The 65,013-nt window shown below is 42.0% G+C and overlaps 1 protein-coding gene and 1 pseudogene across 2 annotated transcripts; both read left to right on the forward strand.

Moving 5' to 3' along the window:
- The first annotated feature begins 28,890 nt into the window (after window positions 1-28,890).
- LOC135529675 (trichohyalin-like) lies at window positions 28,891-40,649 on the forward strand. 2 transcript variants are annotated; one of them, XR_010453753.1, is made up of 7 exons: window positions 28,891-29,397; window positions 29,668-30,498; window positions 30,684-30,752; window positions 30,879-30,953; window positions 31,994-32,071; window positions 32,583-35,196; window positions 38,933-40,649. XR_010453753.1 is itself a non-coding variant. In XM_064958289.1 (6 exons), the coding sequence occupies exons 1-6, from the start codon at window positions 29,178-29,180 to the stop codon at window positions 32,627-32,629; spliced, it is 1,320 nt and encodes a 439-aa protein (XP_064814361.1). In that variant the 5' UTR covers window positions 28,891-29,177; the 3' UTR covers window positions 32,630-40,649. The 2 variants fall into 2 exon arrangements, 1 of the variants encoding a protein (XP_064814361.1); XM_064958289.1 differs by having other exon boundaries at window positions 32,583-40,649.
- A 5,863-nt stretch (window positions 40,650-46,512) lies between these two features.
- LOC135529673 (trichohyalin-like) lies at window positions 46,513-50,475 on the forward strand (annotated as a pseudogene).
- Window positions 50,476-65,013: the final 14,538 nt, after the last annotated feature.

Below are 65,013 nucleotides of genomic sequence, written 5' to 3' on the forward strand. Positions count from 1 at the left end.
CATAGTCCTCCCACTATATATCTGCTATAGAGGTCAATATTTACATAGTCCTCCCACTATATATCTGCATACAGGTCAATATTTCACATAGTCCTCCCACAATATATCTGCTATAGAGGTCAATATTTCACATGTCCTCCCACTATATATCTGTTAGAGGTTAATATTTCACATAGTCCTCCCACAATATATCTGCTATAGAGGTCAACATTTCACATTGTCCTCCCACTATATATCTGCTATAGAGGTCAATAGGGCATAGTCCTCCCACTAATATCTGTATGTGGGTCAATATTTTAGTCCTCCCACTATATATCTGGGAGGTCAATAACATAGTCCTCCCACTATATATCTGCCATAGAGGTCAATATTTCACATAGTTCCCACTATATATCTGCATGGGTCAATAACATAGTCCTCCCACTATATATCTGCCATAGAGGTCATTAGTTTAGGTGTTAGGGTTAGGGCATGAGGGGTAACATAGGGCAATGGTCTACTATAGAGGTCAATATTTGAGTTATATCTGCTATAGATGTCAACATTTCACATCCAAAATGAACATGGAATCAGCTTGAATTCAGTTTGATGTCCCAGTATGAATTTCTGTGATGTTTAGACTGTTCCAATAGTAGCATGGGCTTACATCCCTTTCCCTAGATGTACATTAGTAATGAATGTGTCATTGAGTTTATGACCAGTCATATCAATATGATGTATGGTATTTCATTACATTATGTAATGGACAGAAATTCAATGAACAATAATAACTAATGCATTCTGTTTTACATGATCATTATTCATGACTCTCCATCTTGGATAATGGATGATCAGAACAACGTGAGTAATTTTATTTGTCTGTTTTGTTTATTGGGTAACACAAGACAAAGAACAGACCAGAGTGTTAATCTGATACTATAAAAACTACAGGCCTTGTGGGTGTGTGGGTCAAATTAAATCAGTTTACATTTGTCAATACTCTCCCCAAATGTTCTCAAGGTAGGTTGGATTAAGATGTATAGATGTTCTTCAAATTATCCAGAATTTTCATATCATAGTCTCCCACAATATATCTGGCATAAATACAATAATCAATAGTCCTCACATTATATATCTGTTTATAGAGGTCAATATTTCACATTGTCCTCCCACTATACATCTGTCACCTCTATAGAGGTCAATATTTAACATGTCCTCCCACTATATATCTGCTATAGAGGTCAATATTTCACATAGTCCTTCCATTATACATCTGCTATAGAGGTCAATATTTCACATAGTCCTCCCACTATATATCTGCTATAGAGGTCAATATTTCACATAGTCCTCCCATTATATATCTGCCATAGAGGTCAATATTTCACATAGTCCTCCCACTATACATCTGCTTTAGAGGTCAATATTTCACATAGTCCTCCCACTATATATCTGCTATAGAGGTCAATATTTCACATAGTCCTCCCACTATATATCTGCTATAGAGGTCAACATTTCACATTGTCCTCCCACTATATATCTGCTATAGAGGTCAATATTTCACATAGTCCTCCCACTATACATCTGCTATAGAGGTCAATATTTCACATTGTCCTCCCACTATATATCTGCTATAGAGGTCAATATTTCACATAGTCCTCCCACTATACATCTGCTATAGAGGTCAATATTTCACATAGTCCTCCCACTATATATCTGCCATAGAGGTCAATATTTCACATAGTCCTCCCACTATATATCTGCTATAGAGGTCAATATTTCACATAGTCCTCCCACTATACATCTGCTTTGAGGTCAATATTTCACATTGTCCTCCCACTATATATCTGCTATAGAGGTCAATATTTCATAGTCCTCCCACTATACATCTGCTTTAGAGGTCAATATTTCACATTGTCCTCCCACTATATATCTGCTATAGAGGTCAATATTTCACATAGTCCTCCCACTATACATCTGCTATAGAGGTCAATATTTCACATAGTCCTCCCACTATATATCTGCCATAGAGGTCAATATTTCACATAGTCCTCCCACTATATATCTGCCATAGAGGTTAATATTTCACATAGTCCTCCCACTATACATCTGCTATTGAGGTCAATATTTCACATAGTCCTCCCACTATATATCTGCTATAGAGGTCAATATTTCACATAGTCCTCCCACTATATATCTGCAATAGAGGTCAATATTTCACATAGTCCTCCCACTATACATCTGCTTTAGAGGTCAATATTTCACATTGTCCTCCCACTATATATCTGCTATAGAGGTCAATATTTCACATAGTCCTCCCACTATACATCTGCTATAGAGGTCAATATTTCACATAGTCCTCCCACTATATATCTGCCATAGAGGTCAATATTTCACATAGTCCTCCCACTATATATCTGCCATAGAGGTTAATATTTCACATTGTCCTCCCACTATATATCTGCTATAGAGGTCAATATTTCACATAGTCCTCCCACTATACATCTGCTATAGAGGTCAATATTTCACATAGTCCTCCCACTATATATCTGCCATAGAGGTCAATATTTCACATAGTCCTCCCACTATATATCTGCCATAGAGGTTAATATTTCACATAGTCCTCCCAATATATATCTGCTATAGAGGTTAATATTTCACATAGTCCTCCCACTATATATCTGCCATAGAGGTCAATATTTCACATAGTCCTCCCACTATATATCTGCTATAGAGGTTAATATTTCACATAGTCCTCCCACTATATATCTGCTATAGAGGTCAACATTTCACATTGGCCTCCCACTATATATCTGCTATAGAGGTCAATATTTCACATAGTCCTCCCACTATATATCTGCTATAGAGGTTAATATTTCACATAGTCCTCCCACAATATATCTGCTATAGAGGTCAACATTTCACATTGTCCTCCCACTATATATCTGCTATAGAGGTCAATATTTCACATAGTCCTCCCACTATATATCTCTATATAGGTCAATATTTCACATAGTCCTCCCACTATATATCTGCCGTAGAGGTCAATATTTCACATAGTCCTCCCACTATATATCTGCCATAGAGGTCAATATTTCACATAGTCCTCCCACTATATATCTGCTATAGAGGTCAATATTTCACATAGTCCTCCCACTATATATCTGCCATAGAGGTCAATATTTCACATAGTCCTCCCACTATATATCTGCTATAGAGGTCAATATTTCACATAGTCCTCCCACTATATATCTGCTATACAGGTCAATATTTCACATAGTCCTCCCACAATATATCTGCTATACAGGTCAATATTTCACATAGTCCTCCCACAATATATCTGGCATTGAGGTCAATATTTCACATAGCCCTCCCACTATATATCTGGCATTGAGGTCAATATTTCACATAGTCCTCCAACTATATATCTGCCATGGAGGTCAATATTTCACATAGCCCTCCCGCAATATATCTGGCATTGAGGTCAATATTTCACATAGCCCTCCCACAATATGTCTACTATAGAGGTCAATATTTCACATAGCCCTCCCACAATATATCTGCTATAGATGTCAACATTTCACACTCCAAAATGAACATGGAATCAGCTTGAATTCAGTTTGATGTCCCAGTATGAATCATTCTGTGATGTTTAGACTGTTCCAATAGTAGCACTGCATTTTACATCCCTTTCCCTAGATGTACATTAGTAATGAATGTGATGACCAGTCATATCAATATGATGTATGGTATTTCATTACATTATGTAATGAGACAGAAATTCAATGAACAATAATAACTAATGCATTCTGTTTTACATGATCATTATTCATGACTCTCCATCTTGGATAATGGATGATCAGAACAACGTGAGTAATTACTTATTTGTCTGTTTTGTTTATTGACAACCAGTAACACAAGACAAAGAACAGACCAGAGTGTTAATCTGATACTATAAAAACTACAGGCCTTGTGAACAGCAGTGTGTCTTCTTCAAGGCTACAAATTAAATCAGTTTCTTTACATTTATCAATACTCTCCCAAAATGTTCTCAAGGTAGGTTGGATTAAGATGTATAGATGTTCTTCAAATTATCCAGAATTTTCATATCATAGATCTCCCACAATATATCTGGCATAGAGGTCAATATTTCACATAGTCCTCACATTATATATCTGCTATAGAGGTCAATATTTCACATTGTCCTCCCACTATACATCTGCTATAGAGGTCAATATTTAACATAGTCCTCCCACTATATATCTGCTATAGAGGTCAATATTTCACATAGTCCTCCCACTATACATCTGCTTTAGAGGTCAATATTTCACATAGTCCTCCCACAATATATCTGCTATAGAGGTCAACATTTCACATTGTCCTCCCACTATATATCTGCTATAGAGGTCAATATTTCACATAGTCCTCCCACTATACATCTGCTATAGAGGTCAATATTTCACATAGTCCTCCCACTATATATCTGCCATAGAGGTCAATATTTCACATAGTCCTCCCACTATATATCTGCCATAGAGGTTAATATTTCACATAGTCCTCCCAATATATATCTGCTATAGAGGTTAATATTTCACATAGTCCTCCCACTATATATCTGCCATAGAGGTCAATATTTCACATAGTCCTCCCACTATATATCTGCTATAGAGGTTAATATTTCACATAGTCCTCCCACAATATATCTGCTATAGAGGTCAACATTTCACATTGGCCTCCCACTATATATCTGCTATAGAGGTCAATATTTCACATAGTCCTCCCACTATACATCTGCTATAGAGGTTCAATATTTCACATAGTCCTCCCATTATTTATCTGTCATAGAGGTCAATATTTCACACTCCAAAATGAACATGGAATCAGCTTGAATTCAGTTTGATGTCCCAGTATGAATCATTCTGTGATGTTTAGACTGTTCCAATAGTAGCACTGCTTACATCCCTTTCCCTAGATGTACATTAGTAATGAATGTGATGACCAGTCATATCAATATGATGTATGGTATTTCATTACATTATGTAATGAGACAGAAATTCAATGAACAATAATAACTAATGCATTCTGTTTTACATGATCATTATTCATGACCCTCCATCTTGGATAATGGATGATCAGAACAACGTGAGTAATTACTTATTTGTCTGTTTTGTTTATTGACAACCAGTAACACAAGACAAAGAACAGACCAGAGTGTTAATCTGATACTATAAAAACTACAGGCCTTGTGAACAGCAGTGTGTCTTCTTCAAGGCTACAAATTAAATCAGTTTCTTTACATTTATCAATACTCTCCCCAAATGTTCTCAAGGTAGGTTGGATTAAGATGTATAGATGTTCTTCAAATTATCCAGAATTTTCATATCATAGATCTCCCTCAATATATCTGGCATAGAGGACAATATTTCACATAGTCCTCACATTATATATCTGCTATAGAGGTCAATATTTCACATTGTCCTCCCACTATACATCTGCTATAGAGGTCAATATTTAACATGTCCTCCCACTATATATCTGCTATAGAGGTCAATATTTCACATAGTCCTTCCATTATACATCTGCTATAGAGGTCAATATTTCACATAGTCCTCCCACTATATATCTGCTATAGAGGTCAATATTTCACATAGTCCTCCCACTATACATCTGCTTTAGAGGTCAATATTTCACATAGTCCTCCCACAATATATCTGCTATAGAGGTCAACATTTCACATTGTCCTCCCACTATATATCTGCTATAGAGGTCAATATTTCACATAGTCCTCCCACTATACATCTGCTATAGAGGTCAATATTTCACATTGTCCTCCCACTATATATCTGCTATAGAGGTCAATATTTCACATAGTCCTCCCACTATACATCTGCTATAGAGGTCAATATTTCACATAGTCCTCCCACTATATATCTGCCATAGAGGTCAATATTTCACATAGTCCTCCCACTATATATCTGCTATAGAGGTCAATATTTCACATAGTCCTCCCACTATACATCTGCTTTAGAGGTCAATATTTCACATTGTCCTCCCACTATATATCTGCTATAGAGGTCAATATTTCACATAGTCCTCCCACTATACATCTGCTATAGAGGTCAATATTTCACATTGTCCTCCCACTATATATCTGCTATAGAGGTCAATATTTCACATAGTCCTCCCACTATACATCTGCTATAGAGGTCAATATTTCACATAGTCCTCCCACTATATATCTGCCATAGAGGTCAATATTTCACATAGTCCTCCCACTATATATCTGCTATAGAGGTCAATATTTCACATAGTCCTCCCACTATACATCTGCTTTAGAGGTCAATATTTCACATTGTCCTCCCACTATATATCTGCTATAGAGGTCAATATTTCACATAGTCCTCCCACTATACATCTGCTATAGAGGTCAATATTTCACATAGTCCTCCCACTATATATCTGCCATAGAGGTCAATATTTCACATAGTCCTCCCACTATATATCTGCCATAGAGGTTAATATTTCACATAGTCCTCCCACTATACATCTGCTATTGAGGTCAATATTTCACATAGTCCTCCCACTATATATCTGCTATAGAGGTCAATATTTCACATAGTCCTCCCACTATATATCTGCAATAGAGGTCAATATTTCACATAGTCCTCCCACTATACATCTGCTTTAGAGGTCAATATTTCACATTGTCCTCCCACTATATATCTGCTATAGAGGTCAATATTTCACATAGTCCTCCCACTATACATCTGCTATAGAGGTCAATATTTCACATAGTCCTCCCACTATATATCTGCCATAGAGGTCAATATTTACATAGTCCTCCCACTATATATCTGCCATAGAGGTTAATATTTCACATAGTCCTCCCAATATATATCTGCTATAGAGGTTAATATTTCACATAGTCCTCCCACTATATATCTGCCATAGAGGTCAATATTTCACATAGTCCTCCCACTATATATCTGCTATAGAGGTTAATATTTCACATAGTCCTCCCACTATATATCTGCTATAGAGGTCAACATTTCACATTGGCCTCCCACTATATATCTGCTATAGAGGTCAATATTTCACATAGTCCTCCCACTATATATCTGCTATAGAGGTTAATATTTCACATAGTCCTCCCACAATATATCTGCTATAGAGGTCAACATTTCACATTGTCCTCCCACTATATATCTGCTATAGAGGTCAATATTTCACATAGTCCTCCCACTATATATCTGCTATATAGGTCAATATTTCACATAGTCCTCCCACTATATATCTGCCGTAGAGGTCAATATTTCACATAGTCCTCCCACTATATATCTGCCATAGAGGTCAATATTTCACATAGTCCTCCCACTATATATCTGCTATAGAGGTCAATATTTCACATAGTCCTCCCACTATATATCTGCCATAGAGGTCAATATTTCACATAGTCCTCCCACTATATATCTGCCATGGAGGTCAATATTTCACATAGTCCTCCCACTATATATCTGCCATAGAGGTCAATATTTCACATAGTCCTCCCATTATATATCTGCCATAGAGGTCAATATTTCACATAGTCCTCCCACTATATATCTGCCATAGAGGTCAATATTTCACATAGTCCTCCCACAATATATCTGGCATTGAGGTCAATATTTCACATAGCCCTCCCACAATATATCTGCGATAGATGTCAACATTTCACACTCCAAAATGAACATGGAATCAGCTTGAATTCAGTTTGATGTCCCAGTATGAATCATTCTGTGATGTTTAGACTGTTCCAATAGTAGCACTGCTTACATCCCTTTCCCTAGATGTACATTAGTAATGAATGTGATGACCAGTCATATCAATATGATGTGTGGTATTTCATTAAATTTTGTAATGAGACAGAAATTCAATGAACAATAATAACTAATGCATTCTGTTTTACATTATCATTATTCATGACTCTCCATCTTGGATAATGGATGATCAGGATGGGGTGAGTAATTACTTATTTGTCTGTTTTGTTTATTGACAACCAATAACACAAGACAAAGAACAGACCAGAGTGTTAATCTGATACTATAAAAACTACAGGCCTTGTGAACAGCAGTGTGTCTTCTTCAAGGCTACAAATTAAATCAGTTTCTTTACATTTATCAAAACTCTCCCAAAATGTTCTCAAGGTTGGTTGGATTAATATGTATAGATTTTCTTCAAATTATCCAGACTTTTCATATCATAGTTGTCCCACAAAATATCTGCTATGGAGGTCAACATTTCAGAGAGGTTGAGTGAAAAGCGGAAGACACATCTCAGTTGAAAACATTCAGTTGAACAACTGACTCGGTATCCCCCTTTCCTTTCCCTTTCACAATATATCTGCTATAGAGGTCAATATTTCACATAGTCCTCCCACTATATATCTGCCATAGAGGTCAATATTTCACATAGTCGTCCCACTATATATCTGGCATTGGGGTCAATATTTCACATAGCCCTCCCACAATGTATCTGGCATTGAGGTCAATATTTCACATAGCCCTCCCACAATATATCTGCCATAGAGGTCAATTTTTCACATAGTCCTCCCACTATATATCTGCCATGGAGGTCAATATTTCACATAGCCCTCCCACAATATATCTGGCATTGGGGTCAATATTTCACATAGCCCTCCCACAATGTATCTGGCATTGAGGTCAATATTTCACATAGCCCTCCCACAATATATCTGCCATAGAGGTCAATATTACACATAGTCCTCCCACTATATATCTGCCATGGAGGTCAATATTTCACATAGTCCTCCCACAATATATCTGGCATTGGGGTCAATATTTCACATAGCCCTCCCACAATGTATCTGGCATTGAGGTCAATATTTCACATAGCCCTCCCACAATATATCTGCCATAGAGGTCAATATTTCACATAGTCCTCCCACTATATATCTGCCATGTAGGTCAATATTTCACATAGCCCTCCCACAATATATCTGGCATTGAGGTCAATATTTCACATAGCCCTCCCAATATTCTGGCATTGAGGTCAATATTTCACATAGTCCTCCAACTATATATCTGCCATGGAGGTCAATATTTCACATAGCCCTCCCGCAATATATCTGGCATTGAGATCAATATTTCACATAGCCCTCCCACAATATGTCTACTATAGAGGTCAATATTTCACATAGCCCTCCCACAATATATCTGCTATAGATGTCAACATTTCACACTCCAAAATGAACATGGAATCAGCTTGAATTCAGTTTGATGTCCCAGTATGAATCATTCTGTGATGTTTAGACTGTTCCAATAGTAGCACTGCTTACATCCCTTTCCCTAGATGTACATTAGTAATGAATGTGATGACCAGTCATATCAATATGATGTATGGTATTTCATTACATTATGTAATGAGACAGAAATTCAATGAAAAATAATAACTAATGCATTCTGTTTTACATGATCATTATTCATGACTCTCCATCTTGGATAATGGATGATCAGAACAACGTGAGTAATTACTTATTTGTCTGTTTTGTTTATTGACAACCAGTAACACAAGACAAAGAACAGACCAGAGTGTTAATCTGATACTATAAAAACTACAGGCCTTGTGAACAGCAGTGTGTCTTCTTCAAGGCTACAAATTAAATCAGTTTCTTTACATTTATCAATACTCTCCCCAAATGTTCTCAAGGTAGGTTGGATTAAGATGTATAGATGTTCTTCAAATTATCCAGAATTTTCATATCATAGATCTCCCACAATATATCTGGCATAGAGGTCAATATTTCACATAGTCCTCACATTATATATCTGCTATAGAGGTCAATATTTCACATTGTCCTCCCACTATACATCTGCTATAGAGGTCAATATTTAACATAGTCCTCCCACTATATATCTGCTATAGAGGTCAATATTTCACATAGTCCTTCCATTATACATCTGCTATAGAGGTCAATATTTCACATAGTCCTCCCACTATATATCTGCTATAGAGGTCAATATTTCACATAGTCCTCCCACTATACATCTGCTTTAGAGGTCAATATTTCACATAGTCCTCCCACAATATATCTGCTATAGAGGTCAACATTTCACATTGTCCTCCCACTATATATCTGCTATAGAGGTCAATATTTCACATAGTCCTCCCACTATACATCTGCTATAGAGGTCAATATTTCACATAGTCCTCCCACTATATATCTGCCATAGAGGTCAATATTTCACATAGTCCTCCCACTATATATCTGCCATAGAGGTTAATATTTCACATAGTCCTCCCAATATATATCTGCTATAGAGGTTAATATTTCACATAGTCCTCCCACTATACATCTGCTTTAGAGGTCAATATTTCACATAGTCCTCCCACAATATATCTGCTATAGAGGTCAACATTTCACATTGTCCTCACTATATATCTGCTATAGAGGTCAATATTTCACATAGTCCTCCCACTATACATCTGCTATAGAGGTCAATATTTCACATTGTCCTCCCACTATATATCTGCTATAGAGGTCAATATTTCACATAGTCCTCCCACTATACATCTGCTATAGAGGTCAATATTTCACATAGTCCTCCCACTATATATCTGCCATAGAGGTCAATATTTCACATAGTCCTCCCACTATATATCTGCTATAGAGGTCAATATTTCACATAGTCCTCCCACTATACATCTGCTTTAGAGGTCAATATTTCACATTGTCCTCCCACTATATATCTGCTATAGAGGTCAATATTTCACATAGTCCTCCCACTATACATCTGCTATAGAGGTCAATATTTCACATTGTCCTCCCACTATATATCTGCTATAGAGGTCAATATTTCACATAGTCCTCCCACTATACATCTGCTATAGAGGTCAATATTTCACATAGTCCTCCCACTATATATCTGCCATAGAGGTCAATATTTCACATAGTCCTCCCACTATATATCTGCTATAGAGGTCAATATTTCACATAGTCCTCCCACTATACATCTGCTTTAGAGGTCAATATTTCACATTGTCCTCCCACTATATATCTGCTATAGAGGTCAATATTTCACATAGTCCTCCCACTATACATCTGCTATAGAGGTCAATATTTCACATAGTCCTCCCACTATATATCTGCCATAGAGGTCAATATTTCACATAGTCCTCCCACTATATATCTGCCATAGAGGTTAATATTTCACATAGTCCTCCCACTATACATCTGCTATTGAGGTCAATATTTCACATAGTCCTCCCACTATATATCTGCTATAGAGGTCAATATTTCACATAGTCCTCCCACTATATATCTGCAATAGAGGTCAATATTTCACATAGTCCTCCCACTATACATCTGCTTTAGAGGTCAATATTTCACATTGTCCTCCCACTATATATCTGCTATAGAGGTCAATATTTCACATAGTCCTCCCACTATACATCTGCTATAGAGGTCAATATTTCACATAGTCCTCCCACTATATATCTGCCATAGAGGTCAATATTTCACATAGTCCTCCCACTATATATCTGCCATAGAGGTTAATATTTCACATAGTCCTCCCAATATATATCTGCTATAGAGGTTAATATTTCACATAGTCCTCCCACTATATATCTGCCATAGAGGTCAATATTTCACATAGTCCTCCCACTATATATCTGCTATAGAGGTTAATATTTCACATAGTCCTCCCACTATATATCTGCTATAGAGGTCAACATTTCACATTGGCCTCCCACTATATATCTGCTGTAGAGGTCAATATTTCACATAGTCCTCCCACTATATATCTGCTATAGAGGTTAATATTTCACATAGTCCTCCCACAATATATCTGCTATAGAGGTCAACATTTCACATTGTCCTCCCACTATATATCTGCTATAGAGGTCAATATTTCACATAGTCCTCCCACTATATATCTGCTATATAGGTCAATATTTCACATAGTCCTCCCACTATATATCTGCCGTAGAGGTCAATATTTCACATAGTCCTCCCACTATATATCTGCCGTAGAGGTCAATATTTCACATAGCCCTCCCACTATATATCTACCATAGAGGTTCAATATTTCACATTGTCCTCCCACTATATATCTGCTATAGAGGTCAATATTTCACATAGTCCTCCCACTATATATCTGCTATACAGGTCAATATTTCACATAGTCCTCCCACAATATATCTGCTATACAGGTCAATATTTCACATAGTCCTCCCACAATATATCTGCCATAGAGGTCAATATTTCACATAGTCCTCCCACTATATATCTGCTATACAGGTCAATATTTCACATAGTCCTCCCACTATATATCTGCCATAGAGGTCAATATTTCACATAGTCCTCCCATTATATATCTGCCATAGAGGTCAATATTTCACATAGTCCTCCCACTATATATCTGCCATAGAGGTCAATATTTCACATAGTCCTCCCACTATATATCTGCCATAGAGGTCAATATTTCACATAGTCCTCCCATTATATATCTGCCATAGAGGTCAATATTTCACATAGTCCTCCCACTATATATCTGCCATAGAGGTCAATATTTCACATAGTCCTCCCACAATATATCTGGCATTGAGGTCAATATTTCACATAGCCCTCCCACAATATATCTGCGATAGATGTCAACATTTCACACTCCAAAATGAACATGGAATCAGCTTGAATTCAGTTTGATGTCCCAGTATGAATCATTCTGTGATGTTTAGACTGTTCCAATAGTAGCACTGCTTACATCCCTTTCCCTAGATGTACATTAGTAATGAATGTGATGACCAGTTATATCAATATGATGTATGGTATTTCATTAAATTATGTAATGAGACAGAAATTCAATGAACAATAATAACTAATGCATTCTGTTTTACATGATCATTATTCATGACTCTCCATCTTGGATAATGGATGATCAGGATGGGGTGAGTAATTACTTATTTGTCTGTTTAGTTTATTGACAACCAATAACACAAGACAAAGAACAGACCAGAGTGTTAATCTGATACTATAAAAACTACAGGCCTTGTGAACAGCAGTGTGTCTTCTTCAAGGCTACAAATTAAATCAGTTTCTTTACATTTATCAAAACTCTCCCAAAATGTTCTCAAGGTTGGTTGGATTAATATGTATAGATTTTCTTCAAATTATCCAGACTTTTCATATCATAGTTGTCCCACAAAATATCTGCTATGGAGGTCAACATTTCAGAGAGGTTGAGTGAAAAGCGGAAGACACATCTCAGTTGAAAACATTCAGTTGAACAACTGACTCGGTATCCCCCTTTCCTTTCCCTTTCACAATATATCTGCTATAGAGGTCAATATTTCACTTAGCCCTCCCACAATATATCTGCTATAGAGGTCAATATTTCACATAGTCCTCCCACTATATATCTGCCATAGAGGTCAATATTTCACATAGTCGTCCCACTATATATCTGGCATTGGGGTCAATATTTCACATAGCCCTCCCACAATGTATCTGGCATTGAGGTCAATATTTCACATAGCCCTCCCACAATATATCTGCCATAGAGGTCAATTTTTCACATAGTCCTCCCACTATATATCTGCCATGGAGGTCAATATTTCACATAGCCCTCCCACAATATATCTGGCATTGGGGTCAATATTTCACATAGCCCTCCCACAATGTATCTGGCATTGAGGTCAATATTTCACATAGCCCTCCCACAATATATCTGCCATAGAGGTCAATATTTCACATAGTCCTCCCACTATATATCTGCCATGGAGGTCAATATTTCACATAGCCCTCCCACAATATATCTGGCATTGGGGTCAATATTTCACATAGCCCTCCCACAATGTATCTGGCATTGAGGTCAATATTTCACATAGCCCTCCCACAATATATCTGCCATAGAGGTCAATATTTCACATAGTCCTCCCACTATATATCTGCCATGTAGGTCAATATTTCACATAGCCCTCCCACAATATATCTGGCATTGAGGTCAATATTTCACATAGCCCTCCCACTATATATCTGGCATTGAGGTCAATATTTCACATAGTCCTCCAACTATATATCTGCCATGGAGGTCAATATTTCACATAGCCCTCCCGCAATATATCTGGCATTGAGATCAATATTTCACATAGCCCTCCCACAATATGTCTACTATAGAGGTCAATATTTCACATAGTCCTCCCACTATATATCTGCCATAGAGGTCAATATTTCACATAGTCGTCCCACTATATATCTGGCATTGGGGTCAATATTTCACATAGCCCTCCCACAATGTATCTGGCATTGAGGTCAATATTTCACATAGCCCTCCCACAATATATCTGCCATAGAGGTCAATTTTTCACATAGTCCTCCCACTATATATCTGCCATGGAGGTCAATATTTCACATAGCCCTCCCACAATATATCTGGCATTGGGGTCAATATTTCACATAGCCCTCCCACAATGTATCTGGCATTGAGGTCAATATTTCACATAGCCCTCCCACAATATATCTGCCATAGAGGTCAATATTTCACATAGTCCTCCCACTATATATCTGCCATGGAGGTCAATATTTCACATAGCCCTCCCACAATATATCTGGCATTGGGGTCAATATTTCACATAGCCCTCCCACAATGTATCTGGCATTGAGGTCAATATTTCACATAGCCCTCCCACAATATATCTGCCATAGAGGTCAATATTTCACATAGTCCTCCCACTATATATCTGCCATGTAGGTCAATATTTCACATAGCCCTCCCACAATATATCTGGCATTGAGGTCAATATTTCACATAGCCCTCCCACTATATATCTGGCATTGAGGTCAATATTTCACATAGTCCTCCAACTATATATCTGCCATGGAGGTCAATATTTCACATAGCCCTCCCGCAATATATCTGGCATTGAGATCAATATTTCACATAGCCCTCCCACAATATGTCTACTATAGAGGTCAATATTTCACATAGCCCTCCCACAATATATCTGCTATAGATGTCAACATTTCACACTCCAAAATGAACATGGAATCAGCTTGAATTCAGTTTGATGTCCCAGTATGAATCATTCTGTGATGTTTAGACTGTTCCAATAGTAGCACTGCTTACATCCCTTTCCCTAGATGTACATTAGTAATGAATGTGATGACCAGTCATATCAATATGATGTATGGTATTTCATTACATTATGTAATGAGACAGAAATTCAATGAAAAATAATAACTAATGCATTCTGTTTTACATGATCATTATTCATGACTCTCCATCTTGGATAATGGATGATCAGAACAACGTGAGTAATTACTTATTTGTCTGTTTTGTTTATTGACAACCAGTAACACAAGACAAAGAACAGACCAGAGTGTTAATCTGATACTATAAAAACTACAGGCCTTGTGAACAGCAGTGTGTCTTCTTCAAGGCTACAAATTAAATCAGTTTCTTTACATTTATCAATACTCTCCCCAAATGTTCTCAAGGTAGGTTGGATTAAGATGTATAGATGTTCTTCAAATTATTCAGAATTTTCATATCATAGATCTCCCACAATATATCTGGCATAGAGGTCAATATTTCACATAGTCCTCACATTATATATCTGCTATAGAGGTCAATATTTCACATTGTCCTCCCACTATACATCTGCTATAGAGGTCAATATTTAACATAGTCCTCCCACTATATATCTGCTATAGAGGTCAATATTTCACATAGTCCTTCCATTATACATCTGCTATAGAGGTCAATATTTCACATAGTCCTCCCACTATATATCTGCTATAGAGGTCAATATTTCACATAGTCCTCCCACTATACATCTGCTTTAGAGGTCAATATTTCACATAGTCCTCCCACAATATATCTGCTATAGAGGTCAACATTTCACATTGTCCTCCCACTATATATCTGCTATAGAGGTCAATATTTCACATAGTCCTCCCACTATACATCTGCTATAGAGGTCAATATTTCACATAGTCCTCCCACTATATATCTGCCATAGAGGTCAATATTTCACATAGTCCTCCCACTATATATCTGCCATAGAGGTTAATATTTCACATAGTCCTCCCAATATATATCTGCTATAGAGGTTAATATTTCACATAGTCCTCCCACTATATATCTGCCATAGAGGTCAATATTTCACATAGTCCTCCCACTATATATCTGCTATAGAGGTCAATATTGCACATAGTCCTCCCACTATACATCTGCTTTAGAGGTCAATATTTCACATTGTCCTCCCACTATATATCTGCTATAGAGGTCAATATTTCACATAGTCCTCCCACTATACATCTGCTATAGAGGTCAATATTTCACATTGTCCTCCCACTATATATCTGCTATAGAGGTCAATATTTCACATAGTCCTCCCACTATACATCTGCTATAGAGGTCAATATTTCACATAGTCCTCCCACTATATATCTGCCATAGAGGTCAATATTTCACATAGTCCTCCCACTATATATCTGCTATAGAGGTCAATATTTCACATAGTCCTCCCACTATACATCTGCTTTAGAGGTCAATATTTCACATAGTCCTCCCACTATATATCTGCTATAGAGGTCAATATTTCACATAGTCCTCCCACTATACATCTGCTATAGAGGTCAATATTTCACATAGTCCTCCCACTATATATCTGCCATAGAGGTCAATATTTCACATAGTCCTCCCACTATATATCTGCCATAGAGGTTAATATTTCACATAGTCCTCCCACTATACATCTGCTATTGAGGTCAATATTTCACATAGTCCTCCCACTATATATCTGCTATAGAGGTCAATATTTCACATAGTCCTCCCACTATATATCTGCAATAGAGGTCAATATTTCACATAGTCCTCCCACTATACATCTGCTTTAGAGGTCAATATTTCACATTGTCCTCCCACTATATATCTGCTATAGAGGTCAATATTTCACATAGTCCTCCCACTATACATCTGCTATAGAGGTCAATATTTCACATAGTCCTCCCACTATATATCTGCCATAGAGGTCAATATTTCACATAGTCCTCCCACTATATATCTGCCATAGAGGTTAATATTTCACATAGTCCTCCCAATATATATCTGCTATAGAGGTTAATATTTCACATAGTCCTCCCACTATATATCTGCCATAGAGGTCAATATTTCACATAGTCCTCCCACTATATATCTGCTATAGAGGTTAATATTTCACATAGTCCTCCCACTATATACCTGCTATAGAGGTCAACATTTCACATTGGCCTCCCACTATATATCTGCTATAGAGGTCAATATTTCACATAGTCCTCCCACTATATATCTGCTATAGAGGTTAATATTTCACATAGTCCTCAATATATGCTATAGAGGTCAACATTTCACATTGTCCTCCCACTATATATCTGCTATAGAGGTCAATATTTCACATAGTCCTCCCACTATATATCTGCTATATAGGTCAATATTTCACATAGTCCTCCCACTATATATCTGCCGTAGAGGTCAATATTTCACATAGTCCTCCCACTATATATCTGCCATAGAGGTCAATATTTCACATAGTCCTCCCACTATATATCTGCTATAGAGGTCAATATTTCACATAGTCCTCCCACTATATATCTGCCATAGAGGTCAATATTTCACATAGTCCTCCCATTATATATCTGCCATAGAGGTCAATATTTCACATAGTCCTCCCACTATATATCTGCCATAGAGGTCAATATTTCACATAGTCCTCCCATTATATATCTGCCATAGAGGTCAATATTTCACATAGTCCTCCCACTATATATCTGCCATAGAGGTCAATATTTCACATAGTCCTCCCACTATATATCTGCCATAGAGGTCAATATTTCACATAGTCCTCCCATTATATATCTGCCATAGAGGTCAATATTTCACATAGTCCTCCCACTATATATCTGCCATAGAGGTCAATATTTCACATAGTCCTCCCACAATATATCTGGCATTGAGGTCAATATTTCACATAGCCCTCCCACAATATATCTGCGATAGATGTCAACATTTCACACTCCAAAATGAACATGGAATCAGCTTGAATTCAGTTTGATGTCCCAGTATGAATCATTCTGTGATGTTTAGACTGTTCCAATAGTAGCACTGCTTACATCCCTTTCCCTAGATGTACATTAGTAATGAATGTGATGACCAGTTATATCAATATGATGTATGGTATTTCATTAAATTATGTAATGAGACAGAAATTCAATGAACAATAATAACTAATGCATTCTGTTTTACATGATCATTATTCATGACTCTCCATCTTGGATAATGGATGATCAGGATGGGGTGAGTAATTACTTATTTGTCTGTTTAGTTTATTGACAACCAATAACACAAGACAAAGAACAGACCAGAGTGTTAATCTGATACTATAAAAACTACAGGCCTTGTGAACAGCAGTGTGTCTTCTTCAAGGCTACAAATTAAATCAGTTTCTTTACATTTATCAAAACTCTCCCAAAATGTTCTCAAGGTTGGTTGGATTAATATGTATAGATTTTCTTCAAATTATCCAGACTTTTCATATCATAGTTGTCCCACAAAATATCTGCTATGGAGGTCAACATTTCAGAGAGGTTGAGTGAAAAGCGGAAGACACATCTCAGTTGAAAACATTCAGTTGAACAACTGACTCGGTATCCCCTTTCCTTTCCCTTTCACAATATATCTGCTATAGAGGTCAATATTTCACATAGTCCTCCCACTATATATCTGCCATAGAGGTCAATATTTCACATAGTCGTCCCACTATATATCTGGCATTGGGGTCAATATTTCACATAGCCCTCCCACAATGTATCTGGCATTGAGGTCAATATTTCACATAGCCCTCCCACAATATATCTGCCATAGAGGTCAATTTTTCACATAGTCCTCCCACTATATATCTGCCATGGAGGTCAATATTTCACATAGCCCTCCCACAATATATCTGGCATTGGGGTCAATATTTCACATAGCCCTCCCACAATGTATCTGGCATTGAGGTCAATATTTCACATAGCCCTCCCACAATATATCTGCCATAGAGGTCAATATTTCACATAGTCCTCCCACTATATATCTGCCATGGAGGTCAATATTTCACATAGCCCTCCCACAATATATCTGGCATTGGGGTCAATATTTCACATAGCCCTCCCACAATGTATCTGGCATTGAGGTCAATATTTCACATAGCCCTCCCACAATATATCTGCCATAGAGGTCAATATTTCACATAGTCCTCCCACTATATATCTGCCATGTAGGTCAATATTTCACATAGCCCTCCCACAATATATCTGGCATTGAGGTCAATATTTCACATAGCCCTCCCACTATATATCTGGCATTGAGGTCAATATTTCACATAGTCCTCCAACTATATATCTGCCATGGAGGTCAATATTTCACATAGCCCTCCCGCAATATATCTGGCATTGAGATCAATATTTCACATAGCCCTCCCACAATATGTCTACTATAGAGGTCAATATTTCACATAGCCCTCCCACAATATATCTGCTATAGAGGTTCAATATTTCACATAGTCCTCCCATTATTTATCTGTCATAGAGGTCAATATTTCACACTCCAAAATGAACATGGAATCAGCTTGAATTCAGTTTGATGTCCCAGTATGAATCATTCTGTGATGTTTAGACTGTTCCAATAGTAGCACTGCTTACATCCCTTTCCCTAGATGTACATTAGTAATGAATGTGATGACCAGTCATATCAATATGATGTATGGTATTTCATTACATTATGTAATGAGACAGAAATTCAATGAAAAATAATAACTAATGCATTCTGTTTTACATGATCATTATTCATGACTCTCCATCTTGGATAATGGATGATCAGGATGGGGTGAGTAATTACTTATTTGTCTGTTTTGTTTATTGACAACCAATAACACAAGACAAAGAACAGACCAGAGTGTTAATCTGATACTATAAAAACTACAGGTCTTGTGAACAGCAGTGTGTCTTCTTCAAGGCTACAAATTAAATCAGTTTCTTTACATTTATCAATACTCTCCCCAAATGTTCTCAAGGTAGGTTGGATTAAGATGTATAGATGTTCTTCAAATTATCCAGAATTTTCATATCATAGATCTCCCACAATATATCTGGCATAGAGGACAATATTTCACATAGTCCTCACATTATATATCTGCTATAGAGGTCAATATTTCACATTGTCCTCCCACTATACATCTGCTATAGAGGTCAATATTTAACATGTCCTCCCACTATATATCTGCTATAGAGGTCAATATTTCACATAGTCCTTCCATTATACATCTGCTATAGAGGTCAATATTTCACATAGTCCTCCCACTATATATCTGCTATAGAGGTCAATATTTCACATAGTCCTCCCACTATACATCTGCTTTAGAGGTCAATATTTCACATAGTCCTCCCACAATATATCTGCTATAGAGGTCAACATTTCACATAGTCCTCCCACTATATATCTGCTATACAGGTCAATATTTCACATAGTCCTCCCACTATATATCTGCCATAGAGGTCAATATTTCACATAGTCCTCCCATTATATATCTGCCATAGAGGTCAATATTTCACATAGTCCTCCCACTATATATCTGCCATAGAGGTCAATATTTCACATAGTCCTCCCACTATATATCTGCCATAGAGGTCAATATTTCACATAGTCCTCCCATTATATATCTGCCATAGAGGTCAATATTTCACATAGTCCTCCCACTATATATCTGCCATAGAGGTCAATATTTCACATAGTCCTCCCACAATATATCTGGCATTGAGGTCAATATTTCACATAGCCCTCCCACAATATATCTGCGATAGATGTCAACATTTCACACTCCAAAATGAACATGGAATCAGCTTGAATTCAGTTTGATGTCCCAGTATGAATCATTCTGTGATGTTTAGACTGTTCCAATAGTAGCACTGCTTACATCCCTTTCCCTAGATGTACATTAGTAATGAATGTGATGACCAGTTATATCAATATGATGTATGGTATTTCATTAAATTATGTAATGAGACAGAAATTCAATGAACAATAATAACTAATGCATTCTGTTTTACATGATCATTATTCATGACTCTCCATCTTGGATAATGGATGATCAGATGAGGGTGAGTAATTACTTATTTGTCTGTTTTGTTTATTGACAACCAATAACACAAGACAAAGAACAGACCAGAGTGTTAATCTGATACTATAAAAACTACAGGCCTTGTGAACAGCAGTGTGTCTTCTTCAAGGCTACAAATTAAATCAGTTTCTTTACATTTATCAAAACTCTCCCAAAATGTTCTCAAGGTTGGTTGGATTAATATGTATAGATTTTCTTCAAATTATCCAGACTTTTCATATCATAGTTGTCCCACAAAATATCTGCTATGGAGGTCAACATTTCAGAGAGGTTGAGTGAAAAGCGGAAGACACATCTCAGTTGAAAACATTCAGTTGAACAACTGACTCGGTATCCCCCTTTCCTTTCCCTTTCACAATATATCTGCTATAGAGGTCAATATTTCACATAGTCCTCCAACTATATATCTGCCATAGAGGTCAATATTTCACATAGTCGTCCCACTATATATCTGGCATTGGGGTCAATATTTCACATAGCCCTCCCACAATGTATCTGGCATTGAGGTCAATATTTCACATAGCCCTCCCACAATATATCTGCCATAGAGGTCAATTTTTCACATAGTCCTCCCACTATATATCTGCCATGGAGGTCAATATTTCACATAGCCCTCCCACAATATATCTGGCATTGGGGTCAATATTTCACATAGCCCTCCCACAATGTATCTGGCATTGAGGTCAATATTTCACATAGCCCTCCCACAATATATCTGCCATAGAGGTCAATATTTCACATAGTCCTCCCACTATATATCTGCCATAGAGGTCAATATTTCACATAGTCCTCCCACTATATATCTGCCATGTAGGTCAATATTTCACATAGCCCTCCCACAATATATCTGGCATTGAGGTCAATATTTCACATAGCCCTCCCACAATATATCTGCCATAGAGGTCAATATTTCACATAGTCCTCCCACTATATATCTGCCATGGAGGTCAATATTTCACATAGCCCTCCCGCAATATATCTGGCATTGAGATCAATATTTCACATAGCCCTCCCACAATATGTCTACTATAGAGGTCAATATTTCACATAGCCCTCCCACAATATATCTGCTATAGATGTCAACATTTCACACTCCAAAATGAACATGGAATCAGCTTGAATTCAGTTTGATGTCCCAGTATGAATCATTCTGTGATGTTTAGACTGTTCCAATAGTAGCACTGCTTACATCCCTTTCCTAGATGTACATTAGTAATGAATGTGATGACCAGTCATATCAATATGATGTATGGTATTTCATTACATTATGTAATGAGACAGAAATTCAATGAAAAATAATAACTAATGCATTCTGTTTTACATGATCATTATTCATGACTCTCCATCTTGGATAATGGATGATCAGAACAACGTGAGTAATTACTTATTTGTCTGTTTTGTTTATTGACAACCAGTAACACAAGACAAAGAACAGACCAGAGTGTTAATCTGATACTATAAAAACTACAGGCCTTGTGAACAGCAGTGTGTCTTCTTCAAGGCTACAAATTAAATCAGTTTCTTTACATTTATCAATACTCTCCCCAAATGTTCTCAAGGTAGGTTGGATTAAGATGTATAGATGTTCTTCAAATTATCCAGAATTTTCATATCATAGATCTCCCACAATATATCTGGCATAGAGGTCAATATTTCACATAGTCCTCACATTATATATCTGCTATAGAGGTCAATATTTCACATTGTCCTCCCACTATACATCTGCTATAGAGGTCAATATTTAACATAGTCCTCCCACTATATATCTGCTATAGAGGTCAATATTTCACATAGTCCTTCCATTATACATCTGCTATAGAGGTCAATATTTCACATAGTCCTCCCACTATATATCTGCTATAGAGGTCAATATTTCACATAGTCCTCCCACTATACATCTGCTTTAGAGGTCAATATTTCACATAGTCCTCCCACAATATATCTGCTATAGAGGTCAACATTTCACATTGTCCTCCCACTATATATCTGCTATAGAGGTCAATATTTCACATAGTCCTCCCACTATACATCTGCTATAGAGGTCAATATTTCACATAGTCCTCCCACTATATATCTGCCATAGAGGTCAATATTTCACATAGTCCTCCCACTATATATCTGCCATAGAGGTTAATATTTCACATAGTCCTCCCAATATATATCTGCTATAGAGGTTAATATTTCACATAGTCCTCCCACTATATATCTGCCATAGAGGTCAATATTTCACATAGTCCTCCCACTATATATCTGCTATAGAGGTTAATATTTCACATAGTCCTCCCACAATATATCTGCTATAGAGGTCAACATTTCACATTGGCCTCCCACTATATATCTGCTATAGAGGTCAATATTTCACATAGTCCTCCCACTATACATCTGCTATAGAGGTTCAATATTTCACATAGTCCTCCCATTATTTATCTGTCATAGAGGTCAATATTTCACACTCCAAAATGAACATGGAATCAGCTTGAATTCAGTTTGATGTCCCAGTATGAATCATTCTGTGATGTTTAGACTGTTCCAATAGTAGCACTGCTTACATTCCTTTCCCTAGATGTACATTAGTAATGAATGTGATGACCAGTCATATCAATATGATGTATGGTATTTCATTACATTATGTAATGAGACAGAAATTCAATGAAAAATAATAACTAATGCATTCTGTTTTACATGATCATTATTCATGACTCTCCATCTTGGATAATGGATGATCAGAACAACGTGAGTAATTACTTATTTGTCTGTTTTGTTTATTGACAACCAATAACACAAGACAAAGAACAGACCAGAGTGTTAATCTGATACTATAAAAACTACAGGTCTTGTGAACAGCAGTGTGTCTTCTTCAAGGCTACAAATTAAATCAGTTTCTTTACATTTATCAATACTCTCCCCAAATGTTCTCAAGGTAGGTTGGATTAAGATGTATAGATGTTCTTCAAATTATCCAGAATTTTCATATCATAGATCTCCCACAATATATCTGGCATAGAGGACAATATTTCACATAGTCCTCACATTATATATCTGCTATAGAGGTCAATATTTCACATTGTCCTCCCACTATACATCTGCTATAGAGGTCAATATTTAACATAGTCCTCCCACTATATATCTGCTATAGAGGTCAATATTTCACATAGTCCTTCCATTATACATCTGCTATAGAGGTCAATATTTCACATAGTCCTCCCACTATATATCTGCTATAGAGGTCAATATTTCACATAGTCCTCCCACTATACATCTGCTTTAGAGGTCAATATTTAACATGTCCTCCCACTATATATCTGCTATAGAGGTCAATATTTCACATAGTCCTTCCATTATACATCTGCTATAGAGGTCAATATTTCACATAGTCCTCCCACTATATATCTGCTATAGAGGTCAATATTTCACATAGTCCTCCCACTATACATCTGCTTTAGAGGTCAATATTTCACATAGTCCTCCCACAATATATCTGCTATAGAGGTCAACATTTCACATTGTCCTCCCACTATATATCTGCTATAGAGGTCAATATTTCACATAGTCCTCCCACTATACATCTGCTATAGAGGTCAATATTTCACATAGTCCTCCCACTATATATCTGCCATAGAGGTCAATATTTCACATAGTCCTCCCACTATATATCTGCCATAGAGGTTAATATTTCACATAGTCCTCCCAATATATATCTGCTATAGAGGTTAATATTTCACATAGTCCTCCCACTATATATCTGCCATAGAGGTCAATATTTCACATAGTCCTCCCACTATATATCTGCTATAGAGGTTAATATTTCACATAGTCCTCCCACAATATATCTGCTATAGAGGTCAACATTTCACATTGGCCTCCCACTATATATCTGCTATAGAGGTCAATATTTCACATAGTCCTCCCACTATACATCTGCTATAGAGGTTCAATATTTCACATAGTCCTCCCATTATTTATCTGTCATAGAGGTCAATATTTCACATAGTCCTCCCACTATATATCTGCTATAGAGGTCAATATTTCACACTCCAAAATGAACATGGAATCAGCTTGAATTCAGTTTGATGTCCCAGTATGAATCATTCTGTGATGTTTAGACTGTTCCAATAGTAGCACTGCTTACATCCCTTTCCCTAGATGTACATTAGTAATGAATGTGATGACCAGTCATATCAATATGATGTATGGTATTTCATTACATTATGTAATGAGACAGAAATTCAATGAAAAATAATAACTAATGCATTCTGTTTTACATGATCATTATTCATGACTCTCCATCTTGGATAATGGATGATCAGAACAACGTGAGTAATTACTTATTTGTCTGTTTTGTTTATTGACAACCAGTAACACAAGACAAAGAACAGACCAGAGTGTTAATCTGATACTATAAAAACTACAGGTCTTGTGAACAGCAGTGTGTCTTCTTCAAGGCTACAAATTAAATCAGTTTCTTTACATTTATCAATACTCTCCCCAAATGTTCTCAAGGTAGGTTGGATTAAGATGTATAGATGTTCTTCAAATTATCCAGAATTTTCATATCATAGATCTCCCACAATATATCTGGCATAGAGGACAATATTTCACATAGTCCTCACATTATATATCTGCTATAGAGGTCAATATTTCACATTGTCCTCCCACTATACATCTGCTATAGAGGTCAATATTTAACATGTCCTCCCACTATATATCTGCTATAGAGGTCAATATTTCACATAGTCCTTCCATTATACATCTGCTATAGAGGTCAATATTTCACATAGTCCTCCCACTATATATCTGCTATAGAGGTCAATATTTCACATAGTCCTCCCACTATACATCTGCTTTAGAGGTCAATATTTCACATAGTCCTCCCACAATATATCTGCTATAGAGGTCAACATTTCACATTGTCCTCCCACTATATATCTGCTATAGAGGTCAATATTTCACATAGTCCTCCCACTATACATCTGCTATAGAGGTCAATATTTCACATTGTCCTCCCACTATATATCTGCTATAGAGGTCAATATTTCACATAGTCCTCCCACTATACATCTGCTATAGAGGTCAATATTTCACATAGTCCTCCCACTATATATCTGCTATAGAGGTCAATATTTCACATAGTCCTCCCACTATACATCTGCTTTAGAGGTCAATATTTCACATAGTCCTCCCACTATATATCTGCTATAGAGGTCAATATTTCACATAGTCCTCCCACTATACATCTGCTTTAGAGGTCAATATTTCACATTGTCCTCCCACTATATATCTGCTATAGAGGTCAATATTTCACATAGTCCTCCCACTATACATCTGCTATAGAGGTCAATATTTCACATAGTCCTCCCACTATATATCTGCCATAGAGGTCAATATTTCACATAGTCCTCCCACTATATATCTGCCATAGAGGTTAATATTTCACATAGTCCTCCCAATATATATCTGCTATAGAGGTTAATATTTCACATAGTCCTCCCACTATATATCTGCCATAGAGGTCAATATTTCACATAGTCCTCCCACTATATATCTGCTATAGAGGTTAATATTTCACATAGTCCTCCCACAATATATCTGCTATAGAGGTCAACATTTCACATTGGCCTCCCACTATATATCTGCTATAGAGGTCAATATTTTACATAGTCCTCCCACTATATATCTGCTATAGAGGTCAACATTTCACATTGTCCTCCCACTATATATCTGCTATAGAGGTCAATATTTCACATAGTCCTCCCACTATATATCTGCTATAGAGGTCAATATTCCACATAGTCCTCCCATTATATATCTGCTATAGAGGTCAACATTTCACATAGTCCTCCCACTATATATCTGTCATAGAGGTCAATATTTCACATAGTCCTCCCACTATATATCTGCTATAGAGGTCAACATTTCACATAGTCCTCCCACAATATATCTGCCATAGAGGTCAATATTTCACATAGCCCTCCCACTATATATCTGCCATAGAGGTCAACATTTCACAACCAAAATGAACATGGAATCAGCTTGAATTCAGTTTGATGTCCCAGTATGAATCATTCTGTGATGTTTAGACTGTTCCAATAGTAGCACTGCTTACATCCCTTTCCCTAGATGTACATTAGTAATGAATGTGATGAACAGTCATATCAATATGATGTATGGTATTTCATTAAATTATGTAATGAGACAGAAATTCAATGAACAATAATAACTAATGCATTCTGTTTTACATGATCATTATTCATGACTCTCCATCTTGGATAATGGGTGATCAGAATTGGGTGAGTAATTACTTATTTGTCTGTTTAGTTTATTGACAACCAATAACACAAGACAAAGAACAGACCAGAGTGTTAATCTGATACTATAAAAACTACAGGCCTTGTGAACAGCAGTGTGTCTTCTTCAAGGCTACAAATTAAATCAGTTTCTTTACATTTATCAATACTCTCCCCAAATGTTCTCAAGGTAGGTTGGATTAAGATGTATAGATGTTCTTTAAATTTTCCAGTATTATAATATCATAGATCTCCCACAAAATATCTGCTATAGTGCTCAACATGTCAGAGGGGTTGAGTAAATTGTGGAAGACATATTTCAGTACAATACATTCAGTTGGACAGCTGACTAGGAATCAATTTTTCCCTTTAACTTCCCTTTCACATAGTCCTCCCACAATATATCTGGCATTGAGGTCAATATTTCACTTAGTCCTCCCACTATATATCTGTCATAGAGGTCAATATTTCACATAGTCCTCCCACAATATATCTGGCATTGAGGTCAATATTTCAAATAGTCTTCCCACAATATATCTGCCATAGAGGTCAATATTTCACATAGTCCTCCCACTATATATCTGCTATAGAGGTCAATATTTCACATAGTCCTCCCACTATATATTTGCTATAGAGGTCAATATTTCACATAGTCCTCCCATTATATATCTGCTATAGAGGTCAATATTTCACTTAGTCCTCCCACAATATATCTGCCATAGAGGTCAATATTTCACTTAGCCCTCCCACAATATATCTGGCATTGAGATCAATATTTCACATAGTCCTCCCACAATATATCTGGCATTGAGGTCAATATTTCACATAGTCCTCCCATTATATATATGCCATAGAGGTCAATATTTCACATAGTCCTCCCACTATATATCTGCCATAGAGGTCAATAACGTATTCCTCCCATTATATATCTGCCATAGAGTCAATATTTCACATAACCCTCCCACTATATATCTGCCATAGAGGTCAATATTTCACATAGTCCTCCCACAATATATCTGTCATAGAGGTCAACATTTCACATAGTCCTCCCACTATATATCTGCTATAGAGGTCAACATTTCACACTCCAAAATGAAAATAGAATCAGCTTGAATTCAGCTTGATGTCTAATTATGAAGCATTCAGTCATTCTCAGACTGCTCACATAGTAGTGCTGCTTACATCCCTTTCCCTAGATGTACATTAGTAATGAATGTGATGACCAGTCATTACAATATGATGTGTGGTATTTCATTAAATTATGTCATGAGACAGAAATTCAATGAACAATAATAACTAATGCATTCTGTTTTACATGATCATTATTCATGACTCTCCATCTTGGATAATGGATGATCAGGATGGGGTGAGTAATTACTTATTTGTCTGTTTTGTTTATTGACAACCAATAACACAAGACAAAGAACAGACCAGAGTGTTAATCTGATACTATAAAAACTACAGGCCTTGTGAACAGCAGTGTGTCTTCTTCAAGGCTACAAATTAAATCAGTTTCTTTACATTTATCAAAACTCTCCCCAAATGTTCTCAAGGGAGGTTGTATTATGATGTCATATGTTCTTCACATTCTACTGAATGTATATTCCATAGAACCTCCTCCTGACACAATATCCTCTATCTGACATAGAGCCCAATGCTGGTTATCACAAACAATGACAATAATCATTTGGTCAGAGATAGGACAATAACAAAACAACATTATTTATGAAGTTAACCAGATCTGATTGGTGCCCACAGTCCCTACATGAGGGAGGCTTGAGTGACAGGAGAATTCTGATTGGTCCTGTTCTTTCTGTATATAGTGATGTCATCTACCACACAGAACTCACCTCTCTGTTTTACACCATAGACTCAGTATCACGGTATTTACAACATGAGACCCAGGAGGACAAGCTGAAGAGGGAGGCATCAGCTGGTCAGCTTGGTAAGTATGAGAGAGTCTGGAGGAGAGAGGATTGAATCAGGGAACATGAGTGATGTCATTCTGTTTTTCAGACTAATTCATTTGTAATGTATCACATAGTCAATAGACCAGTTGATGATTGGTTCAGCTCAGATAACTGTTGACTGGAGGAAATAATTACTAATAATTGTACCACCTCCATCAAATGATAATGTCTTTATAGACATACTATTGAATGAATTAATACATTACTTATTCAAACAACCAATTAAATATGTTAATTGCTCTCAGAGTTGAAGATGTTTAAAGAGATGATGAAACAACTAGAGGAGAAAGACACACAACTGGATGATATTACCCAGGAAGTGAAAGAGAAAGACACACAACTGGATGATATGACCCAGGAAGTGAGAGAGAAAGAGAGACTCCTGGAGGAGAAGAACCAGATAATGGAACAGAGGGAGAAACTATTAGAAGAGAAAGAAAACCAACTGGAAGAGAAAGACAAGCAACTAAAGGAAAGAGACATTCAACTAGAGGCTCTGAGAAAGAACCTGCAGGACAAGAACAGCCAAGTAGAGAACTTCAGAGTCCTACTGCAGGAAAAAGACCTTCAACTAGAGGACAGAAACCACAAGGACAGACTACTGGAAGAGAGAGACAGACGACTGGAAGAGAAAGAGGACCAACTAAAGGAAAAAGACCTTCAACTAGAGGACAGTAACCACAGACTGGGAGAGAAGGACACACTACTGGAAGAGAAAGACAAACAACTAAAGGAAAAAGACCTTCAACTAGAGGACAGAAACCACAGACTTGGAGAGAAGGACAGACTACTGGAAGAGAGAGACAAACAACAAAAGGAAAAAGACCTTCAACTAGAGGACAGAAACCACAGACTGGGAGAGAAGGACAGACTACTGGAAGAGAGAGACAAACTACTGGAGGGAAAAGAAAATGAACTAAAAGAGAGGAGACAGGAAGTAGAAGAGAAGAGACAGGAAGTAGAAGAGAGGAGACAGGAAGTAGAAGAGAAAGACAACCTACTAGAGGAGAGAGAGAACCAGTTAAAGGAGAAAGACAAACATGTGGAGGATGTCAACAATGAAAATGCTGAACTGGGTAAGATTATTCACACCATTAATACATTTAATCTGCTGTACTTTCCTCAATTGTCAGGTTATTGTCGACTCTCCACTGAGTTGTGAATATTGTTGTCCATCACTTCATACTTTCCCTCTGCATCATATTTCTGTCTAAAGTCTTTAACACAGAATTCAGATCCTAGTCCTCCTTTGTTATTTCAGCTCAACAGATATGTGATGTGAAGACTGAGGTAGAGAGACTGAGAAGAGAGATCTCAGCCCAGATGACTGGTGAGTGAGATATGTGATACTTAACATTTCAGTAGAAACCCAGAACTCCCCTTCAGTAGGTCTATGTGCCTTCATGTGTCACTGAGGTAAATGTTCCCATTCTAAATGGTTGTTCTACTATTTTAGAACATGGAGAGATGGCAGATACAGGTTCCATACTCCCAGTCAGGAGGAGAGACAGCCTGGACCATCCTCCACTTAGTGAGTTATCAATATTGTCCTGTTGTCTCCTACTGTTTCTAGTCTATAGTGGACCATCCTCCATCTAGTGAGTTATCAATATTGTCCTGTTGTCTCCTACTGTTTCTAGTCTATAGTGGACCTTCCTCCACTTAGTGAGTTATCAATATTGTCCTGTTGTCTCCTACTGTTTCTAGTCTATAGTGGACCTTCCTCCACTTAGTGAGTTATCAATGTTGTCCTGTTGTCTCCTACTGTTTCTAGTCTATAGTGGACCTTCCTTCACTTAGTGAGTTATCAATATTGTCCTGTTGTCTCCTACTGTTTCTAGTCTATAGAGGACCATCCTCCACTTAGTGAGTTATCAATATTGTCCTGTTGTCTCCTACTGTTTCTAGTCTATAGTGGACCATCCTCTACTTAGTGAGTTATCAATATTGTCCTGTTGTCTACTACTGTTTCTAGTCTATAGTGGACCATCCTTCACTTAGTGAGTTATCAATATTGTCCTGTTGTCTCCTACTGTTTCTAGTCTATAGTGGACCATCCTCCACTTAGTGAGTTATCAATATTGTCCTGTTGTCTCCTACTGTTTCTAGTCTATAGTGGACCATCCTCCACTTAGTGAGTTATCAATATTGTCCTGTTGTCTCCTACTGTTTCTAGTCTATAGTGGACCATCCTCCACTTAGTGAGTTATCAATATTGTCCTGTTGTCTCCTACTGTTTCTAGTCTATAGTGGACCATCCTCCACTTAGTGAGTTATCAATATTGTCCTGTTGTCTCCTACTGTTTCTAGTCTATAGTGGACCATCCTCCACTTAGTGAGTTATCAATATTGTCCTGTTGTCTCCTACTGTTTCTAGTCTATAGTGGACCTTCCTCCACTTAGTGAGTTATCAATATTGTCTCAAACTGTCATCAATCTTGATATTCTCTAATTTTCTCCAATAATCTATATTTCACTATGATGTGTAATGTGTTTGTAGTTTGTTTATGCTATGTTTTAAATGTGTCTCTGATGAGTCAGTATGTTGACCAGTTCTCTATGTTGTTACAGTGGGAGGAGAGACCTCAGATACAGACCCTACACTTCCACTGAGGAGGAGAAACAGCATGGAGTTAAATCCTCCAGATAGTGAGTTATGGATGTAGATGACATTATATTAGACACTGTTGTACCTCCTCCAGATAGTGAGTTATGGATGTAGGTGATATTATATTAGACACTGTTGTACCTCCTCCATCTAGTGAGTTATGGATGTATATTATATTAGACACTGTTGTACCTCCTCCAGATAGTGAGTTATGGATGTAGATTATATTAGACACTGTTGTACCTCCTCCAGATAGTGAGTTATGGATGTAGATGATATTATATTAGACACTGTTGTACCTCCTCCATCTAGTGAGTTATGGATGTATATTATATTAGACACTGTTGTACCTCCTCCAGATAGTGAGTTATGGATGTAGATTATATTAGACACTGTTGTACCTCCTCCATCTAGTGAGTTATGGATGTATATTATATTAGACACTGTTGTACCTCCTCCAGATAGTGAGTTATGGATGTATATTATATTAGACACTGTTGTACCTCCTCCAGAGAGTCAGAGTGTTGATCAGTGCTGTGTGTTGTGTTGCAGTGGGAGGAGAGAGCAGCACTCCAGACTCCCCAGTGTCTCCCAAATAACAGAACTGGAGGGACAGGTGAAAGAAGAGGAGTACTGGGGGATGAAATACAAACACCTTTGTCTGACATACCAAAATGTGGAGTGTTTTCCCATTGAAAGATGTCGCCCAGATGTCCTTTGGGTGGTGGACCATTCTTGAAACACACAGGAATCCCAACAGCGTTGCAGTTCTTTACACAAGCCAGTGCTCCATGCACCTGTTACCAGACCCCATTCTAAGACATTTATATACTGCATCTTGCCCATTCACCCTTTGAATGGCACACATCCACAATCCATGTCTCAACATCCTTATTTAACCTTCCTCCTCCCCTTCATCTACACTGATTGAAGTGGATTTAACAAGTGACATCAATAAGGGGTCATAGCTTTCACCTGGATTCACCTGGTCAGTCTGTCATGGAAAGATCAAGTGTCCTTAATGTTTTGTACACACAGTGTATAACCTAATACTACGTGGAGTGTGTTTCAATCATCATCAGTGTATGTCTACAGTGACTTGATGAGTAATACATTAGATTATTGTTCTGCTGCTGTTGAGACAACTGGTTTGTGTTAGAGAGGAGACCAGAGAGAGATACCTGGTTTGTGTTAGAGAGGAGACTAGTTAGAGAACTGTTTTGTGTAGGGGTTAGAGAGGAGACTAGTTAGAGAGACAACTGTTTTGTGTAGGGGTTAGAGAGGAGACTAGTTACAGAGACAACTGTTATGTGTAGGGGTTAGAGAGGAGACTAGTTAGAGAGACAACTGTTTTGTGTAGGGGTTAGAGAGGAGACTAGTTACAGAGACAACTGTTTTGTGTAGGGGTTAGAGAGGAGACTAGTTAGAGAACTGTTTTGTGTAGGGGTTAGAGAGGAGACAAAATAGAGACAACTGTTTTGTGTTAGAGAGGAGACTAGTTAGAGAGACAACTGTTTTGTGTAGGGGTTAGAGAGGAGACTAGTTAGAAAGACAACTGTTTTGTGTTAGAGAGGAGACTAGTTAGAGAGACAACTGTTTTGTGTAGGGGTTAGAGAGGAGACTAGTTAGAAAGACAACTGTTTTGTGTTAGAGAGGAGACTAGTTAGAGAGACAACTGTTTTGTGTAGGGGTTAGAGAGGAGACTCGTTAGAGAGACAACTGTTTTGTGTAGGGGTTAGAGAGGAGACTAGTTAGAAAGACAACTGTTTTGTGTTAGAGAGGAGACTAGTTAGAGAGACAACTGTTTTGTGTAGGGGTTAGAGAGGAGACTAGTTAGAGAGACAACTGTTTTGTGTAGGGGTTAGAGAGGAGACTAGTTACAGAGACAACTGTTATGTGTAGGGGTTAGAGAGGAGACTAGTTAGAGAACTGTTTTGTGTAGGAGTTAGAGAGGAGACAAGATAGAGACAACTGTTTTGTGTAGCGGTTAGAGAGGAGACTAGTTAGAGAACTGTTTTGTGTAGGGGTTAGAGAGGAGACTCGTTACAGAGACAACTGTTATGTGTAGGGGTTAGAGAGGAGACAAGATAGAGACAACTGTTTTGTGTAGCGGTTAGAGAGGAGACTTGTTAGAGAACTGTTTTGTGTAGGGGTTAGAGAGGAGACTCGTTACAGAGACAACTGTTATGTGTAGGGGTTAGAGAGGAGACTAGTTACAGAGACAACTGTTATGTGTAGGGGTTAGAGAGGAGACTAGTTAGAAAACTGTTTTGTGTAGGGGTTAGAGAGGAGACAAGATAGAGACAACTGTTTTGTGTTAGAGAGGAGACTAGTTAGAGAGACAACTGTTTTGTGTAGGGGTTAGAGAGGAGACTAGATAGAGACAACTGTTTTGTGTAGGGGTTAGAGAGGAGACTAATTAGAGAGACAACTGTTTTGTGTAGGGGTTAGAGAGGAGACTAGTTAGAGAGACAACTGTTTTGTGTAGGGGTTAGAGAGGAGACTAGTTAGAGAGACAACTGTTTTGTGTAGGGGTTAGAGAGGAGACTAGTTAGAGAGACAACTGTTACGTGTAGGGGTTAGAGAGGAGACTAGATAGAGACAACTGTTTTGTGTAGGGGTTAGAGAGGAGACTAATTAGAGAGACAACTGTTTTGTGTAGGGGTTAGAGAGGAGACTAGTTAGAGAGACAACTGTTTTGTGTAGGGGTTAGAGAGGAGACTAGTTAGAGAGACAACTGTTTTGTGTAGGGGTTAGAGAGGAGACTAGTTACAGAGACAACTGTTATGTGTAGGGGTTAGAGAGGAGACTAGTTAGAGAGACAACTGTTTTGTGTAGGGGTTAGAGAGGAGACTAGTTACAGAGACAACTGTTATGTGTAGGGGTTAGAGAGGAGACTAGTTAGAGAACTGTTTTGTGTAGGGGTTAGAGAGGAGACTAGATAGAGACAACTGTTTTGTGTTAGAGAGGAGACTAGTTAGAGAGACAACTGTTTTGTGTAGGGGTTAGAGAGGAGACTAGTTAGAAAGACAACTGTTTTGTGTTAGAGAGGAGACTAGTTAGAGAGACAACTGTTTTGTGTAGGGGTTAGAGAGGAGACTCGTTAGAGAGACAAATGTTTTGTGTAGGGGTTAGAGAGGAGACTAGTTAGAAAGACAACTGTTTTGTGTTAGAGAGGAGACTAGTTAGAGAGACAACTGTTTTGTGTAGGGGTTAGAGAGGAGACAAGATAGAGACAACTGTTTTGTGTAGCGGTTAGAGAGGAGACTAGTTAGAGAACTGTTTTGTGTAGGGGTTAGAGAGGAGACTCGTTACAGAGACAACTGTTATGTGTAGGGGTTAGAGAGGAGACTAGTTAGAGAACTGTTTTGTGTAGGGGTTAGAGAGGAGACAAGATAGAGAACTGTTTTGTGTTAGAGAGGAGACTAATTAGAGAGACAACTGTTTTGTGTAGGGGTTAGAGAGGAGACTAGTTAGAGAGACAACTGTTTTGTGTAGGGGTTAGAGAGGAGACTAGTTAGAGAGACAACTGTTTTGTGTAGGGGTTAGAGAGGAGACTAGATAGAGACAACTGTTTTGTGTAGGGGTTAGAGAGGAGACTAGTTAGAGAGACAACTGTTACGTGTAGGGGTTAGAGAGGAGACTAGATAGAGACAACTGTTTTGTGTAGGGGTTAGAGAGGAGACTAGTTAGAGAGACAACTGTTTTGTGTAGGAGTTAGAGAGGAGACTAGTTAGAGAGACAACTGTTTTGTGTAGGGGTTAGAGAGGAGACTAGATAGAGACAACTGTTTTGTGTAGGGGTTAGAGAGGAGACTAGTTAGAGAGACAACTGTTATGTGTAGGGGTTAGAGAGGAGACTAGTTAGAGAGACAACTGTTTTGTGTAGGGGTTAGAGAGGAGACTAGATAGAGAGACAACTGTTATGTGTAGGGGTTAGAGAGGAGACTAGTTAGAGAGACAACTGTTTTGTGTAGGGGTTAGAGAGGAGACTAGATAGAGACAACTGTTTTGTGTAGGGGTTAGAGAGGAGACTAGATAGAGACAACTGTTTTGTGTAGGGGTTAGAGAGGAGACTAGTTAGAGAGACAACTGTTTTGTGTAGGGGTTAGAGAGGAGACTAGTTAGAGAGACAACTGTTTTGTGTAGGGGTTAGAGAGGAGACTAGATAGAGACAACTGTTTTGTGTAGGGGTTAGAGAGGAGACTCGTTAGAGAGACAACTGTTTTGTGTAGGGGTTAGAGAGGAGACTAGTTACAGAGACAACTGTTATGTGTAGGGGTTAGAGAGGAGACTAGTTAGAGAACTGTTTTGTGTAGGGGTTAGAGAGGAGACTCGTTACAGAGACAACTGTTATGTGTAGGGGTTAGAGAGGAGACTAGTTAGAGAACTGTTTTGTGTAGGGGTTAGAGAGGAGACTAGTTACAGAGACAACTGTTATGTGTAGGGGTTAGAGAGGAGACTAGATAGAGAGACAACTGTTTTGTGTAGGGGTTAGAGAGGAGACTGGTTACAGAGACAACTGTTATGTGTAGCGGTTAGAGAGGAGACTAGTTAGAGAACTGTTTTGTGTAGGGGTTAGAGAGGAGACTCGTTACAGAGACAACTGTTATGTGTAGGGGTTAGAGAGGAGACTAGTTAGAGAACTGTTTTGTGTAGGGGTTAGAGAGGAGACTAGTTACAGAGACAACTGTTATGTGTAGCGGTTAGAGAGGAGACTAGTTAGAGAACTGTTTTGTGTAGGGGTTAGAGAGGAGACTCGTTACAGAGACAACTGTTATGTGTAGGGGTTAGAGAGGAGACTAGTTAGAGAACTGTTTTGTGTAGGGGTTAGAGAGGAGACAAGATAGAGACAACTGTTTTGTGTTAGAGAGGAGACTAATTAGAGAGACAACTGTTTTGTGTAGGGGTTAGAGAGGAGACTAGTTAGAGAGACAACTGTTTTGTGTAGGGGTTAGAGAGGAGACTAGTTAGAGACAACTGTTTTGTGTAGGGGTTAGAGAGGAGACTAGTTAGAGAGACAACTGTTACGTGTAGGGGTTAGAGAGGAGACTAGATAGAGACAACTGTTTTGTGTAGGAGTTAGAGAGGAGACTAGTTAGAGAGACAACTGTTTTGTGTAGGGGTTAGAGAGGAGACTAGTTGGAGAGACACCTGTTTTGTGTAGGGGTTAGAGAGGAGACTAGATAGAGACAACTGTTTTGTGTAGGGGTTAGAGAGGAGACTAGTTAGAGAGACAACTGTTTTGTGTAGGGGTTAGAGAGGAGACGCGTTAGAGAGACAACTGTTTTGTGTAGGGGTTAGAGAGGAGACTAGTTAGAGAGACAACTGTTTTGTGTAGGGGTTAGAGAGGAGACGCGTTAGAGAGACAACTGTTTTGTGTAGGGGTTAGAGAGGAGACTAGTTAGAGACAACTGTTTTGTGTAGGAGTTAGAGAGGAGACTAGTTAGAGAGACAACTGTTTTGTGTAGGGGTTAGAGAGGAGACTAGTTAGAGAGACAACTGTTATGTGTAGGGGTTAGAGAGGAGACTAGATAGAGAGACAACTGTTTTGTGTAGGAGTTAGAGAGGAGACGCGTTAGAGAGACAACTGTTTTGCGTAGGGGTTAGAGAGGAGACTAGTTAGAGAGACAACTGTTTTGTGTAGGAGTTAGAGAGGAGACGCGTTAGAGAGACAACTGTTTTGTGTAGGGGTTAGAGAGGAGACTAGTTAGAGAGACAACTGTTTTGTGTAGGGGTTAGAGAGGAGACGCGTTAGAGAGACAACTGTTTTGTGTAGGGGTTAGAGAGGAGACTAGTTAGAGAGACAACTGTTTTGTGTAGGGGTTAGAGAGGAGACGCGTTAGAGAGACAACTGTTTTGTGTAGGGGTTAGAGAGGAGACTAGTTAGAGAGACAACTGTTTTGTGTAGGGGTTAGAGAGGAGACGCGTTAGAGAGACAACTGTTTTGTGTAGGGGTTAGAGAGGAGACTAGTTAGAGACAACTGTTTTGTGTAGGAGTTAGAGAGGAGACTAGTTAGAGAGACAACTGTTTTGTGTAGGGGTTAGAGAGGAGACTAGTTAGAGACAACTGTTTTGTGTAGGAGTTAGAGAGGAGACTAGTTAGAGAGACAACTGTTTTGTGTAGGGGTTAGAGAGGAGACTAGTTGGAGAGACACCTGTTTTGTGTAGGGGTTAGAGAGGAGACTAGATAGAGACAACTGTTTTGTGTAGGGGTTAGAGAGGAGACTAGATAGAGACAACTGTTACGTGTAGGGGTTAGAGAGGAGACTAGTTAGAGAGACAACTGTTTTGTGTAGGGGTTAGAGAGGAGACTAGATAGAGACAACTGTTTTGTGTAGGGGTTAGAGAGGAGACTAGTTAGAGAGACAACTGTTTTGTGTAGGAGTTAGAGAGGAGACTAGTTAGAGAGACAACTGTTTTGTGTAGGGGTTAGAGAGGAGACTAGATAGAGACAACTGTTTTGTGTAGGGGTTAGAGAGGAGACTAGTTAGAGAGACAACTGTTATGTGTAGGGGTTAGAGAGGAGACTAGTTAGAGAGACAACTGTTTTGTGTAGGGGTTAGAGAGGAGACTAGATAGAGACAACTGTTTTATGTAGGGGTTAGAGAGGAGACTAGATAGAGACAACTGTTTTGTGTAGGGGTTAGAGAGGAGACTAGATAGAGACAACTGTTTTGTGTAGGGGTTAGAGAGGAGACTAGTTAGAGAGACAACTGTTTTGTGTAGGAGTTAGAGAGGAGACTAGTTAGAGAGACAACTGTTATGTGTAGGGGTTAGAGAGGAGACTAGTTAGAGAGACAACTGTTTTGTGTAGGGGTTAGAGAGGAGACTAGATAGAGACAACTGTTTTGTGTAGGGGTTAGAGAGGAGACTAGTTAGAGAGACAACTGTTATGTGTAGGGGTTAGAGAGGAGACTAGTTAGAGAGACAACTGTTTTGTGTTAGAGAGGAGACTAGATAGAGACAACTGTTTTGTGTAGGGGTTAGAGAGGAGACTAGATAGAGACAACTGTTTTGTGTAGGGGTTAGAGAGGAGACTAGATAGAGACAACTGTTTTGTGTAGGGGTTAGAGAGGAGACTAGTTAGAGAGACAACTGTTTTGTGTAGGGGTTAGAGAGGAGACTCGTTAGAGAGACAACTGTTTTGTGTAGGGGTTAGAGAGGAGACGCGTTAGAGAGACAACTGTTTTGTGTAGGGGTTAGAGAGGAGACTCGTTAGAGAGACAACTGTTTTGTGTAGGGGTTAGAGAGGAGACTAGATAGAGACAACTGTTTTGTGTAGGGGTTAGAGAGGAGACTAGTTAGAGACAACTGTTTTGTGTTAGAGAGGAGACTAGTTAGAGAGACACCTGTTTTGTGTAGGGGTTAGAGAGGAGACTCGTTAGAGACAACTGTTTTGTGTAGGGGTTAGAGAGGAGACTAGATAGAGACAACTGTTTTGTGTAGGGGTTAGAGAGGAGACTCGTTAGAGACAACTGTTTTGTGTAGGGGTTAGAGAGGAGACTCGTTAGAGACAACTGTTTTGTGTAGGGGTTAGAGAGGAGACTAGTTAGAGAGACAACTGTTTTGTGTTGGGGTTAGAGAGGAGAATAGATAGACAGCTGTTATGTGTAGGGGTTACTACTACTACTATTACTACTACTACTACCAGTACTACTACTACTACTACCAGTACTACGACTACCAGTACTACTACTACTACTACTACTACTACCGGTACTACGACTACCAGTACTACTACTACTACTACTACTACTACTACTACCAGTACTACTACTACTACTACCAGTACTACGACTACCAGTACTACTACTACTACTACCAGTACTACGACTACCAGTACTACTACTACTACTACCAGTACTACGACTACTACTACCAGTACTACTACTACTACTACTACTACTACTACCAGTACTACGACTACCAGTACTACTACTACTACCAGTACTACTACGACTACCAGTACTACGACTACCAGTACTACGACTACCAGTACTACTACTACTACTACTACCAATACTACGACTACCAGTACTACGACTACTACTACTACTACTACCAGTACTACGACTACCAGTACTACTAATACTGCTACTGCGAGCTATGAACCGTAATAGTGCTCTGGGATGGAATGTTTTGTGTTTTGGCTCTATTTTTTAAATATTAAGTAACTGTTATGTATTCAGTGCAGTTAACAATTATGGGCCGATATGTTAGAGCCGATGTGGACATATTTCTATTAAAGACAGAACATACAGAACTACATGTACATGTGTGTCAATATATGAAATATGAATGTATATGATCAGGTACCTTCATGATTTATATTGACCTGATTGAGATATATTCCTTTGTTATAAGTGTACCTTAGGTTTTAGCTCCTCCTCTTGACCATTCATTGTACTGTGGTCAGTGTGTTAGTGACAGGATAAAGACAGGAAGTTGGGCCTTCGGGGAGGGGAGTCCAAGCTCGACACGGGAGTGGTATAGTCTTTTATTAACCAGACAACAAACAAATATTATGTCTTTTTCACGTCAAGTAATCTGTGCTTTAAGTTGATCGGAGAATGTGTTTTTTGTGAGATATAAGAATAAACCCTTTTGTTGCACCATATCCCTGGATCTCATTGAATGTTTTGGCCGTTTGGGAACGTGGAATGTGGACTGTATGTGTCTGAAACAACACCTCTTCAGTGGTTCTGGTCAAGAGGAAGGAAGCCCCTACAATCATCATAAATATGGAAGAACTGTTCAGATTGTTTTGGCTGGGAAGCATGCAGACGCCTTAACTAAGCCTCCCCGTACTTACAGCCCTTACCCCCAGGCCTGTCACCTGTGTAACGGATGTGAAACGCTGTAGTAGACAATCGGATCAAATACAACGCATTACAGAACTTGTGAAGTCAATTCGGCTTTTTAATACAAGAATATAGCAAGCCGGGAAGGTCCATGGAACACACTCCACTTTCCAGAGCCCCGGCTCCAGTATTTATCCACCTATCTCATATCGGTCCACCCCATATGCAGATATACATATTTCCCTGATTCTTTGTTTATCATTATCTTTTTAGTTCAGGCTTCCTACTTGCTTCCGCCCACTAACACCCACATCTGCTTTCCGTTAGATTATAATAATGGCAAGACCCTTGCTTTGACCTAAACCTCTAACCTATGACCTATGCTTTGACCCTGTAATTAGCTCCATGTGTTCTTTTGTATGTGTGTCTTTATCTCGGATCAGCAGACTGTGTGTTTCCTCTAGTTTTTGGTGTGTCCAGCCGTCTTGGCGCCTACATGTCTCCTTCTCTTCATGTGGTCTGTTTAGTGTTCAACTATTCTATACATCTATGGCCTCCTCTGGTCACCTCTCCTATACAATGGACAATGTATTTTACCAGAATGGCAAATGCACTCTATAAGTGTATCTCTTTCTTGTGTTACAATAGTTATACTCCATATATGTCTATCTCCCAAATCACCTGTGTAACGGATGTGAAACGCAAGCTTAGTTAGCGGTGCGCGCTAAATAGCGTTTCAATCGGTGACGTCACTTGCTCTGGTTTCCATTACTCTGCAAGGGCCGCGGCTTTTGTGGAGCGATGGGTAACGATGCTTCGTGGGTGACTGTTGTTGATGTGTGCAGAGGGTCCCTGGTTCACGCCCGGGTATGGGCGAGGGGACAGTTTCAAGTTATACTGTTACATTGGTGCCGTGACCCAGATCACTGGTTGCTGCGGAAAAGGGGGAAGGTTAGAAGGGGGGTGAGTGTAATGGATGTGAAACGGCTAGGATAGTTAGCGGTGCGCGCTAAATAGCATTTCAATCAGTGACGTCACTTGCTCTGAGACCTTGAAGTAGTGGTTCCCCTTGCTCTGCAAGGGCCGTGGCTTTTGTGGAGCGATAGTCTAAAATTATACTGTTACAACTGCACACCCTAACCCAAACTCAGCCTGAACCCCCAGCCCTGTCCCCTGCACAACATAACCCAAACTCAGCCTTTACTCGATAGTGGTATGTCTGACTTTCTGATTTGTAAATTCCCTGCAGTTCCCAACATTGACCAGCAGGTGGTAATGATACTCTCTTCTCAGACAGTAAATGACCACCAGTCAGCTACAGTTATTTTGTTCGGAGGGGATGGAAAAGCATTGAGACTATTTGTCATGGAATCAATTTCACTCATTTACTCATGTGAATGTGTCCAAAGAGATAAGTGAAGCTAATATTGATAGACACTGTTAAATCTTTACAGCTCAGGATAATATGACTATAATTAAAGATCATCACTACCATCTGCTGGCTGGATCGGTCTTCTGATTTGAATTGAAACAGTTTTCAGAACTTCAGAGTGATGATAGAAGACGGCACCATGCTGTATAGCAGCATAAACACTCTAATGTTGGTCACTAGTTAACAAGGTCACAAACCCTCTAATGTTGGTCTCTAGTTAACAAGATCAAAAACCCTCTAATGTTGGTCTCTAGTTAACAAGGTCACAAACCCTCTAATGTTGGTCTCTAGTTAACAAGGTCACAAACCCTCTAATGTTGGTCTCTAGTTAACAAGGTCACAAACTCACTAAGGTTGGTCACTAGTTAATTAACAAGGTCACAAACCCTCTAATGTTGGTCTCTAGTTAACAAGGTCAAAAACCCTCTAATGTTGGTCTCTAGTTAACAAGGTCACAAACCCTCTAATGTTGGTCTCCAGTTAACAAGGTCACAAACCCTCTGTTGGTCTCCAGTTAACAAGGTCACAAACCCTCTAATGTTGGTCTCCAGTTAACAAGGTCACAAACCCTCTAATGTTGGTCTCTAGTTAACAAGGTCACAAACCCTCTAATGTTGGTCTCTAGTTAACAAGGTCACAAACCCTCTAATGTTGGTCTCTAGTTAACAAGGTCACAAACTCACTAAGGTTGGTCACTAGTTAATTAACAAGGTCACAAACCCTCTAATGTTGGTCTCTAGTTAACAAGGTCACAAACCCTCTAATGTTGGTCTCCAGTTAACAAGGTCACAAACCCTCTAATGTTGGTCTCTAGTTAACAAGGTCACAAACCCTCTAATGTTGGTCTCTAGTTAACAAGGTCACAAACCCTCTAATGTTGGTCTCTAGTTAACAAGGTCACAAACCCTCTAATGTTGGTCTCTAGTTAACAAGGTCACAAACCCTCTAATGTTGGTCTCTAGTTAACAAGGTCACAAACCCTCTAATGTTGGTCTCTAGTTAACAAGGTCACAAACTCACTAAGGTTGGTCACTAGTTAATTAACAAGGTCACAAACCCTCTAATGTTGGTCTCCAGTTAACAAGGTCACAAACCCTCTAATGTTGGTCTCTAGTTAACAAGGTCACAAACCCTCTAATGTTGGTTTGGAAATGATGAGTGTTTACAGGTCAGAGGTCACAGGACTAAAACATGCTGATAACAGGGTTGTTTTGTGCAGCGAATAGCTGGATAAAGGTTACTGTTGGTGACTTGGGGAATACAGGAAAGTGGGAAACAGGGCTGAGATAGGAAAGTAACAGGGATGAGGTGTACTGGCAAAGGAACTGGGGTCTTGAGTAACACACTGGTCATTTAGGGACAGGATATGCCTGTATCTGTACTTGATTGTATAGGTTTGAGGGGATTGGCATGTGGGTGTTAGGGTTAGGGCATGGGGTAACAGGGCTGGGGTGTGTGGGTCATTGAGTTTAGGTGTTAGGGTTAGGGCATGGGGGTAACAGGGCTGGGGTGTGTGGGTCATTGAGTTTAGGTGTTAGGGTTAGGGCATGGGGGTAACAGGGCTGGGGTGTGTGGGTCATTGAGTTTAGGTGTTAGGGTTAGGGCATGGGGGTAACAGGGCTGGGGTGTGTGGGTCATTGAGTTTAGGTGTTAGGGTTAGGGCATGGGGGTAACAGGGCTGGGGTGTGTGGGTCATTGAGTTTAGGTGTTAGGGTTAGGGCATGGGGGTAACAGGGCTGGGGTGTGTGGGTCATTGAGTTTAGGTGTTAGGGTTAGGGCATGGGGGTAACAGGGCTGGGGTGTGTGGGTCATTGAGTTTAGGTGTTAGGGTTAGGGCATGGGGGTAACAGGGCTGGGGTGTGTGGGTCATTGAGTTTAGGTGTTAGGGTTAGGGCATGGGGGTAACAGGGCTGGGGTGTGTGGGTCATTGAGTTTAGGTGTTAGGGTTAGGGCATGGGGGTAACAGGGCTGGGGTGTGTGGGTCATTGAGTTTAGGTGTTAGGGTTAGGGCATGGGGGTAACAGGGCTGGGGTGTGTGGGTCATTGAGTTTAGGTGTTAGGGTTAGGGCATGGGGTAACAGGGCTGGGGTGTGTGGGTCATTGAGTTTAGGTGTTAGGGTTAGGGCATGGGGGTAACAGGGCTGGGGTGTGTGGGTCATTGAGTTTAGGTGTTAGGGTTAGGGCATGGGGGTAACAGGGCTGGGGTGTGTGGGTCATTGAGTTTAGGTGTTAGGGTTAGGGCATGGGGGTAACAGGGCTGGGGTGTGTGGGTCATTGAGTTTAGGTGTTAGGGTTAGGGCATGGGGTAACAGGGCTGGGGTGTGTGGGTCATTGAGTTTAGGTGTTAGGGTTAGGGCATGGGGGTAACAGGGCTGGGGTGTGTGGGTCATTGAGTTTAGGTGTTAGGGTTAGGGCATGGGGGTAACAGGGCTGGGGTGTGTGGGTCATTGAGTTTAGGTGTTAGGGTTAGGGCATGGGGGTAACAGGGCTGGGGTGTGTGGGTCATTGAGTTTAGGTGTTAGGGTTAGGGCATGGGGGTAACAGGGCTGGGGTGTGTGGGTCATTGAGTTTAGGTGTTAGGGTTAGGGCATGGGGGTAACAGGGCTGGGGTGTGTGGGTCATTGAGTTTAGGTGTTAGGGTTAGGGCATGGGGGTAACAGGGCTGGGGTGTGTGGGTCATTGAGTTTAGGTGTTAGGGTTAGGGCATGGGGGTAACAGGGCTGGGGTGTGTGGGTCATTGAGTTTAGGTGTTAGGGTTAGGGCATGGGGGTAACAGGGCTGGGGTGTGTGGGTCATTGAGTTTAGGTGTTAGGGTTAGGGCATGGGGGTAACAGGGCTGGGGTGTGTGGGTCATTGAGTTTAGGTGTTAGGGTTAGGGCATGGGGGTAACAGGGCTGGGGTGTGTGGGTCATTGAGTTTAGGTGTTAGGGTTAGGGCATGGGGGTAACAGGGCTGGGGTGTGTGGGTCATTGAGTTTAGGTGTTAGGGTTAGGGCATGGGGGTAACAGGGCTGGGGTGTGTGGGTCATTGAGTTTAGGTGTTAGGGTTAGGGCATGGGGTAACAGGGCTGGGGTGTGTGGGTCATTGAGTTTAGGTGTTAGGGTTAGGGCATGGGGGTAACAGGGCTGGGGTGTGTGGGTCATTGAGTTTAGGTGTTAGGGTTAGGGCATGGGGGTAACAGGGCTGGGGTGTGTGGGTCATTGAGTTTAGGTGTTAGGGTTAGGGCATGGGGGTAACAGGGCTGGGGTGTGTGGGTCATTGAGTTTAGGTGTTAGGGTTAGGGCATGGGGTAACAGGGCTGGGGTGTGTGGGTCATTGAGTTTAGGTGTTAGGGTTAGGGCATGGGGGTAACAGGGCTGGGGTGTGTGGGTCATTGAGTTTAGGTGTTAGGGTTAGGGCATGGGGGTAACAGGGCTGGGGTGTGTGGGTCATTGAGTTCAGGTGTTAGGGTTAGGGCATGGGGGTAACAGGGCTGGGGTGTGTGGGTCATTGAGTTTAGGTGTTAGGGTTAGGGCATGGGGGTAACAGGGCTGGGGTGTGTGGGTCATTGAGTTTAGGTGTTAGGGTTAGGGCATGGGGGTAACAGGGCTGGGGTGTGTGGGTCATTGAGTTTAGGTGTTAGGGTTAGGGCATGGGGGTAACAGGGCTGGGGTGTGTGGGTCATTGAGTTTAGGTGTTAGGGTTAGGGCATGGGGGTAACAGGGCTGGGGTGTGTGGGTCATTGAGTTTAGGTGTTAGGGTTAGGGCATGGGGGTAACAGGGCTGAGTGACAGGAGAAATCTGATTGGTCCTGTTCTTTCTGTATATAGTGATGTCATCTACCACACAGAACTCACCTCTCTGTTTTACACCATAGACTCAGGACCACGGTATTTACGACATGAGACCCAGGAGGACAAGCTGAAGAGGGGAGGCATCAGCTGGTCAGCTTGGTAAGTATGAGAGAGTCTGGAGGAGAGAGGATTGAATCAGGGAACATGAGTGATGTCATTCTGTTTTTCAGACTAATTCATTTGTAATGTATCACATAGTCAATAGACCAGTTGATGATTGGTTCAGCTCAGATAACTGTTGACTGGAGGAAATAATTACTAATAATTGTACCACCTCCATCAAATGATAATGTCTTTATAGACATACTATTGAATGAATTAATACATTACTTATTCTAACAACCAATTAAATATGTTAATTGCTCTCAGAGTTGAAGATGGAAAAAAAAATTAAAAGAGATATTAAGACAGGAGATGAAACAACTAGAGGAGAAACTGGATGATATGACCCAGGAAGTGAGAGAAAGACACCCAACTGGATGATATGACCCAGGAAGTGAGAGAGAAAAGAGACTCCTGGAGGAGAAGAACCAGATAATGGAACAGAGGAGAAACTATTAGAAGAGAAAGAAAACCAACTGGAAGAGAAAGACAAGCAACTAAAGGAAAGAGACATTCAACTAGAGGCTCTGAGAAAGAACCTGCAGCACAAGAACAGCCAAGTAGAGACCTTTAGAGTCCTACTGCAGGAAAAAGACCTTCAACTAGAGGACAGAAACCACAAGGACAGACTACTGGAAGAGAGAGACAGACGACTGGAAGAGAAAGAGGACCAACTAAAGGAAAAAGACCTTCAACTTGAAGACAGGAACCACAGACTGGGAGAGAAGGACACACTACTGGAAGAGAGAGACAAACAACTGGAAGAGAGAGACAGACGACTGGAAGAGAGCGACAAACTACTAGAGGGAAAAGAAAATGAACTGAAAGAGAGGAGACAGGAAGTAGAAGAGAGGAGACAAGAAGTAGAAGAGAAAGACAACCTAGTAGAGGAGAGAGAGAACCAGTTAAAGGAGAGAGACAAACAGGTGGAGGATGTCAACAATGAAAATGCTGAACTGGGTAAGATTATTCACACCATTAATACATTTAGTCTGCTGTACTTTCCTCAATTGTCAGGTTATTGTCGACTCTCCACTGAGTTGTGAATATTGTTGTCCATCACTTCATACTTTCCCTCTGCATCATATTTCTGTCTAAAGTCTTTAACACAGAATTCAGATCCTAGTCCTCCTTTGTTATTTCAGCTCAACAGATATGTGATGTGAAGACTGAGGTAGAGAGACTGAGAAGAGAGATCTCAGCCCAGATGACTGGTGAGTGAGATATGTGATACTTAACATTTCAGTAGAACCCAGAACTCCCCTTCAGTAGGTCTATGTGCCTTCATGTGTCACTGAGGTAAATGTTCCCATTCTAAATGGTTCTACTATTTTAGAACATGGAGAGATGGCAGATACAGGTTCCATACTCCCAGTCAGGAGGAGAGACAGCCTGGACCATCCTCCACTTAGTGAGTTATCAATATTGTCCTGTTGTCTCCTACTGTTTCTAGTCTATAGTGGACCTTCCTCCACTTAGTGAGTTATCAATGTTGTCCTGTTGTCTTCTACTGTTTCTAGTCTATAGTGGACCTTCCTCCACTTAGTGAGTTATCAATGTTGTCCTGTTGTCTCCTACTGTTTCTAGTCTATAGTGGACCTTCCTCCACTTAGTGAGTTATCAATGTTGTCCTGTTGTCTTCTACTGTTTCTAGTCTATAGTGGACCTTCCTCCACTTAGTGAGTTATCAATGTTGTCCTGTTGTCTCCTACTGTTTCTAGTCTATAGTGGACCTTCCTCCACTTAGTGAGTTATCAATGTTGTCCTGTTGTCTTCTACTGTTTCTAGTCTATAGTGGACCATCCTCCACTTAGTGAGTTATCAATATTGTCCTGTTGTCTCCTACTGTTTCTAGTCTATAGTGGACCATCCTCCACTTAGTGAGTTATCAATGTTGTCCTGTTGTCTCCTACTGTTTCTAGTCTATAGTGGACCATCCTCCACTTAGTGAGTTATCAATATTGTCCTGTTGTCTCCTACTGTTTCTAGTCTATAGAGGACCATCATTCACTTAGTGAGTTATCAATATTGTCCTGTTTCTAGTCTATAGTGGACCATCCTCCACTTAGTGAGTTATCAATATTGTCTCAAACTGTCATCAATCTTGATTTTCTCTAATTTTCTCCAATAATCTATATTTCACTATGATGTGTAATGTGTTTGTAGTTTGTTTATGCTATGTTTTAAATGTGTCTCTGATGAGTCAGTATGTTGACCAGTTCTCTATGTTGTTACAGTGGGAGGAGAGACCTCAGATACAGACCCTACACTTCCACTGAGGAGGAGAAACAGCATGGAGTTAAATCCTCCACATAGTGAGTTATGGATGTAGATGATATTATATTAGACACTGTTGTACCTCCTCCATCTAGTGAGTTATGGATGTAGATTATATTATATTAGACACTGTTGTACCTCCTCCAGATAGTCAGAGTGTTGATCAGTGCTGTGTGTTGTGTTGCAGTGGGAGGAGAGAGCAGCACTCCAGACTCCCCAGTGTCTCCCAGTGTGTCTGAGCTGAGACTGGTGCTGCTGGGGAGGACTGGGGCTGGGAGGAGTGCAGCAGGAAACACCATCCTGGGCAGAGAGGAGTTTGGGGCCCAGGCCAGCCCCACTGCAGTGACCCAGAGGAGTAAGAGGAGAGAGGGGGACGTGTGTGGGAGACGGCTGGTGCTGGTGGACACTCCAGACTGGTTCTGTCCTGGACAGGATGTGGGGCTCTGTGTCACGTCTGTCTGCCCCGGGACCCCACGCCTTCCTCCTGGTCATACCAGTGGAGCCCTCTAAGGGGGAGGAGAGAGGGGTGCTGGAGAGAATAGAGGAGATGTTTGGGGAGGGTTGTTGGGAACACACTGTGATTCTATTCACCCATGATGATGGACTGAAAGAGCAGAGCATTGAGGAGTTTCTCCAAGCAGGAAGTCAGGACCTCCAGCAGCTTGTAGAGAAAAGTGGGAGCAGGTACCACGTCCTCAACATTAAGGACAGGGCCCATGGCACTCAGGTATCAGAGCTGCTGGATCAGGTAGAGGAGATGGTGGCAGGAAACAGAGAGAGATTCTACAGCAGTCAGACCTACCAGGAGGCAGAGGACCAGGTTAGAGAGATGGAGGGAAAGATCCAGAGAGAGAGAGGAGAGAGGAAACAGAGGGAGGAGAGAGACTTGAGAGAGAGGCTTCAGAAGGAGTTGCAGGACTCTCTGATAAAGATAGAGGGAGTGATCCAGGAACATGAGGGAGATATCAGAACACTCAGTGAAAGAACCAGTGAACTGGAGAGACAGGTGAAAGAAGAGAGGGATGAGGAGAAGAAAAGAGAGCTGGAGAGGGAGCTGAAGAGGGAGTCTGATAGGAGGGAGGAGATGGAGAGAAAGCTGGAGAGATTTAGAGAGAAGAGAGAGAATGAGAGGAAGGAGATGGAGGAGAGACACAGACAGGAGATGGAGAACTATGAAGGAGAAGCCAGAGTTGAAGCAGAAAGAAACCTGATGAAGATTGTCCTGCCTGAGTTACAGAGGAACATCATGATCTCACAGACAAAGATGCAGAGCGAGTTCAGCAGACAGATGGAGGAGAAGGATAGAGAGATGAAGGAGAAGGATAGAGAGATGAAGGAGAAGGATAGACAGATGAAGGAGAAGGATAGACAGATGAAGGAGAAGGATAGAGAGATGGAGGAGAAGGATAGAGAGATGAAGGAGAAGGATAGAGAGATGAAGGAGAAGGATAGAGAGATGAGGGAGAAGGATAGAGAGATGAAGGAGAAGGATAGAGAGATGGAGGAGAAGGATAGAGAGCTGGAGGAGAAGGATAGAGAGATGGAGGAGAAGGATAGAGAGATGGAGGAGAAGGATAGAGTGATTGTGGAAAGGGATGGAGAGATAGAGGAACTGATAGAAAGACTGTGGGAAATGTGTAAATGAGTTATTGTAACTCGCCTGAAGAAGTGCTGGGATACATGGAGAGGTAGAAGAAGGGAGAGGAAGAAGACAGGGAGAACTGATGAAGATCTGAGGAATGTTTGGGCAGATGTAACCTAGTTCACCATTTCACTGAATTGGCCTGACAACGAGGTTAGAGATGAGATGACTTTTTCATGGAGGGATTTGAGAAGCTGGAGATAATAACATGATATTTATCTGACAATGTAAGGCCAACCTGATAGTCTGTCCTGTGATGAGTGTCATGTTGGGATAACAGGTCAGACTACTGATCCTGTCTCGGTCCAAATCTGTACTTCTGCCCCTGAGCAAGGCACTTAACCGAATGATCTCCGGGCGCCCCTCCGGATGTCGATTATGGCAGCCCCCCCAGAGGGGTCAGGTTAAATGCAGACACATGGGGGTCAGGAGGTGGGGGTCAGGAGGTCAGCGGGCGGAGTCAGAGACTGAGAACTCTAAAGATCTGAGTGAGACTTTTACTCAGTGTTTGAGGAGGTCTACTATTGAACAGAGAACCATACTGTATCTACACACACTACTTCCTGTTCTTATTCAAATTGTTTCATGTTGAAACTAAATGTACACTGAGTGCACAAAACATTAAGAACACCTTCCTAAAGTTGAGTTACTATCTATCCCAATGGAACTCTGATACCACATGAGACTGACATTGTTGAAATAAAGAAATGTCACTTTGTAAGACATCAGTGTTTGGACATTGTTTGTCTTGGATGATTCTCTACAGTACACAGCTGAGCTGTCAACACTGAGCTGTCAAAACTGAGCTGTCAACACTGAGCTGTCAACACTGAGCTGTCAACAGTGAGCTGTCAACACTGAGCGGTCAACACTGAGCTGTCAACACTGAGTTATCAACACTGCGCTGTCAAAACTGAGCTGTCAAAACTGAGCTGTCAACACTGAGCTGTCAACACTGAGCTGTCAAAACTGAGCTGTCAACACTTTGATGTCAACACTGAGCTATCAACACTGAGCTGTCAACAGTGAGCTGTCAACACTGAGCTGTCAACACTGCGCTGTCAAAACTGAGCTGTCAACACTGAGCTGTCAACACTGAGCTGTCAACACTGAGCTGTCAAAACTGAGCTGTCAACACTTTGATGTCAACACTGAGCTATCAACACTGAGCTGTCAACAGTGAGCTGTCAACACTGAGCTTTCAACACTGAGCTGTCAACACTGAGCTGTCAACACTGAGCTGTCAAAACTGAGCTGTCAAAACTGAGCTGTCAACACTGAGCTGTCAACACTGAGCTGTCAACATTGAGCTGTCAACACTGAGATGTCAACACTGAGCTGTCAACACTGAGCTGTCAACATTGAGCTGTCAACATTGAGCTGTCAAAACTGAGCTGTCAACACTTTGATGTCAACACTGAGCTATCAACAGTGAGCTGTCAACAGTGAGCTGTCAACACTGAGCTGTCAACACTGAGCTGTCAACACTGAGCTGTCAACACTGAGCTGTCAAAACTGAGCTGTCAAAACTGAGCTGTCAACACTGAGCTGTCAACATTGAGCTGTCAACACTGAGATGTCAACACTGAGCTGTCAACATTGAGCTGTCAACATTGAGCTGTCAACACTGAGCTGTCAACACTGAGATGTCAACACTGAGCTGTCAACATTGAGCTGTCAACACTGAGATGTCAACACTGAGCTGTCAAAACTGAGCTGTCAACACTGAGCTGTCAAAACTGAGCTGTCAACATTGAGCTGTCAAAACTGAGATGTCAACACTGAGCTGTCAACATTGAGCTGTCAAAACTGAGATGTCAACACTGAGCTGTCAACACTGAGCTGTCAACATTGAGCTGTCAACACTGAGCTGTCAACACTGAGCTGTCAACACTGAGCTGTCAACACTGAGCTGTCAACTCTGCGATGTCAACACTGAGCTGTCAAAACTGAGCTGTCAACACTGAGCTGTCAACATTGAGCTGTCAAAACTGAGCTGTCAACACTGAGCTGTCAACACTGAGCTGTCAACACTGAGATGTCAACACTGAGCTGTCAACACTGAGATGTCAAAACTGAGCTGTCAACACTGAGCTGTCAACATTGAGCTGTCAAAACTGAGCTGTCAACACTGAGCTGTCAACACTGAGCTGTCAACATTGAGCTGTCAACACTGAGATGTCAACACTGAGCTGTCAAAACTGAGCTGTCAAAACTGAGCTGTCAACATTGAGCTGTCAACACTGAGATGTCAACACTGAGCTGTCAACACTGAGCCGTCAACAGTGAGCCGTCAAAACTGAGCTGTCAACACTGAGCTGTCAACAGTGAGCTGTCAAAACTGAGCTGTCAACACTGAGCTGTCAACACTGAGATGTCAACACTGAGCTGTAGGCTGGTCTCTACATGATACTGCTACTGTTAGAGTTGCGTAAGTTCGAATCTGGTATCAGGATGAATATAACAATGAGTCACCGATTGTATACTATGTATTTTCTTTGCAACGTTCGTATCTACGGGCTCACTGTAATACCACGCAGGGCAGAACAGGGAACTGACAGGATGTATGTAAACAGTGTTCTTATACTGTGATAGACATTGTCCCAACCCCGTCTGTTGGCCTATCACAGTAGAGGCTGGGCGTGGTTTAAACTTGCTCAGCCTATTGCAGGCGCTCAGGCGGGTCCCCGCCTCTTGGAGTCCTCCCCCCTCGATGTATAGATCCTTACTGTTCTGGTATCACAGCCTAGTTATAACAGTTGCTCAGCTCCTGCTATTGTGCTGTTCAGTATTTATCCATCTCAGTTAAACCTCGTGACGACCACCCCTCCCTATCACATTTACATTACATTTACATTTAAGTCATTTAGCAGACGCTCTTATCCAGAGCGACTTACAAATTGGTGAATTCACCTTCTGACATCCAGTGGAACAGCCACTTTACAATAGTGCATCTAAATCATTAAGGGGGAGGGGGGTGTGAGAAGGATTACTTATCCTATCCTAGGTATTCCTTGAAGAGGTGGGGTTTCAGGTGTCTCCGGAAGGTGGTGATTGACTCCGCTGTCCTGGCGTCGTGAGGGAGTTTGTTCCACCATTGGGGGCCAGAGCAGCGAACAGTTTTGACTGGGCTGAGCGGGAACTGTACTTCCTCAGTGGTAGGGAGGCGAGCAGGCCAGAGGTGGATGAACGCAGTGCCCTTGTTTGGGTGTAGGGCCTGATCAGAGCCTGGAGGTACTGCGGTGCCGTTCCCCTCACAGCTCCGTAGGCAAGCACCATGGTCTTGTAGCGGATGCGAGCTTCAACTGGAAGCCAGTGGAGAGAGCGGAGGAGCGGGGTGACGTGAGAGAACTTGGGAAGGTTGAACACCAGACGGGCTGCGGCGTTCTGGATGAGTTGTAGGGGTTTGATGGCACAGGCAGGGAGCCCAGCCAACAGCGAGTTGCAGTAATCCAGACGGGAGATGACAAGTGCCTGGATTAGGACCTGCGCCGCTTCCTGTGTGAGGCAGGGTCGTACTCTGCGGATGTTGTAGAGCATGAACCTACAGGAACGGGCCACCGCCTTGATGTTAGTTGAGAACGACAGGGTGTTGTCCAGGATCACGCCAAGGTTCTTAGCGCTCTGGGAGGAGGAAACAATGGAGTTGTCAACCGTGATGGCGAGATCATGGAACGGGCAGTCCTTCCCCGGGAGGAAGAGCAGCTCCGTCTTGCCGAGGTTCAGCTTGAGGTGGTGATCCGTCATCCACACTGATATGTCTGCCAGACATGCAGAGATGCGGTCGCCACCTGGTCATCAGAAGGGGGAAAGGAGAAGATTAATTGTGTGTCGTCTGCATAGCAATGATAGGAGAGACCATGTGAGGTTATGACAGAGCCAAGTGACTTGGTGTATAGCGAGAATAGGGAGAGGGCCTAGAACAGAGCCCTGGGGGACACCAGTGGTGAGAGCGCGTGGCGAGGAGACAGATTCTCGCCACGCCACCTGGTAGGAGCGACCTGTCAGGTAGGACGCAATCCAAGCAACTTTGTAAGATACAGCAAGTCACACCATGTGCTCAATATTGTCACATACAAACGCAAGGACAAAGCATCTGCTGGGCTGTTATCTACATTTTTGAAACATGCAGGTCACACCATGTTATTCAGTTCTTGTCACACACACAAACAGGCAAGTAGCAAGCAGTTGTTTAATCTCATAATGGATGCTCCAGTGCACAGATATAGATACCCCCTTTCACACACACAAAGGTGTCAATCAGTATCCTTTATGCCAGCGGTCCCAACATAGTAATATGTTAATAGCATTTCATGAAAATAATAAAAAGTTTATTATTTATTTTTTAACAGAAAAACAGAAAATAAAAATCATCCAAGAAAAAAATTAAAAATCAACAAGTGATATATGCTTTTGTCAAAAACAGGATAAGACTTTATTGTTTATTGACGTGTAAAGATGTAGGATAAAACTTTGGTCCTGGAAAACAGAGTAAAGCAAAGCATTATTATAAACCATCTGGTCCTCTCAGCTACTCCTATCCTGCACCAGGTGGGCTCCTTGCCACGCAGGGACTCCAAACATAAGAGAGGACATTTATATCGTACACATTATGTATTTAAGAAGTTGTCATTCCACGACCTCACCCACAGCAAACCAGGGGTCATCCTCAGTCAGCCCCATCCTCCCCTGAAAGCTTGATTCAGTATCAGCATCTCCAACTGGAGCATCAAGCAAAGGCTTCATGCCTGAATCCTTCACCACATCTGTAACAGACTTCTTAAAACACGGTATGATGCAAGCAGCACAACACATCAATAACAAAAATACAAGAATTAGGGTCAGAAATCCAGTAACCACCAGTGATGCATCCAAGACATCCAGCCAGACTCCTCCACCCCAGCCACACCCCTATCCAAGACATCCAGCCAGACTCCTCCACCCCAGCCACACCCCCATCCAAGACATCCAGCCAGACTCCTCCACCCCAGCCACACCCCCATCCAAGACATCCAGCCAGACTCCTCCACCCCAGCCACACCCCCATCCAAGACATCCAGCCAGACTCCTCCACCCCAGCCACACCCCCATCCAAGACATCCAGCCAGACTCTTCCACCCCAGCCACACCCCCATCCAAGACATCCAGCCAGACTCCTCCACCCCAGCCACACCCCCATCCAAGACATCCAGCCAGACTCCTCCACCCCAGCCACACCCCCATCCAAGACATCCAGCCAGACTCCTCCACCCCAGCCACACCCCCATCCAAGACATCCAGCCAGACACTCCACTCCAGCCAAACCCCCATCCATCCCCAGCCACACCCCCATCCAAGACATCCAGCCAGACTCCTCCACCCCAGCCACACCCCCATCCAAGACATCCAGCCAGACTCCTCCACCCCAGCCACACCCCCATCCAAGACATCCAGCCAGACTCCTCCACCCCAGCCACACCCCCATCCAAGACATCCAGCCAGACTCCTCCACCCCAGCCACACCCCCATCCAAGACATCCAGCCAGACTCCTCCACCCCAGCCACACCCCCATCCAAGACATCCAGCCAGACTCCTCCACCCCAGCCACACCCCCATCCAAGACATCCAGCCAGACTCCTCCACCCCAGCCACACCCCCATCCAAGACATCCAGCCAGACTCCTCCACCCCAGCCACACCCCCATCCAAGACATCCAGCCAGACTCCTCCACCCCAGCCACACCCCCATCCAAGACATCCAGCCAGACTCCTCCACCCCAGCCACACCCCCATCCAAGACATCCAGCCAGACTCCTCCACCCCAGCCACACCCCCATCCAAGACATCCAGCCACTCCTCCACCCCAGCCACACCCCCATCCAAGACATCCAGCCAGACTCCTCCACCCCAGCCACACCCCCATCCAAGACATCCAGCCAGACTCCTCCACCCCAGCCACACCCCCATCCAAGACATCCACATCCAGCCACACCCCCATCCAAGACATCCTCCACCCCAGCCACACCCCCATCCAAGACATCCAGCCAGACTCCTCCACCCCAGCCACACCCCCATCCAAGACATCCAGCCAGACTCCTCCACCCCAGCCACACCCCCATCCAAGACATCCAGCCAGACTCCCTCCACCCCAGCCACACCACCATCCAAGACATCCAGCCAGACTCCTCCACCCCAGCCACCCCCATCCAAGACATCCAGCCAGACTCCTCCACCCCAGCCACACCCCCATCCAAGACATCCAGCCAGACTCCTCCACCCCAGCCACACCCCCATCCAAGACATCCAGGCAGACTCCTCCACCCCAGCCACACCCCCATCCAAGACATCCAGCCAGACTCCTCCACCCCAGCCACACCCCATCCAAGACATCCAGCCAGACTCCTCCACCCCAGCCACACCCCCATCCAAGACATCCAGCCAGACTCCTCCACCCCAGCCACACCCCCATCCAAGACATCCAGCCACTCCTCCACCCCAGCCACACCCCCATCCAAGACATCCAGCCAGACTCCTCCACCCCAGCCACACCCCCATCCAAGACATCCAGCCAGACTCCTCCACCCCAGCCACACCCCATCCAAGACATCCAGCCAGACTCCTCCACCCCAGCCACACCCCATCCAAGACATCCAGCCAGACTCCTCCACCCCAGCCACGCCCTTCATTTCTGCCGAAAGCTCGTCCAACCCAACCAATGCTTTTGATATACTCCCATCAGGACTGGTATTATTAGGTATAAATGTACAACATTGTTCATGAAACACTTTGCAAACCCCTCCCTGACTGGCCAGGATCATATCTAAAGCCAATCTCTTCTGCCTGGCGGTCCTGGTAATAGCCTCCAATTGCTCAGCCATACCAGTAAGGGCAGAGCCGGTATAGTTAGCAAAACGTTGTTGATTATAGTATATATCATTTATCCATGAGGTCTGTTTGCTATCCACAATAGCAGGGCCAATAATTGATAGTAGATGCCATAAACCATCATTCCTGTTTAGGGCCTAGAATTCCTAAGGAACACCAACTGGCACATCTATTGCCATCTATTGTTGAAATGTATATTATCTGTTACCACAGACCAAGGTGCATCACGCTTATATCTGTAGTGAGGGTGAACATCATTAGGTGCTTTTCTAGTAGATCCCAGGAGCTGATTAGCTGTAACTTCAATAATGGTTAGTGGTGTTATCAGACTGGCAGTTAGTGCGAAGGACAGGTGTTAAGTGCCTGTTTGGGCCACACACCCACCATACATCAGGACAGGTGTTAGGTGCCTGTTGGGCCACACACCCACCATACATCAGGACAGGTGTTAAGTGCCTGTTTGGGCCACACACCCACCATACATCAGCAACGCCCTTAGTTTGATTCAAGCCTTTCTCTGGCCAGGTGGCATTAATGGTTATGTTATTACTACAATCTGCTGCAGGCAACCGCCCATAGTCATAACCCCTACCTGTACCCGTGATGCAACTGTAGTTACCTCCGTACGCCTTAACATCCCATGGAGCCTTTTGAGGAGGGACTCCCGGGAACCCTAGAGACAGAGTCTTACAAAGGGTGGAGTTGGGTTTAACATGGTAAAAACCTTCCAGTGTACACCTCCATCCTTCCTTTGTAATGTGTTGGCAGTATATCGCATGTATGCCAACCACATATTTTCCCTACCGTCATATCCAATTTCAGTACCCAATTGGTCGCTATCTGTGATATCCTTAACATGAATTACCTGGATAGGGTTTGGTATTCTGGTTGGCGGAGGCAGGGTTGGGCCTGGAGTGTTGGAGGAGTGTGTCTGGCTCTGGTTTGTCTGGGACCGCGGTGGCCTCGGCAGCACCTTTAAGGAGAACACACCCATCGCGTCAGCCCCATTCCTTTCCAGACCGAGGGTTCTGCATCAGAGAGCTTAATGGACTTGATGGTTCGTAGGATTTCATCACCTTTACAGAGTTCAACAGTTCTCCCAGGTTTTCCCCATATCATGGAAAACCTATCCACCTTTGTGGGATCCCCTATGCTATAGGGATACCCTCTTCTCCAATCCCAGAACTGTCCTAAGTTGGTTATCATGTAATCCCCATACGGACACCCTCCCCCATTACACGGGTACACTGGCACCCTCCTAAACACAGGTGTTAAAACCAAATACAAATATCTACATTTCTTCCCTGCCCTTTTGGCTCAAAATATGTCCCAAATACTTAACATGAGTCTACCATAATTAAAACTTATCCTTGCTCATTTTCACACCACATTCATCAGAGAAAATATGACACTATAATGTAAATTTCACTGCCTTTTGTATTAAATTAATATCAGTATTACAAATGACCCTATATTCTCCATCCAAATGGCTGATCAGACCACAAAGGAAAGTTACAATGGAGGTCATAAGTCATACCACCCCTCCAAAGAAGTGTTTCTTACTATATTAAACAACATTCCTTTATCAAAAGATTTCACCTATTTAATTAAGACTCAGAAAATAAAAACTTGTAATATTTCATATGTGAGTGTACCCCTTTAAGATATCATGTCTCTGGGAAAATGGAAATGTACTCCAATCATTAGTTTTAAATGTACTCGATGTTTCATGTAACTCATTCACTCCTTCTCCAAATAAACTCAACCTGCAATCCATTGTGGTTGTTGGTATTGTTGACCTTGTGAACCCCCTCTCTGACCCTGCCAGCTCTCTAAGTTCCTGCGTGTCCCCCATTGGCCTCTCCCCCTTTGGGGTCCAAATGGTCCCCTAGCTCTTCTCCGGATTACTCCTGATGACTGCCCACAACTCCATGCCCAGTGACCATAGCCTCCACATCCATAACAGGTGAGGTTAGCCCCTCTGTCTGGATCTTGATTGTAGCCATCCTGTAGAAGGTGGTTGCCCCCCATACGCATTCCTTTGGGGTGTCATCAATCCCGCCATAGTCTGCACCACAGCAGTAACAGTGTCACTGGTGTTGGCTCCAGAAGGTTGTGGTGCAGGTTGAGGAGTGCTGGTTAGAGGCATCTGTTTTGCTGGCTTATCCTCTGCCAGTTGCTTCTTCAAGACGTTCTTCTGTAGTTGCTTTATTTCATCCTCTTCCTTCCTTTTTCCATCTCTCCACATGGTGTTGAACAATCTCAGTCAATTCCATCACTTTCTTCACAGTGATCCCCACCACTTTTTCACACTCTGTGCGCACCTGGTCCGGCAGCCCTTTCATGCACTGTTCCAGAAATAGATGTTTCATCTCATTCTTCTCTGGCTCAGCATTCCAGGCCTGTCTCCACAGGATCCTGGCTTTTCTCATATAAACCGGCACAGTTTCATCCTCTTCTACGGTCAATGATTTCATCAACTGAGGCCTGGGCTGAGTGGGGTATGTCCTCCTGATGCCAGTTCACATCCCATTGCGGTATTGATCAAACGGAGTCTTTATGGCAAACATCCCTCTCATCCCTGCATCAATCATGAATTCACGACATTCCTGGTCCCCCATGCATCTATTCATGACAGCCACCATGTCTCCTACTGTCAGTTCATCCGCTGCAGTCAGGCCTTTACCCACCTACATCCAGACTCTTCTGGTAGCGGCAGGGCTTCTACGAGAGTCTGCAAGTCCCTGTGAGCCCAAGGTTTGTATACTGTTTGTCCACCAGGTAGTTGTATTAGTGGCATCATGTTAGCACCACCCTGTTTGGTCTTACTCCTGGTGTGGTGTGCGGGAGCGGACTGTTGATCCCATAGGCCCCCCTCAAATATGCCACAGATTCATCTTTGGTCACGCGCTCTCACCACTGGTGTCCCCCAGGGCTCTGTTCTAGGCCCTCTCCTATTCTCGCTATACACCAAGTCACTTGGCTCTGTCATAACCTCACATGGTCTCTCCTATCATTGCTATGCAGACGACACACAATTAATCTTCTCCTTTCCCCCTTCTGATGACCAGGTGGCGAATCGCATCTCTGCATGTCTGGCAGACATATCAGTGTGGATGACGGATCACCACCTCAAGCTGAACCTCGGCAAGACGGAGCTGCTCTTCCTCCCGGGGGAAGGACTGCCCGCTCCATGATCTCGCCATCACGGTTGACAACTCCATTGTGTCCTCCTCCCAGAGCGCTAAGAACCTTGGCGTGATCCTGGACAACACCCTGTCGTTCTCAACTAACATCAAGGCGGTGGCCCGTTCCTGTAGGTTCATGCTCTACAACATCCGCAGAGTACGACCCTGCCTCACACAGGAAGCGGCGCAGGTCCTAATCCAGGCACTTGTCATCTCCCGTCTGGATTACTGCAACTCGCTGTTGGCTGGGCTCCTGCCTGTGCCATTAACCTCTTACATCTATGGGGGCGCTATTTCATTTTTGGATGAAAACGTTCCCGTTTTAAACAAGATATTTTGTCACAAAAAGATGCTCGACTATGCATATAATTGCTACCGTTGAAAAAGAAAACACTCTGACGTGTCCAGAAATACAAAGATATTCTCTGTGCGTCCCCTAGAACGTGAGCTTCAGGCAAAACCAAGATGAGATGGCATCCAGGAAATGACAAGGATTTTTTGAGGCTCTGTTTTCCATGGTCTCCTTATATGGCTGTGAATGCAAGAGGAGTGAGTCAACCCTTTCTGTCATTTCCCCAAGGTGTCTGCATTGTGACGTATTTGTGGGCAGATCATTGGAAGATTGACCATAAGAGACCACATTTACCACGTGTCCGCCCGGTGTCCTGCGCCGAAATTGGTGCGCAAAAGTCACCTGCCAGTATTTTTCCATGCGATACAGAGAGGAAAGCAAGCTTCCACGAACTGCATGTCAATGAAGAGATATGTGAAAAAACACCTTGAGGACTGATTCCAAACAACGTTTGCCATGTTTCGGCCGATATTATGTAGTTAATCCGGAAAAAGTACGTTGTAGGTGACTGAATTTTCGGTTCGTTTCAGTAGCCAGACGCAATGTAGAAAACGGAACGATTTCTCCTACACACAGACGCTTTCAGGAAACACTGCGCATTTGGTATGTAACTGAGAGTCTCCTCATTGAAAACATCAGAAGCTCTTCAAAGGTAAATGATTTTATTTATTTGGTTATCTGGTTTTTGTGAAAATGTTGCGTGCTACATGCTACTCAAAATGCTATGCTAGCTTTGCATACTCTTACACAAATTAGTCAATTTCTATGGTTCAAAAGCATATTTTGAAAATCTGAGATGACAGTGTTGTTAAGAAAAGGCTAAGCTTGAGAGCAGACGCATTATTTTCATTTTATTTGCGATTTTCAGAAATCGTTAACGTTGCGTTATGCTAATGAGCCTGAGGCTTTAGTCACAAACCCGGATCCGGGATGGGAGTTTCAAGAAGTTAAACCCTACAACTCATCCAGAACGCCGCAGCCCGTCTGGTGTTCAACCTTCCCAAGCTCTCTCCACGTCTGCCCCCGCTCCTCCGCTCTCTCCACTGGCTTCCAGTTGAAGCTCGCATCCGCTACAAGACCATGGTGCTTGCCTACGGAGCTGTGAGGGGAACGGCACCGCAGTACCTCCAGGCTCTGATCAGGCCCTACACCCAAACAAGGGCACTGCGTTCAAGGGCACTGCGTTCATATCATTCGCTCTGGATAAGAGCGTCTGCCAAATGACTTAAATGTAAATGTTAAATGTCAAGCTCACACTGTGGGGGCCCAACCCGGGGTGTGTCTTCACCATCTTCATATTCCTCTGTTCCTTAGCTGTGCGTACCCAGCCTGATGAAATGTACACCCTGATGTCGGTGTGATTCAGCGTAGTCTGCTCCTTGGCTGTGCGTACCCAGCCTGATGAAATGTACACCCTGATGTCGGTGTGATTCAGCATAGTCTGCTCCTTGGCTGTGCGTACCCAGCCTGATGAAATGTACACCCTGATGTCGGTGTGATTCAGCGTAGTCTGCTCCTTGGCTGTGCGTACCCAGCCTGATGAAATGTACACCCTGATGTCGGTGTGATTCAGCATAGTCTGCTCCTTGGCTGTGCGTACCCAGCCTGATGAAATGTACACCCTGATGTCGGTGTGATTCAGAGTAATCTGCTCCTTGGCTGTGCGTACCCAGCCTGATGAAATGTACACCCTGATGTCGGTGTGATTCAGCATAGTCTGCTCCCTTGGCTGTGCGTACCCAGCCTGATGAAATGTACACCCTGATGTCGGTGTGATTCAGCATAGTCTGCTCCTTGCTGTGCGTACCCAGCCTGATGAAATGTACACCCTGATGTCGGTGTGATTCAGCGTAGTATGCTCCTTGGCTGTGCGTACCCAGCCTGATGAAATGTACACCCTGATGTCGGTGTGATTCAGCGTAGTCTGCTCCTTGGCTGTGCGTACCCAGCCTGATGAAATGTACACCCTGATGTCGGTGTGATTCAGCGTAGTCTGCTCCTTGGCTGTGCGTACCCAGCCTGATGAAATGTACACCCTGATGTCGGTGTGATTCAGCATAGTTGCTCCTTGGCTGTGCGTACCCAGCCTGATGAAATGTACACCCTGATGTCGGTGTGATTCAGCATAGTCTGCTCCTTGGCTGTGCGTACCCAGCCTGATGAAATGTACACCCTGATGTCGGTGTGATTCAGCGTAGTCTGCTCCTTGGCTGTGCGTACCCAGCCTGATGAAATGTACACCCTGATGTCGGTGTGATTCAGAGTAATCTGCTCCTTGGCTGTGCGTACCCAGCCTGATGAAATGTACACCCTGATGTCGGTGTGATTCAGCATAGTCTGTTCCTTGCGCCTTATTTCAATCCGTTCCATGTCTTTCAGGGTCCGTTCCAGTATTTTCACTGCTCCCTCCTCCTTTCTGAGTTTGTCTTGGAGTTAATTCCATACTCTCCTCCGCTCGTCTTCTTCCTCTTGGGTATTTGTCAGGCTTGTCTCAATCCATCTGATTCCATTATCAGAGGATCCACTTTCACTCCTGCTGTCTATGCTCATATTTCCTCCTTCCATCTGTACTTTACTTAGTTCAGCCAGTCCTCTGCTCAGCTCTCTGGCAGCTTCCACCAGAGCCTGTATTTCTTCTTTCTTCCCTCTGATGCCAGGCACCATTCTTGTCCACTGCTGCCATCATCTGGTCTTTTGTGGAAGTTTACTGTGGCTGAGAGATCCAGTACAGGTGCCATTATCCGTGGACTATCACAGGGTGGTGGCGCTTTAGGGAGTTCCGGGTATAGTCTACCTCCCTGTGGTTTTGGTGGGTTTTCATCCGTGCACATTTTCTTGAGTTTTTCCAGCATAGCCAGTCCTATGCGTTCCTTCAATTTAGCCTTCTCCATGTCTTCCTTGATTTTACCCTGACTCGGCTCTCCTCCTGTTTCCACTCGGAACAGGTTTTGTATATTTTACGCTTCAGCGCTTCCAGCATTCTACCAGGCTCCCCGTGGACTTGTTCAAGTTCTCATGACATGTGGCACATCTCGGGGCTCTTGTTCATGTTCTCATGACGTGCAGCACATCTCGGGGGCTCTTGTTCATGGTCTCATGACGGCGGCACATCTCGGGGGCTCTTGTTCATGGTCTCATGACGTGTGGCACATCTCGGGGGCTCTTGTTCATGGTCTCATGACGTGTGGCACATCTCGGGGCTCTTGTTCATGGTCTCATGACGTGCGGCACATCTCGGGGCTCTTGTTCATGTTCTCATGACGTGCAGCACATCTCGGGGGCTCTTGTTCATGGTCTCATGACGTGCAGCACATCTCGGGGGCTCTTGTTCATGGTCTCATGACGTGTGGCACATCTCGGGGGCTCTTGTTCATGGTCTCATGACGCGCAGCACATCTCGGGGGCTCTTGTTCATGTTCTCATGACGTGTGGCACATCTCGGGGGCTCTTGTTCATGGTCTCATGACGTGCTGCACATCTCGGGGCTCTTGTTCATGGTCTCATGACGTGCAGCACATCTCGGGGCTCTTGTTCATGGTCTCATGACGTGCAGCACATCTCGGGGCTCTTGTTCATGACGTCTCGGTTCATCGGGGTGATGACCGTCGGCGGCCGAAGGAAGACCAGTGACGCGGTCCGGCGTTTGGCAGCAGCGACTCTGAACGTGACTCTCTTGAGGAATCGTTAGCCCACTGTCTCCCGACTATCTAGCGAAACCACAGCCAAGGGAACGGGCTTGGTGGAATCAGCAGGGAAAGAAGACCCTGTTGAGCTTGACTCGAGTCTGGCACTGTGAAGAGACATGAGAGGTGGGTTGGGTTGTGCCGTGGCGGAGATCTTTGTGGGCTATACTTAGCCTTGTCTCAGGATGGTAAGTTGGTGGTTGAAGATATCCCTCTAGTGGTGTGGTGACTGTGCTTTGGCAAAGTGGGTGGGGTTATATCCTTCCTGTTTGGCCCTGTCCGGGGTGTCCTCGGATGGGGCCACAGTGTCTCCTGACCCCTCCTGTCTCAGCCTCCAGTATTTATGCTGCAGTAGTTTATGTGTTGGGGAGCTAGGGTCAGTTTGTTATATCTGGAGTACTTCTCCTGTCCTATTCGTTGTCCTGTGTGAATTTAAGTGTGCTCTCTCTAATTCCTCTCTTTTCTCTTTCTTTCTCTCTCCTAGGACCATGCCTCAGGACTACCTGACATGATGACTCCTTGCTGTCCCCAGTCCACCTGGCCGTGCTGCTGCTCCAGTTTCAACTGTTCTGCCTTATTATTATTGGACCATGCTGGTCATTTATGAACATTTGAACATCTTGGCCATGTTCTGTTATAATCTCCACCCGGCACAGCCAGAAGAGGACTGGCCACCCCACAAAGCCTTGTTCCTCTCTAGGTTTCTTCCTAGGTTTTGGCCTTTCTAGGGAGTTTTTCCTAGCCACCATGCTTCTACACCTGCATTGCTTGCTGTTTGGGGCTTTAGCCTGGGTTTCTGTACAGCAC

This window comes from Oncorhynchus masou, unplaced genomic scaffold, assembly GCF_036934945.1.
Source record: "Oncorhynchus masou masou isolate Uvic2021 unplaced genomic scaffold, UVic_Omas_1.1 unplaced_scaffold_1202, whole genome shotgun sequence".
Taxonomy (NCBI): domain Eukaryota; kingdom Metazoa; phylum Chordata; class Actinopteri; order Salmoniformes; family Salmonidae; genus Oncorhynchus; species Oncorhynchus masou.

Excerpts from the sequence above, each read along its gene's own strand:
- LOC135529675 (XM_064958289.1), top strand. The coding sequence starts at position 29,178 with ATGAAGTTAACCAGATCTGATTGGTGCCCACAGTCCCTACATGAGGGA. Across the intron at positions 30,499-30,683 it reads CAATGAAAATGCTGAACTGG|CTCAACAGATATGTGATGTG; the intron begins GTAAGATTATTC and ends TTGTTATTTCAG. Across the intron at positions 32,072-32,582 it reads GGAGTTAAATCCTCCAGATA|TGGGAGGAGAGAGCAGCACT; the intron begins GTGAGTTATGGA and ends GTTGTGTTGCAG.